The sequence below is a fragment of the Gossypium hirsutum genome, chromosome A05, assembly GCF_007990345.1.
Source record: "Gossypium hirsutum isolate 1008001.06 chromosome A05, Gossypium_hirsutum_v2.1, whole genome shotgun sequence".
Taxonomy (NCBI): Eukaryota; Viridiplantae; Streptophyta; class Magnoliopsida; order Malvales; family Malvaceae; genus Gossypium; species Gossypium hirsutum.
Genome location: NC_053428.1, coordinates 25,661,587 through 25,733,675, shown reverse-complemented (window position 1 = coordinate 25,733,675; position 72,089 = coordinate 25,661,587). Strand labels below are relative to the sequence as shown.

Sequence of the window (72,089 nt, the reverse complement as noted above, 5' to 3'; positions counted from 1 at the left end):
CCTCAATAAATACCCTGGTAGAGAGGCGTGTGTCCTCCAGACTTATCTTTCCTTCACTCATTTCCTTTTCATTCTCTAATTAATTTAACATATTTCTCTTTGCCATTTTCCATTCATGGAGACCACCAATGGGACATCCATCAATAACCACAAGTTCACCATCCCTGCTGTGAACGATGTCGAGCAACAACAAGCAAGCATGGAACTCGAACCCACCGACGATTTCAACTACTCGAAACGATCACAATGGCTACGAGCCGCGGTCCTAGGTGCCAACGATGGGCTCGTCTCCACCGCAGCCCTGATGATGGGTGTTGGTGCAGTAAAACAAGACATTAAAGCCATGATATTAACTGGTTTTGCTGGTCTAGTTGCAGGGGCTTGCAGCATGGCAATAGGTGAGTTCGTTTCGGTGTATTCACAGTTAGATATAGAGGTGGCCCAGCTTAAGAGAGACAAGCTAAGAGACGAAAATAGAGAAACAACAGATGAAGAAGAAGAACAAGAAGGAAGTAAAGGAGAAAAAGAGTCATTGCCAAACCCTTTACAAGCATCAGCAGCTTCAGCCCTTTCGTTCTCAGTGGGGGCAATGGTCCCATTGCTAGCTGCATCATTTATAAAGGAGTATAAGGTGAGATTAGGTGTAGTGGTCGGTGCAGTGAGCTTGGCTTTGGCGGTGTTCGGATGGTTGGGAGCTGTGTTAGGGAGAGCACCAAGGGTGAGGTCTGCAGTTAGGGTCTTGGTTGGAGGGTGGCTAGCCATGGCTATAACTTTTGGGTTAACCAAGTTGATTGGATCAAGTGGGCTCTGAAAGTCTCTAAACTTCCCTAGCCTTTTTGGCTAATGTGAATCATGGAACTGTAACCTGGCTGGTTTTGTCTGATATGTATAATATTTTCTGCTCTTTCCCTGGACGCAATATTTGTATAGGTCGCTTTATGAAAAAATATATATATACATAAATAGTTTTGTTTATGCAATATAATATATATCTCCGTCTAACTTTGATATATATTAATTTCTTTCGTATTGAAGAGGGCATGGTTGAAGACAATGGAAATGGGTGTTTTATAAATTTAAGCTTTCATAATTTAACCTTCATTGTCAAGCTTAATAGTTCTCAATACTTTTTTCTTTTTTCGATAATTAAGGTTATCAAAGTTGGAAACTTAAAAGATAATTAGAATATAAAGTCCAATCCTTTTATAACTCACATGAATAATGCTAATTGTTTTCGATATTATTTTTTAAAAAATTGAGTGATTAATGTTATATTTAATTGACACATTTGTGGCGGATGAAGACGATAAGATGTGAGTCAAACTTAAAAGATATAAAAATTTTTTGTTAAGTTAAAATGTTAAATTTAGATAGAATAGTAGAGTGGTAACGTAGATGAATAAAGAAAAAGGAAAAGTAAATGGTCTCACAAAGACACGAAATTCGCAAGAGACAGCAGTAGTAAAGGGGAAGACGATGCTTTATCTTGGTGGATTCTCACAGACGATACGATACCATTTTTAAAGGAGAGCTTATCTATTGTGTGTTTTTTTATATGTATATGGGGCCTTTTATGTGTTAGTGGATACTCCAGTAGTGAGCCTATAATTGAGGTTATTCTTTCAGATTGTAATCTAAAATTCAGATAAATTTTCTAATATTAACTACTACTTGCAATTACTAGTTCAACTCTTTGCTTATAATAGAGATGACAATAGATTTATAGTATTTTCTTTTTCCATCTCTATATCTAAATTCACATACCTGGTTGAATAGTTAAATTCTAAAAATATTTGAATTTATTAAAACAAATTATAAAACTAAATAATAACAAAATTTGTGAATTGATTAATATATTTAAATTCGTTATTTATATAAATGAAGTATGTTGTGATTGAGGTTCGAGACTTGTTGCACTAATTATATATCTTCCAAAAATGAATACGGTTTCTTACAAAAAGTTAAGAGTTCAATTTCACTTACTAAACTTTAATCCATTTTGATCCACTTATATCTCATCAAATCATTTACCTCGAGTGTAAAAAATATTGGCATAAATCTTCACAAACTCTACCCACATCTCCTCGTATTCATATCTAAATATATAAGAAAAGTGCAGCTACAATAAAAGGCAATAAGAGTTCACTTCAAATTAGCTCAAAATAAAGATTATCCATTTCTTCGACTTTATCAGGACCGGACAAAGTCTTTTGGATAAGAACTTAAAATGGAGGTTTTTCAATTAAAAGCGCTTATCAAATGCTAAAAGAAGATACTTATGGAACGCACAAGACAATAAGTGGAGGACCATATGGAAATATCAAGGACCACAACGTATACGATTTTTTCTGTGGCTTATTTATAGGCACCAATTGCTTACCAACCTTGAGCGCTTGTGAAGGGGAATTGGCCAGAATGCTGCTTGTCTAATGTGCCATCATAGTACAGAAGATATATTGCATGTCACTAGGGATTGCAAATTGCTAAAGAAGTTTGGCTAAGTATAGTACCCAAAAATCGTCAATCACACTTCTTCTTAGGCAATCTCTTGGAGTGGGTTGGGCAAAATTTAAAAAACCAAGAATGGGAGCTAAGAGCAGAGGTCCCTTGAGCCACCCTCTTTGACTTGATAGCATGGCGCCTATAGAAAAACAGGAATTTATTTGTTTTCCAAGGAATTCTATGGAGTGGTATGGAAACCATTAAGATATCAGTTAGTTGGATAAAGCAGTATATTGACACTAAAAAATGGAACTCATCTGGGATTGAAATTTAAATTCTGTAGGAACCTTAGGAGAAGTATTGGCTTATTAAGGTCGCAAGTAGTCTATTTTTAAAAATTTTGTAATAATGAAATTTTTTTATCACAAAAAAAATTCCTTGTTAATAAAACTCTATTTCAATTTCTTATACAAAATCTCCATAAAATCATGCCAAAAATGCCAACAAAAAATAAATGGAAAATATGCAAAAATTAGTACCATAAGTAAGTTGCACCAGCAATCTCCCCTTTGATATTTTTGACCAAACCTAAAGCAAATGCTTCAAGCACAAAGATAAAAAAACTAGAATAGAATGTTACTCATTAACACAACCATCAACCATCAACCAACAAAAGCAATTCATAAAATGCAAACAACAATATCTACAAACAATAAAAGTTTCAAAACAATCTAGCAAGACTGAAAATAAAAGCTTCAGCTTCCCCTTACTTTTATCCTCCCCTTTAGCAAAAATGAAAAAAGAGTAGAAATTAATATCTAATGGCTTGAATATCATATTGATAACAAACCACTTTAGTTCATCAAACAAATATTCATAGAAGAGTCATCCCTTTTGTTGAGGTTGTAATGAAAAAACAATTGCATTAGAATTTTTATGTAACACCTTACACTCGATTCAGATGACAGTCGAATACAGAATGTTACATTCTCTTGTTGAAGTAACTCAAACAAAAACAAACAATTTAAAGTCAAAACACATAATTTCGATATTATAACATGTTATATAGTATTTTGGATAATTTCAGATCAATACATGTAATTGAATTCAATGAGTTACGTCTTAGTTGTTACCCATTGTTAGTTCAAAAATGTTACTTGATGTTGTCAAATTTGATATTGTCTTTGCACTTTGGATTTTCATAGACAAGTTATATTCTACTAGATCTACTACAAAGATCATGAACTTTCGGTGTTCATTACATGCTCAGTGGAAATGTGATAACAGCATGTATGACTATTTGCGACAGAGCATATTTTTTATATCAAATATATTTCTACCATTCTTGATGGGTTAAAACCAAAATATGAGTCTATAGTTGCAATTATTACAAGTAGTAGACAAGATGTGATATCAACTTTTTCTATATTTTACGGAATTTAGTTACAAAATTATATTTTTTTACGCATATTAAAATCGGATCATTCTAATTACAGTTATATAACAATTAAATTTAAGATTTATCATTATAAATAACATTTAAAAAATAGAGATTATTAATATTGGTAAGTTTAAAATATCTCAAAAATAATGGAATATTAAAGTGATGAGTTTTTTTAAGGGAAAATTCTATCATCACACATTTATTTAGTTTACAATACATATTTTACTATAAATTTGTTTTGAACTTGCCTTATTCACTTCCCCTCATCGTTGTTTAATATGAAAGTTTCACTTAATAATGGTATGTTTTTATTAATTTTAATTTGAATTTTAATTTTACTTTATACTATTTTTCTAGTTAGTATTATAATTATAATTATAATTTTATGTAAATATTCAATTTGTTATTATTTAAGTAATTTGCAACTCCAAATCAATTTATTGCATCAAAAGTCCAATGTTGATCGAAAACGATAGTGATAATGATAGCTTGAAGAAAAAGATCAAGATGGAAGATGATAATGAGATTGATGAATTGAATTCGAAGTAGAATATTAAGATAGGAAATTTAACTATATTTGTAATATTGTTAGTATTTATTTTGAAATTAGATTTTATTTTAACTTTAATGTAATTAGATTATCTAATATCAGTAATTGTTTCATTTACGAAAATAAGCTATTAGAAAATTAGAAATTATATTATGATTCATGGAGTTTATTTTGATTATATTTGATTCAATTTGAATTTATCTTTTTAATTAATAAAATTATTATTTGGTTTTAAATAAAAAAAATGCAAAATGCTAAAATAATTTTAAATACTAGAATTAAAAAAATAAATTGAAGTTAATGTTTTAAAATTAATTTTATAATTTTAACACTTTAGAATCATAATTAATTTTATCTATTATCAGTGTACACATACAAATTAAATCTCAGTCTAAATCTAAATCTCAATTCTCAAAAATGCTTTTTACATTTTTAAAATTGATCTTTAAAATATTCAGGTGAATTTTCAAGATAGAATTGTTGTTTTACCTTTATTCAAACTCATAATGAATGTTGAAATAATCTATCTTTAATAACATCTTCATTATAATATAGACTATTCAATCTAATCAATAAGCAACATCTTATTATTTTATTTACATCGATTTTGTAAAAATTAAAAGTATAGATATGCAGTATGTCCAATCTTTTTAAATATTGTACATACATACTATTGTATAAAAATATATTTGCATGTGATATTGAAGGCTAGTTATTTAAACCAGACATATTAATTATATATATCCATTTTTTATCGTGGTGTTGTTTGTTTGTTTGTTTGTTTTTTTGAGTCATTTTATTTTTCTATATAATATTTTTGTTGTATCTCAATCTATCATATGTTTTGTAAAAATTATCATAATTATTGGAATTTAATTATAAATTTATTTTTAAAAAATAAAATATTTATTATTAATAATTAATAAAAATTAAGTTTATTTATTACTTTTTTAATTCTTGGTTTGAAATAGAGCTGTCAAAGGGCTAGATTATTCACCTTAAAGGTCCACCTAAAATATTGAACGGCTTAAAAGACAAAAACCTGAAAAATGAGCGCGGATCAAAGTAAGTACGTTTTCTATTCGGGCCAGGCCTGACTAATATATATTATAGTAATAAAATGTTTATCCAAACCCAAATATTATTTATCCCAAAGTACAGGCCCATATTTAATAAATAAAACTCAAGCCCATACCCAAAGTAACCCCTACCAATCATTCTCATTTGTTGTTGCTGCTTTCAGTTGCTAAATTTGAAATGTTTAACGTTCAGATCCTTTTAGCAGTGTTTTTCTAATTTTAAATCTTGATGTTTTTCAAAACTCATGGATTGATACATGCAATTTTAGTTGGATTTTTGTGAATTGTCTTTCAAATCTAGAATGGTTGAATTATTTTTCCTAATGCCAGTATCTTTCAATAATTTTTTTTATACCTTTATTGATGAATACAATTGTAGATTATCGAAAAGAATTTAATCTTAAGTAGCGTTTGGTTGGGCTCAAATTACCTTATTATAGGGTTGAACTTGAACAAAACATCAAGCTCATATTGTTGGATAGGCTAGATTTAAGCAAAGATAATCTCTAAAAGTTTTTATTTAGACTTCGCTTAAATAGACTCAATCCGTTCTACGAACATCTCTAGTGGATATACTTCAAAAGTACAACTAAATGGATCCCACCCATTCCTAACGTGCCAGGTGTCTTCTTTTACTTTTTTGTACATGATTGAATTAAGGTCTTTTTGTTAAATCATTGAAAAATTAAATCCATTGAAAATTAATGGTTTAACTTTATACACATGATAATCCAAAATTGAAACAACTTGGTAGAATTTTTATTTTTTTTACAAAAAAAGTGTGGAAAATAATAAATAGATAAAAGTTACTTATCACTTAATGGATAATATTTTTAATTAATTTAATTTTATATTATATTATTTTATAAAAATTTCACGTTTCAATTTTTATTTTATTTTTGTTTAGAATAAACTGAAATATTTAAAATTAAAGTTAAAATGTAGACTATAAAATTTTTTATAATAAAATCTATATCTATCAAACAATCTAATTATATTCAATTTTTAACTTTAAGCAATATATCAAACAAAATTTATAACTTAAATTCAGTATTTAAATTTTTAAGACTTAATTTTTCAACACTTATATTTGCCGCATGTAATTTTCCTGTACAAATTCCCAAATTATCTATTTCACTTGACACGGCTCTAGATCCTCCCGTTCCCGTCCCCGTCCCCTTCCCTTTGGCATTTCCCCAGCAAACCCAAAATGCAAGCAAAGTGAGTGAATGAGTTCATGTAATAATAATAGGTGAATCTACTTGAGAGGTTCTTCTATTATAAAGATTTACTTAAAGTAATCTTTTTATTATTCAATAGATCAATTTAATTATTTTATTATTAAAAATAATTAAATAAGTCTAAATTGTAATAGAGTTAACATTTTTCATATAAAAAATGTCTTGGAAGTTATTATTTTTTCAATTGTAATTAAATTAAAAATAAAAGATTTTATTTATCAAATAATAAAAACTTTAAAAATATCGGGGATGAATGGGTTGAAGGTGAATATTGATGGGCAAGATATGTGAATACTGGTTGTGCAACAGCTGATGGATTGGTTAGAGATCATCACGGATTTTGGAAAATTGGATTTGGCCGAAGCATCGGAATTTGCTCGACTTTAGAAGTTGAAATGTGGGGAGCTTAGGATGGCTTCTTGCTGGCATGGGAAATGGGCACTAGGGGCGAGTTATATTGGAGATGGATAGCTTGGAAGCTGTTACAATGTTGCGGCAGCCTTTGGGTGATGGTTCGAATATGGCTACTGTCCGGATGTGCGAAGATTACTAAAATGGCCGTGGTAGGTGCAGGTTGCACATGTTTACAGAGAGGGAAATCGGGTTGGTAATGCGTTAGCTAACTATGCTTTCAAATGCTTGATGGGTGTTCACCATTTTGTGCAGCCACCAGATGAGGTGATTCAGGTTTTATATGATGATTTGATCGGTATTGGAGTACTAAGACAAAGTGACTAATTTGATTTAACAGTTTCATTATAGATTTTGATAATATTAGTTTTTTTCTTTTAAACAATGCTTAATATTATCCAGTCCCTCCTCAACCCTTAAATAGGAGAATAATGCATTTCAGCGCACTCGAACACGTATCCTCCTGCACTGATAACAATATTGATGCCAATCGAATTAAAAATCAATCGACTTGTGCATTTATTTTTAAGAGGAGTAATTTTGTTGTAAAAATTAATTTGCTAATCTTGGTTTCTCCCAAAATAGGAAACCAAGCTTTGCTGCTATACGTTCAGAGAATAATATTTGTCACTCTAAAAACATTACCAACTACTTATTTTGAAATACAATGTATTCTATACAAAAAAAAAGTCTTTAAAAGTTGACATATTTGAAAATTGAAAAAGTTAGATGTATTCGCTTAAATTCTATAAATACAAATGATTATTTTTTTCTTTGTAAACCCTTAGATTTAGTAAAATAATACAATCATAATAAAAAAATATTTCATAATATTGATATACAGTATCAACAAAGATGAGGAGAGGAGCAATACCAAAGGAGGCCGCCGGAGAGGTAGAAGGACTTAGGGTGAATGCTTAGCGTATTAGGGTTTCGAGTGGAGCTGAGTCCCTCTACTAAGTGGTATCTTGGGGTATTTATAGGAAAGCTAAGGGCCCAATGAAGGGCCCAACCGAGTCCAATTTGGTAGGCATATAACAATAGTCCTACCAATCGAGAGGTAGATTATAAAGTGACTATGCCTCGAGACCATCTGCAAGTTACCCCGCGGGTGATAGTTGTTGCAAAGAAAGTATCAGGTGGTAATTTGTAGAGAACTTACCTAAAAAAAATTGTTTTGTATTTTGACGAAGGCTACAATTATTGGCCCGACAACTCGAGAATATATGGTGCCTTGCGAGGCTATTGAAATTCATGCATAACCTTTTTAATAATGTGTTTGTGGATGGTATTCCTATTCGTAGTTGATTTGTATAAATTTTGCTTTATGATTTAACGAGTTGTTATGTCTATTGGCTTGACAATCCAAAAATGTATAATGTATACTCGAGTTGTGTAGTTGTTAATTAAAGGATTTTGATTTATACAATAGAGACATGTCGTATGTATATCACGGGTGCAATTATTAGAAATGTAAAATAGAATAGGTTTAAGCCATCCGTTGGCAATATCAAATGTAAGAGGTATGACCCAGTAGTCGGTAATATATAGAACATACGAAATGCATACTATCTGTTGGTGTAAGAAATGTCAACTATCCTTTGGAGATATAAAACATAAGCGATGCAAAACCTTTCATTGATGATATAAAATGCAAGCAGTGCAGACTATTTGTTGACAATATAAAATGGAAGGAGTAGTGATATAAAATGTAAACAATGTGTATGGTCTGTTAAAACATGAACGTAAGAAGTGTGGACTATCCGCTTGGAATGCATATATAAAACGTAATAAATGTGCATTATCCATTGTGCAAGAAATGCGTAATGTTTGTTAAAATGTGAGTGGGAGGATTTTTTTTGTTATAAATAATAGTAGTGAATATAGTTTTTTACCTTAGTTTTTGTCGAGTAATATTAAATAAGTGTTTACGAAAAGATGACGGGTATTGCAACCCGACCAGGTTGTTGACGGGTGTGGTGACCTGACTAGATTGTTGACGAGTATGGTGACCCAACCAGATTTTTAATGAGTATGGCGATCCGACCAGGTTGTTAATGAGTATGGAGACCTGACTAGTAAACACAATAATGACGGGTATAGCGACCCGATAAGTAATAAAGTGACCCTGCACCCAAACATATGGGGGGAGGCTTACAAAAACTAATAAGATGGCCCTTCTCTAATACTCACGAGGGAAGGCTTATGAAAAATATGGGGGCATTGCTTTCGCTCAAGGCGGAAAGCTTACAATAGATCTTGCTCCCAGATGCATGGGGGGAGGCTTACAATAAGGACTCATTAGTCAATCGCACTATAGTTGGCCTTCACAGTCCAAAATTACGTGAAGAGTATCGTCCTACCGCGTTGAATCACTACCATTGGTCAAGACTACTCGGCCCAGATTTTCATGATGAATGTAGAATTACAGATATAACATGTAGAATTATAGATATGATAGAAATGTAGATGATAAATGTAACCATCCATGGGAGTCCCTCGTGGGTTCCTTTTGTTTAACAATATAAAATATATAAGTGTGTAAATAAATGGTATAACCCTTCGCGGGAACCCCTATTGTCATATGCCTACCAATTTGGACCTAGTTGGCCCTTACCTCTCTATAAATACCCCAAGATACCACTTAGTAAAGGGACTTCTCTCCACTCGAAACCCTAATACATTAAGCATTCATCTTAAGCCCCTTTACTTGTCTGGCACTCAACCCTAAAATGAGTAAATTGGCCTCCTTCAACACTGTCCCTTTCATTCTTATCATGTCTGTTGATACTATGTATCAACACTTCTAATTTTAAACGCCAATTCTAATTGTTAATTTGAGATTTACTTTTTTTTTTCCATATATAGTGGAACCATGTTTGAACCCTTCATATTTTCACCTTAGCAATTTACATTGTATTATCATATTATCAGCTAAAACAATGAAAACTCAATTTTAAATAATAGCAAAAAAAAAAGAAAAAAAAAGGAAAGAATTATTAATGGTAGTATTTTTATCTTCATTCTTATTCAACCTATAAATACAATCCCTACAACCATAAAAAGCAAATAAATAGATTTCAAATTTTTTTAAGTTTTGAATTCTTTTAAAAATTTAATTTTGAGTGTTATTTTGGTATTTTTCCGAGATAATATATAATATGATGTTAGTATATAAGTCATATGTATCATCATTGTATCATAAATTACTACATCAATAATAAATAAAATATTAAAAAAATTAAAAGACTTTCTAATAAATACTTAAAATTTTATTTAAACGTAATTAAAATTAATTATAAATTATTATCTTCATCTTTTAATAACAATATTAAACTTTTAATTGAAGGTTCTAAAAAACTTGCAAAAAAAATTTATATCGAACAAAAACGGTTCTTTTTTTTTTCGTTCTTTATTACTATTGATGCAATTCAATTTTATTAGCAGAATAAATTTAAAGGTAAAATTTTATTACACTGTTTAAATTTAGTTTATCTAATTATGAATTTTGAGAAATTTTTGAATTGTTTTAAACTCTTTTATTCAGCTGGTTGAACAAGAAATATTTTAAAACATATGACTAATTGTTATTCAATGAAAGTATTAAATTTTGACGGTACAATAACTTTAAAAAAATATTTTAATATTTATATTATTAATGAGAAAATGTCGACTTCAAAAGAAAAGAATAGTTCAAGATAACTACCTCTCGTTTCAATTAATATATGAAATTTCATACAAATTTCAATAAAGGTTTTACGATTTTAGTTAATTCTTCCTTTTAATTCAATTTTAACTTCAAACTCAAACCTCTTTAATCATATAAATTTTAATAAAATTTTAAGATTTAATTAACCCTAAAGTAATTTCCATTTTATATTTATACATAAGAAAATTATAAAAGGAGATTTATAATTAATTATAATTATATTTAAATAGAATTTTAAGTATTTATTAAAAAAATCAATTTTTTAATATTTTATTCATCAATGATGTGACAAATTATGCATTAATAATGCATAGAACTCATGCATCAACAACCCATTAAATATTTCTTGTTTTTTCCAATATTTATTTGGCATCTTTTGCTATTCACACAATGCTTATGTTTTAATTTATTTTTTGCAAGTATTATCACTTATTTCATATTAATTTTCTTTTATTGTTTAGACTGTCAGTGGTTTCACCATCATACTTCAATTTTCTCAAATCTTATTTATGTTTGTATATGGATATTACTTAATTTCTTTTTCTCCTTCACAGGTAAGTTCTGTATGAATCTATAATTTTTGAAAACTATCACTACAATAAGAGAAATGTAGGAGCTTGTGTCCACCTACAACGTCCATGTCATGGGTTTAAAACGTGGTGAATGTGTGCAAGGACAAACGTATAAAAATACAATTTTATTATTTGAATAATCTATATCTTTATAACCTTTAAAAATTAAATCAAAATTTTATCATTTTTAATGGATTAAAGTACAATTTTACCTTTACTAATTTAAAATTTTAAAAAATTTAAAAAATCTAAAAAAAAATTCACATCTAAACCTCAGTACATTAAAATATGTGTTCAATGACAACTAATACAAATTTTATTTCTTATTTTTAATAACTAAAATATTTATATTATCTAAAAATTTTATCATAAAAACATCGTATTTAAAACATAATTGTATATTTAAAAATAATAAATAATAAAATTTGAAAATAGTAATAATAATAACATCCCAATAAATAAAAAAATCAAGTAATTTATATTTTATACCAGCAATTTGTTGAGTAAACAAGTGTAACGAGCGATTACTTATTAGATTTGAGTTTAATTCTTACTTTCTTATAACGTAAAATTAAAACATTCTTAACACAATGTTTTAAGAATAAGTTAATATGTAAATTTAAAATAATTACTTTTTTATTACATTATTGATCGCCGTATTCATTCTTTAAATCAAAATCAAATTATGACGATATTGCTATTAAACGCAAAAGTATTATATACATTTTATTTCTCTTTATTTTTAATATTAAAAATCAACAGATCTGCCAATTTTTATACCATATTAATACCACCAAATTTTTTTGTTATAAAATTCAAAAAACTTTTTATCAGAATTAGGCAAAATCATAGTACATTGTAAAATGTCAATTCCATCTTCAATTTTAATTTAAGAACAATATTGTATAATATTTTATTGGGTAAAACACAAAAAATATTCATTAAATTATAGATTTTATTTTATTTTTATCATTCAATTAATAATTTTTTAAATTTAATTACTATTTTTTTTGAAATCAAATATTTTAATGTTAATTGTCATTAAATTTTTTAGTGCCAACTTATGTGAAAATTTTGGAATTTCCACGTAAGTTTCCCAATTTAGCATTATCATTTTTACCGGTTAGACTATTGAAAATACGTCTACCTATTTGGTAATATATATAAATATAATATTAATATTCTGCATTTTTTAGGTAAGATATTTTAATTAATAAATCGATATTTAAATAATAGTAATCTTAACTAATTCACTTTTTTGTCTGTCTTACCAAATTGGCATTTCCGTCATTTCATTGAATCTGTCGCCGTAATTCTTACCAAATTGGCATTTCCGTCATTTCATTGAATCTGTCGCCGTAATTCTCTTTCTTATCTAAGGGTGTTTACGTAACTTGCGAAACATATTTTAGTACCAAAAAACCGGCCAATCCTATCTCCGTCAATGCTCGTATTCCAAAAGGACGAAGCCTCTCCCAATAGTCAATGCTTCCTTTCTCAAGCCTGAACATTCGCTTCCCCTGTTTTTACTTTCTCCCAACTCTAACCCAAAATTCCAAATTTATCCTCCAGTTTCTCTCAAAACAACCATCCCCTCCCTCCATTCTTGTCCTCCCAGATTCCATTATCGGTCAAAGATCCCCTTTACTTTGATCAGCAACAAAGAAACAACAAGTTTCACCTCATGCGATGCTCAAATAGAAGGAAAGAAGAAAAAGAGAGGAGGAGGAGGAAGAAGAAGAAGAAGAAGCACTAGGTTTCATTGTTGATGGATTTAACTGAAGGAGTTGGAGAGAGTTCATCGCCGCCGAGAAGCTTCGGTAACTTTAACAGCTACGACATCAGAAATGACGTTTTCAATCGCTTAGTTGAAATCGGCTGCGAAGAAGCTATTTGGAACTCTGACTTTCGCGACAACTTGGATGCTCACTTCAATCGCTTGCTGCTAGGTGAGAATTAGTTATTATACAAATGATTTGTACGTATGTGTGAATCTGTTTTATACGTATTTTTATGAAGGATTTAGAAATTTTAAAGTAGGATAGGTTAAAGCTAAGGGAGCTTTTCTTTTCTTTTTGGGTATTCAGTTATGCACTTGATGTTAATGTGGAGAGAGTGGAGGATGTCTTGTTACATCAGAAGCTACTTGAAGCTGCGAAAGATCCGGAGAAGCGACCGGTTTATCATATCCGCTTCTTTAGCAAGTGCTTACGGTTTAAGAAGAACACAACCCGGTTTAGTACCTTTTTGCTATATTCATGGCATGGCTATCAAAACAGGGCAAAATGGAAATATCATCTTTTATTTCAACTACTGGTTCATATGTACAGCGGTAGAAATTTGGACTATTGGCCTTAGTGTTCTAATTCAAGCAAAGCGGTAGAAACTGAGATTAGTAGAGTAGTGAGATTTAGTTTTTCTTTTAAAGAAAAAGTAGGTGTCACAAGAAATATATCTTATTCGTTTTAATACGTTACTGATCCATGATAATTAAAAAAAAGAAAAAAGTGTGTTAGGAACCAGAGTTTTGAAGAATTGGGCATAGATACAGGGTTTGTGGAACAGTTTTAGCCTTTAGGAACATAGGAATGTTGTGCAGAGGGACATCGGTGCTTGGAAGTTGGAACAATCCCTTTTACTGTAATTTCTGGTGTGCAATTGACCCTTATGTCCGTGAGAGAGCTTTAAACAATTACTTATCATAGAGTATAATTATTCAGTAGTAAATTCGTTAAGTCAAAACAATTAGTCTTATTTGATCTAGCTTCATTAATTGCATCATGTTGAAACCTAATGCCGTTTTGAAATGAAGGTTATAGGTACACTTTTCCAATTCACTTCTGTCAAAAAGGTTTATCAATTTACAAAGGGAAACAAGTTTTTAAAAAATTGTTTGAAGAAATTTTACTTGGAGAATATAAATATATATTTTTGTTATTGTGCCCCAAGTTTGAGATACTGTGACCCTACTGTTCTTTTTCCCCTCCCATATCCATAATAGCTGGAGTGAATGAAGGGCGAACACTGGTACTTGAGAAATAATTTATAAAGTTGCATGCATTAATGTTTAATTTAGTAGAGAAATGAAAGACTAGATGTAATTGTTGAACCACAAAAGCAAGTAGCTCATTGGGTCACCAAGCCTTCCTCGTCAAATTGTATGTCTTAAAATAAAATGAGTTAAGGCATAAGCAACGGGGTTAAGATCTTGCCCAATTGACGGAGACATACAGTAGTGTTATTTGGGTTTTAGCCTTGTCATGTCCCATCGTCACCCATTCATATCGATGATATGTTCTAGCAGGGAGCAAGCTATGATGCTAAAGAGTTTGGCATCTACAACAGCAAGACAAATCAGGATTCAAAGCTAATTGCTGCTGATGAAATAACTTGGAAAACTGGCTATTTCAATCTGAAGAATGCGTAATTGATGCTGGTACTAACTCCAGTGTTCGCCCTTTAGTCTAAGGTACCATTGTTGCTGATAGGATGGAATGTGCCCCAAGAATGTCTTGGATGGGTAATGGGTGTAATTAATAAAAAGACTAGAGACAGAGTTTGGTCTTGTCTAACATTACTTGCTTCAGCCTTGGCGGTTGTTGCACTTGCATAATAATCTATTGTTCGAATATTTACAGGTTTAGAGACACAGCTGTCTGATTATCCAAAGTCATAAAATCAATCATCATTGGGTAAAATCCCGTATTGGGTCTTTCTTTTTACAGAATGTGAAATATAATAAAGCCTATAGGTGGAAGAAAGGGATCCGGAATTTGAAATACACTAAAAAAAATTACTATGTTGTTTAATTTCACTTGAATAGTGCCGATTTTATACTCCAGTACCAGAAGAAGAATTTAAAATAAATAAAATAAATCAATTTTTAGAATCAGGTTAGCAAGAGGTCACTCATGGACCATGATTGCCCTACATGCAGACAGAGTAGTGAGAAATATGACAACGTGGAAAATGCATAGGAGAAAGTCCTCACATAAAAAGTGCCTTGAAGAAGTGTTTTCAAAAAATTTGGTTTAGGATTTAAGTGTTTTAGTATTGCTATCTAAAAGTGCTTTTGAGAAATTAAATTTCATTTTAGACATAATGGTGTAAAGTAAAAAATATAAGAAAATAATATTATTAATATTTTAATTTATGAAATATAAATTTTAAATTTTTTTATGCAATTAATATGAATTGTTTGTAAAACTTAATTTGAATATATAATCTATATTTTAAATATTAGAAGATAATTATTACAAATTCAAATATATAATTTCATATATTTGAAATAAATTTCAATAGGAAAATAATAGTATACCCAATGTAAATATTGCATAATAAATTGGATTTTAAAAGAGGGCTAAATGTCATATGACTCCGTAAGTGTTTTTTAAATGCAAAAGCTAAAAATTTTAGCTTTTGTGTTTGGGTTCAAAAACACATTTGACTTCAAAAGCGCATTGTTCTTTATTGCTTATGGTGCTGAAAGTGCTTTTAGCTCCAAAAGGACTTTTGTAGCTCAATGAATAACCCCCACCAATAGGCATTGTTTTTGTGAAGTAGGGAGTTAATGGTGTTCACACTGTTCATGGCTTACCTGGAAATTATATGTCACTGCTCATATGTCTTACACAACTCCATACGATATGCATAGTCATGCATCTCAGTGTATGCTAAGTGTTTGTTGCTTATATATTGTAAAATGCCTTGAATCAGCCTTTCATTTTGTTAAAAAAATATAATATGATTCTTATGGTTACACACTGCTACTTGTGATATCTCACTTTCAAGTATATATTTTGACACTACTGCAAATGGAATTATATAATTTCTTCTCCTTTTGCAGACTACTTTTTTTTTTTTTCACAGAAAGTCTGTTACTAACAATATAAAAGGAAGGGGGTTATATAAGTTGTTTTGTGGATTTTGGAAAGTAAAAGTAGATGAATAAACTAAACTGCAATAGTATAGTCAAATTACTGTTTCAAGCTAATAATAACAACCCTTAAAGAATTGTATCCTCTTAAAACATTTTATACTTTTGTTCCCATTATATTATTACTTCTAGATTATTCTTGATATTTTCTTCATGTGATGCATGATTGTGTTGCTCTCTTTTTTGCATGTTTTCTCCCTCTTATGCCATGTAGAACCTTTGCACCGGAGAAGATAATAATGATGATCAGCAAGATATAAATTCGTTGTCTGCACAAGGGCCTTTTGGTGATGGAGATGGTGAAAAGGTTGTACCATCATATAAAAGGTATTTATGCATAAGATTATTAGTTCTTTGTCCCTTTCCCTTTTCTCTGTTTGATCCTAAACGATTTTTATTTCATTAATAACATTTTAATGTCTTTTGAATTGGATCTTTTATTAATAATTTTATTAATTAATGCTTTGTCGCTTTCTGTAAATAGAAGCAGGGATCATCCAGTTGACTTTGAAGCTTGCTCTAAGCTTGAGGACCTAAATTTGGATGTCAGAAAGAATTCCAAGTGTGTAGATGATAGATATCTCACTGAGAACTTTTCAAAAAGGTACTCTGTTGAAGATTTGTTACACCAGTCCTTTGAAATTTCTGCAAATCTTTTCCTATTTATTAACTTGATTATGTATGAGGAGATTTTCCTACTTTCAGGAATGAGAACCTCTGTATTTCTTTTTGGTGAGTGGGATGTGGGGGTTTGTGCTTGTTGATGTGTGCTCATTTGGATCTTCTTCGTAGAGATCTACTTCAAACTGAAATAAAGAAGCTAAATCAGAACATTATCAACATTATATGCTAAATAGCCAATTCTCGGTGCTTGTATCATTCAGTTTAGTACCTGCAACATTTTTGAAACAATTTGTTTTCATTTCCTTTCCCATGATCTGTATGATTTTTGGTAATTTATTTCTTGTCTTTTTAGGTAATTTATTTTTTCATTGTACAATGAAAGGTTAGATAGTTGTCATTGGTATTACAAAACTTGGTTGCAGGTGGTTACTGTACTGAAGCTTTTGTCTTAAGGGTTTTATCATTCTTGGGTATTTTAGTTGTTGCTTTCTAACAATCTAGATGGTTAGAAGATCTCCGAACATTACTTTGGAAAAGGTTCATTCAGGAGCATTTTGTTCATTCTGTATGTGCTTATTCTCTTAATCTCTCTCTTTCCCTCCCTGCACTGACAATTGAAGCAGAATTTTGTATAACAATCTATGTCTGCGTATGTCCACATGTTTAGCATACTTATATGCCCAACGCATGTATATTAGACTTAGGCTTATAAATGCTGCTTTCTTATATCAGTCTTGTATTTGTCATATTTATGTGTGGGTGGTGAGTTGGCCTTTGGTAAATGTTATGCAGGCAAGAGATTGTACACCTTCCAATTCATGAAGTGATATTTTCTACCACTGACAGGCCAAAGCTGCTTAGCCAGGTATGTTTGACAACAATGTAATCTGTTGTTTTTCAAATTTTCAAATAACACCTTTAGATTTTTCTCTCAGCACTGAACACCCTGTGGTTTCTATATCATAGGGTTAGAGTGTACACTATTTTCAACAAAATCATAAAAGTGTCCTCATATTAATAATTAGATGATAACCACCTATGGTAACATGAGAAAATTGTGGGGTACTACATGTTAAAGGAAAAAGCTGCAAAGTGTTATTCAAAAATCTGTTAACCAGAAGGGTACAAATCTAGTAGAATACTGACCAGCTGTTGTTTCTTTCTAGCTTTCTGCATTGCTTTCAGATATAGAGCTTAATATTCGTGAAGCACATGTATTCTCAACAACAGATGGCTACTCTTTGGATGTTTTTGTGGTGGATGGATGGCCAGTTGAGGTATACATTACTTCATTATCTGTTTTCTTGTTAGTGTCCTCATATCTTTATATTTTCTGGTGAGTGTTAAGATGTATAACTAACAAAGAATCTTGCTTTACATGAGATACTGTATTTTCTGCTGTTGACATTGGCAGAGTTTTAGGCAGTTCCTTTTTTTCTTTTGTGTTGAATTCTGTAATATGACTTGAACATTTGACCATAAATCCAAAATTCACAACTTTGATGCTTCTTTTATATTAAAATTTATCAAGTAATATGTTATTCAAAATATAGTTTATCCCCAAAGCGTAGCCTTGTAATGTATTAAAGAGCATTGTGATTGTATTTCTTTTATGGCAGGGATCTCTGCTGAGTCCAATTGTTGCTGACTTTGCAATGTTGTGGCCAGGATACAGATGGTTTATATAAAGCTATGGAAGAAGCGGTTAGTAGAAGCAAGGTGAACCTTGTCCATGTGAATTCTATTTATGGCCTTTCACTTTCCTTCTAGTTTAGTTGCAATCTAAAATTCATTTCAAGTCCTAATGAAGAATGGGCATTATTGGTACTGGGTTTTGTTTTTACAGTGTGTTTGGACATCACAAAGCTAGTCATTATGACTGCTCTTGGCGTTAAATTTTTGAAAGATTTTCTCCTTCTATTTGGAAGTTCAAATGGTTCTTGAGAGAACAATTGAAGAGCTTTTCTCATTTCGTTGAACCTCTTGATCTAGCCACCACTAGATTTGTGCATTTTACAGATAATCTGTATGTAAATTTATACCTTCATAATTGATGAGCAGATTGTAACCCTGGTTTTTAACCCCTATAATAATCTGAATTTGATGCATTTATTTTCTTCATCTTTCTACTATTACCCCCCTGTTGGATTCTGATGGATCTCACATAATGTATGCTTACACTTTCGTATTTGCATGACTTTGTCTTTTAAGTATTACTAATGGATGCCAAAAAGATAATTTACCTTACGATTCTTTGGAAATGAAGGGATCATTGTCTGGATCTTTGCGTTCTCATTCTGCTATAGATGATGCATCAGCTACACAATCAAAATCTCGAGATTGGGAGATAGATAGAATACTTTTGAAGATAGGAGAAAGAATTGCTTCTGGATCTTGTGGAGATCTGTAAGTTTTGCCCATATGAACTTGCTTCTTCTGGATCTACTCTATTCTGTAATTTTGTTCTGTTGCTCAACCTTCTTCTGATTTTCATCTGAAGGTATCATGGTATCTACCTTGGACAAGATGTTGCTGTCAAATTTCTTAGGTCTGAGCATTTGAATGATGCTATGGAAGATGAGTTTACTCAAGAGGTGGCGATTCTACGGTGAGAAGCTTTAACTGTTACTTTAGAGTTCTGTGATGTTTCACATTGTCTTTGCCGCAATCTTTAAATTTCTGTTGTCTACTCTGTGTAGTTTGTTCAATAGCCCCTTGCCCTTTTTCACTCACCTCCTTCACCTACTCACCTACCCAAAAGAAAAAGATAAATGAAAGGAAAGAACAATTAAATTTGTGAACTCTAATGTTTCCACGTTAAGGTGTCTCATTGTAGGTTCATTCTCCCATAGAATTCTGTCTATTATGTCTGACACCACCTCACCTTAATAAGCTATAGGCATGAAATCATGTTGAAACTCTGTTGTCAAGTCTTAGAAATAGCTCTCTCTTTGTCTAGAATCTACCTTGGAGTAATTATGCACTTGCTCATTAGGCTATAAATTTTGTTAGTTTCCTCTAAAGAAAAATATTCTTAGTAGAACAATACATTTTACCTCTTGAGATCTACTTCAGCAAAATGCATTTTTATATATATACATTTTACCTCTTGTATTGCAAGCAAATAAAGTTAAATAATTTTTTTTTCTTGCTTTTTCTTAGCAGTAATCTTTTTGCCTAATTTCTGAAGTAGGATATGGTTGGTGCAGGTATTTGTATTTATGTAGGACCACAATCATATGGTTATTGATTTTATTTTTTGGATTCTTGAGTGTAGAGAGGTCCAGCATAAAAATGTTGTTCGTTTTATTGGTGCATGTACAAGTTCCCCACATTTGTGCATAGTAACAGGTATGAAACTTCTGAAGGCTAAAAAAAGAAGTCTTTTTTGAATTGAAGAGGCTTCTATTCTAGTTATCCTCCCTTAGTAATCTGTCATCTTGAGTCATCTGTTGAGAAAAGTTTTTCATTATAATTGTTTATTTTGATTAGTTAATCATGTCAGGGGACCTTCTATTCTTTATTTTTCATTTTGGGTTGTCTAAATATCTGTCAGAGTATGGCCTTAATTTGGGACCCCAGCTAAAAGAATTTATGTAGTTGATAGCGGCCAGGGCCTTCCAATCACACTCTCCAGAGCACACACCATTCACTCACTGTTTCAACTTTAGTATCTGTTAAAATTTCTCATTTCACAGTTCACATTATTATTTGCAGAATATATGCCTGGGGGAAGCCTGTATGACTATTTGCATAAGAATCATAATGTCTTGACGCTCACTCAACTGCTGAAGTTTGCAATTGATGTCTGCAAAGGGATGGATTATTTGCATCAAAACCACATAATTCACCGGGACTTGAAGACAGCAAATTTGTTAATGGATACGGACAACGTATGATTTTCTTAATACCATTGATCTGAGAGTGCTGAAAAGGGATTAGTTTATCTGATTTTCTAACAATTAAGTTGTTCTTGGTGATCGGCAACATGACTGAAGATTAAGTTGAAAACCAGAACCTTGACATGCGTCAGAGTTGGGTTTTCCCTTGTAAAAGTTCTTAAAAAGGGTAAAACTTGCATGAAGGATAGTAACTAATTTAATAAAATTGCATACTGTTAGTGAACAGAATGCTGCTGAAAATCCTTAGGTTTATCTGGCTAAACCGCAGATTATGGTTGTGTGTTGAATTACTTTTAATCCTTACTAGATATTGATGGACTTGAAATCTTTTTGCTTGGTGGTGTCCTTAATTAGGAAATTAGTTCAAGTTCCTCGTGATATGTCTAAAAATACTTTTTCATTGTGTTAATACTGTCTCCGGTACTGAGGCTTGTTTTATCCTGGTTCTAGGTATCTATAATCTTCTCTCACTGAGTGCATGCATGCCGTTGTACTTTCTTTTTAAAAGTTTTTATTGGAGTGGTTAAGCTGAAATATGGCTTTGTCTTTAGTAATAATTACTTCAATTTTAACGGTATCTTCTGTTGGTAGTGACTTAAGTTCTATGGCTCAAATTTAATTTCGTCATAATCAGCATGTGGATCATCAAAATACTGGCGGAGAATATTAATGGTTTATGCCAGTCAGAATTTTTGAAACATCAAAAAATAAGTGATCTATATCATTAATATTGTCAATTGAGAATTATCTAATTGGCAACCAAGCACATGCAGGGTGTTTGAGGAGTGGCAAGCATCCTATGTTTTTCCAGAAGATATTGCGAGTGTTTAGATTCATCATAAGTAGCAAGTCATATATTTGCTTCAGTGGTTTCATGTTGTTGGAGTTTGGCATGCTTTATTACACTGTTTATGACGTGAACTTTGATAATTTAGTTTGTCTCAAGCGAACCTCCTGCTTTTAGAGTTGTAAGTTTTTGCGAACAAGAGGAGTCACATTTTGAAGGTATACTACTGGACCTAATATGGACATGGCCATGAACCAAGCGAGCAATGCCAATTTTATTCATTTTATTTTATGGTGGTTAAAGTCTAAAGTATTTTAATGGTGATAGAGAGTTTGATAGGTTAACTGAAGTTAATCACAATGACTTCAAAGTTTGTTGGAATTTGGCTGTTTAACTTTGATTCTTGGATTAAGGGATGTTGTATGTGAATCTGGCTCGGAAGCAGGAAAGCAAGGGTGCATCAGCAAGAAGGTAGTTAAACACGAGGGAAGGACTTCGGTAACAAAGAAGATAAGAGAGAAAATAAGACTAGTTTTATGTATATGGATTGATGTGTAGACATGATCTGGACCCTCGAGGAAGTCCCCTAGCCAGTGATGGAGTTTCTTTTAAACATTTTTTTTTCTGAATTAACAGAAGTAGTTATAGTGCTTCTGGCATCTTTGATCCATCTTTCATTCTATATCTATCAATGTACTCCTAGCAATAAAGCTTCTACCAGTTAATAGGGTAGACAGCTAAGATAGCTGACATTAATGTTTATTGGCACCTGTAGAGTTGTTTATATCACAATTTGAAGTGAAATTTTTGTAACATTTAGTGTTTTACTATTTCTGATCTTGAGGTCTTTATGTTTTCTTTAAAGGTTATTAAGGTAGCAGATTTTGGAGTGGCTCGGTTCCTGAACAAAGGAGGAGTAATGACAGCTGAGACTGGGACATATAGATGGATGGCACCTGAGGTGTGAATCTCTTATGTTTATTTCTTTTTCCCTTGTCCAATTGACTGAGGGAGTGTAGTTGCCTTCGTTAATTATTTCAAGATTTGGTTTATATTTTTTAAGCCTCATGGGGAACTTCCTCAGTCATTTGTGAAATTACCTCAAACTTCTGTTCATTTATAAATGCTCTAATACTTGGATACGTTGTTCCTTCCATAATTTTTGCAATGAAAAAGTAGTTGCAGGGTTAATGGTGCAGTCCTTATTCTCCATGTCATGTGCCATAATGTCTTACTAGCTGTATTTTCCCATCTTTCTTTATTACTCCTACAAGGTTATAAACCACCAGCCATATGATCAGAAAGCAGATATATTCAGTTTTGCTATTGTACTCTGGGAGCTAGTGACTGCCAAGGTATTTCCTGAAATTGAAGAAAGTTAAAGAGCTATTTCTATGCTAAAACGTTGGAAGTCAAACTTTCGAAAATTATTTTCCTTGTTGATGCAGGTTCCTTATGATACCATGACTCCATTGCAAGTTGCCTTGGGAGTGAGACAGGTCTACTTTTCTATTTATGGAATTAAAGAGTAATCTCTACTATATCATAGTTTATGGATTTTGTTCGTTTAATTTCAAGCATGATATAAAGATGGCTTTCCTGTAATTTTGCATTAAAATTTCAAGTTCTATTTTGCTGCTTCCAATATAGTCTCAAATGTATTACTTCTTCTGTAGCTCAATTGTGTAACTTGAAAAATGAAAACCATCAATCTATTGATGCTGTGTGGTTCAAAGTCTAACCGTTTCATATGTTTGGGCTTTCTTAGAAACGGAACTAGTGTGAAAGCCATAAAGTTTAATTTGAGAACATTAAATTTGTTAGTGTTATAAAAGAGAACTCCAAAATTTTGAAGTTTTAACTTTAAAGCATTCATGCTGGGAATGGTAAACATCGATTCCTCATACATGACCTGAAGTTTAAGTGTCTTCTATGGAACTGAAAAGTCATAGGCATTCTGATAAAAGACAGACAGATGCCAACATTGCATAACAATGTAATTGGCATGAATTAGGATGTTGTTTCCGCTAAAAGTTTGTTAATTTCCATGGGAACTCTACCAAGCCACTGTATAATAGAAGTTTCATTTATGTCTTGCTATTTCATTTCAGGGGTTGCGTCCAGATCTTCCCGAGAATGCACATCCAAAGCTTGTAGACTTGATGCAGAGATATTGGGTAGCCACTCCTGACAAGCGGCCATCCTTCTCTGAGATAACAGCTCAGCTTGAGACACTTTTTGAAGAGGTTGAGGTAGAATTTGCACAGTTAAATCGTCCTTTTTTGATGTTAAGGTTAGAAATCTGTCTCCTGATTTAAGTGTGTCACGCAGGAAACGGCAGAAGCATTGAATGGAAACTCTAGATTTTTGTATCCATGTAAAGATTTGAAGATTTCTTTTCGTTAGATATTTATAGAGATCTTATATAATTGAGGAAAATAGAATTTCAGTAAAGACTATGCTATATACTTAAACGAAAGGGACAAAGAAAATGTAGAATTTTTTTTCTTTCTAATGGAACTTTCTTACTTGAACACGGTGTAAAAAGAATGCGTGAAGCAATATGATATTTGATACGAACTTTCCGAGGCAGGAGCTGTTGGTATTTGGTATTCTACTCTTTGAATAGTAGATAGGAAAATATCTGATAATTTTGTAAAGGATAACATGAACGCGGAAGTAGTGTAATAAATATAGTCATTTAATGCACACATTGTGTTTGGGATTTGTTTTAAGCAGTTTGTGTCATGCTCATGTTTAATAGAATTGATAAAAGAATACGTGCATAAGTTTACGTACGGTTGGAAGCCAAAATTAAAATTAAACATAGACGAGACAATCCCCGAGCACTGCTGATTATTAGGGGAATCGAATTGTGCAAGAATTGTCAAATAATGGAGTATTTGGGACTCACATGATTTGAGTCATCTTTATATCAGCATTAAGTTATTGCTCCAGATTGACCCTCTTCTTTCAAATTCACTTGCATTCCAGTCCCTACCTAATTCCTTCTGCATATTGGTTCTAAAATTGGTTGCACACCCATTTACTTTTTATTTTACTCTTGTTGAGGGACAAAACAGTAGGAAGAAGAGTTGACAGCTCCGAGAGTAACAAGAGCCGCGGAAGGTAGAGTCAAATATTCTTATATGATTAGATTCGATGATGGAGAAAGAGTAGGAGGAGAAGCATTATGCTCCTCCTTGAAGCTAAGGATGGGCAGTTACAGGCTACAATCATTGTCTCTCAACCTTGGGCTTTCACTGCAAAATAAGTCTTATCATAGTCGGCCACTTAAAGAGTACAGTAGGTTTCTAGATAAAGGAATTTGAGATGGAAATAGACTAGACAAGGTCTCATGTGTTCCATGCGGCAATACTTGTCATTGACAAAGTAGATCAAAAGAGTTCCACAATTTATGTATGTGTATGTTCACAAAGCTTAGAGCTGAGAAAGCGTTAATTTTAGAAAGGTCGTGGTTGGCAAAGATGTGTTACAATGAAATGGAAGACAACGAAGCTTAAATAAGTGAGATATTCATAATATTTTTTAAAGGTTAAAATTTAATGGATGCTAACCTTTTTCACATATTGCTTTAAAGCTTAAATTTATTTTTTTAACTCATAATTTTTAAATGCCAAAAATGGTACTCCATGAAAATAGTTAATTTGGGAAAGAACACCAAAGTTTCATTTTTAGTGGTCATTTAGATTCTTCTTCCATTTAAGGTTATTTATATAACTCGAAAAGATAAAAGAAAATTAACATTACAATTTTTATTGTCATAGAAAATTCAGTAAAGGCTTCACTAGTAAACATTTGGTCACCTCTAAGCCTTGCAGATAGGGGGATATACAATATGTAGAGCTCTTTTAATCTATCTTGTCAAGAACATGTGTTAGATTACTTTTCGCATGAATCACATATGAAACCTTATTAAGTCTATGTCAATTACAGTGTTGCTTATCTAGAAAGTTATCATGCTCCTTAACTGGCTAACCATGATATAGATGCAAGCCACGTGTTAATGCCCAAGGCTAAGGAGAGATTACCTTTGCCGATAAGTACTAGTCCTTGGCCTTAGAAAGGTCCGTCTTCTTCCTCTCTGGCTATCCACTTTTTTGTCTTTATGCCTTGTGCATCTTCTTCCCTCTATTCTTGTAGTTTTCAGTACTTCACCGTCATGTGAACTGTTATCTTCCATCTCTTCCCTCTTTTAATCTCAAGTCTCAACAAAATAAAATGTAAATAATGCAAAAGTGTATAAAAGATTCAAATAGTTTATAAATTATATTCGAATTAAAATTATTACTTTTAATTAATAAATGTTTACCTATTTCTATCTACACAGTGAATAATATCACAGAAAGTTCTTAAGCAAACAATTTTACAGAATTACATTATAAAAAAAAAAGTTAAATGAATTGAACTTTAGAAAAAAAAGGGAAGAGAGGGACTAGAATGAATGGTAGCACCAAGCAATATTAGTAATGGCGAAAAGGACTTCAACCATGTGGGGTTGGAGTCGTTGAATTCAAATTGTCCTTGTATTTATGTCATACACGCTTGCAAAAGCAAAATGCATGTAAAAAATCAAAAGGAAACAAAACAAAGATAAAAGAAAGTGAACAATTTGGTGGCATGTTATGTCCTCCATACAGTATATGGGATATATATATATATAAATATATTAAACACTAATTCATAATATATATAAATGGATATCTGATGCACTATCATCACACTCTTTCAATGTTATAAACGAAATTAAAATATATCACACTCTTATATGTGTATATATATACTTTATAATCGCATGTTATCCTTTTAATTTTATTAATAAAATTTAAAACCACACCAATAATGTATCAAATACTTTTTTTAATACATATTTTATATGTAATTCACCTTTAATTTATAGTTTAATCTTTTATTCTCGATATAAAATTCTTAGTTTAATACATTGAATATAATATTAAACCTGGAACTTGTTAAATTATATTTTGAATGAGAAAAAAAGAAAAAGAAAACAACTTGTTGAATATTTAATCCTAAAGCTCTGGAAATGCTGTCAATGTCCAACACTCAACTATATTTGTATAAATATGTAATATGTGCATTAAACTGTTATTACCATTGGCAATACCATGAAAGCTTGATTAGCCGACGCAAAGTTTTTTATCAGTTTAGGAAATTGTTGAAGAAAAGCTAACTAATCCACAATAAGCTACATAGTTTATAATTGGAGAACATGATTGTTGGAGACTACTACAAAGATTTATCAACTTTCCCCTATTCATGATAGAGTAAGTAAAGATTTGGACCCTAATTTGAACCTAACCATTACCTTCCACACATTTACACCATTTTTTTATATATAAAAAATATAAAAAATTGAAGACAAGATAAGGAAAAGGAAACGAAGAATCCAGGTTTAATCCTACTGCTTTGCAAAAATAAAAATTATATTGAATTGTTGAATTGTTGAATTAAATGGTAAAATTTGAATCGTTGGATTAATTTTGAATTGATCTATTTTGAATGGAATGGAGTTTTTCTTTTGGAAAGTGAATGTAAGGTGGGGTGAGGCATTTTTCTTTTGGGTTTGGGGAGGTGGTGACAACGGGTATGGAGCGATTATGATAATGCTTGCCATCTTGCCCTGCTTCATTATATGAAATTATCATTTTATTATTGTATATATAATTATTTAAAGGATAAAAATGTAATAATGTCTTCTAGGAAAAATCCATATGTTTTATATTTAATTTTTTTTGAAGAATTATGTTTAAATATTTATTTATTTTTTAAAAAGATTGAAAATATTAATAATAAGTAGCAAAAATTAAATTGAAGTAAAACCGGATGGGATGGGATGGGATGGGATGCATCCAATGTCCATGAAGGCGATAGTGATTTTCAAGTTTATACATTCATAATGAAACAGTACAAGTAAAACTCTAGAGCGATAGTGAATTTAACAACTTTCCTTATCTCGCTCTATTATCATCTCTATGAGTAACTTATTCGGTATGTTTATTGCAAGATGACAACCGAAATTAGATTTATATATTACATAATGAATCTCAAATTCTTTTTTTTTCTTAACATATATCTCCAACATAATTTGCATTATATGATGAAGAAAACAAAATATTAGCTATTTGCCCCCCACCTTATTTGATTTGGTCTCCTAATATAAAAAGAAAAAGAGAAAGAGAAGGAAGGGAAGAAATGGAGGTAGTGGGAGAGTCTGAAAAAGAAAATAGATGTTAGGCAATGACTAAACAAGCTGCTTTAATTACATGTGGGGTTGCAGAGTTGGTGAACTTAATTTGTCTTTATTTATGGCCACCAAACAAAATTTGGATTGGAAATACTTCCATTTACATTACATTATTTATACACTAATTTCCACTATCATCACCACAAATTTGTAACATTTGATGCCCTCATAGTAATTTTATTTTTGTATATTTCCAATAAGGTAATCTTTTTTACTCAATGATTGTGACTTATAATCCTATAAACTAATAATTTAGTCTCCAATTTAAGAATATACATTCATTTGGAGAAGATTGGAATACATGCACCATTTTTCTTGTTTGGGCAGTGTTGACTCTGAGTCGGTTGTTTGTTTAAAGAATATTATTGCAAGTTGGTAAATATGTAAAGAGAAAGTTTACTTTGTTTTCCCATAAATTCCATAGTTACGTCAAAGCATTCATTCTCTCCCCCTCTCTCTCTCTCATGCTAATTTTATTATAAATTTTTATTATATTTGTTCTTTTAAGCATAATATTTAAAATTATGTATAACTCTTCTTCAATTCATAAATAAGAGGATAAGTCACATACTTAAAAAGTAATAATATATACATTTACCTACAGCTTGTTTAAAATGAAAGCATTTCAAAATTTTAAGACTTTGTTTAACTGAATAATTAAAAGCCAACTTGATTGACTTATATGCACTTGTGAACATGTTACAAAATTAGACAGTTGATGTATGTCTTCTTTTAACAACTGTTTAATATAAAGAAAGATTATTATTATTATTATTTAAATGATATAAATAATCGACCCAATGTATAAAATGAATCATCGATCTTATAATCTTTAAATTTTTAAAAATATTAAATAAAGAAAGATAAATTTTAACACAAACTAACCAAGATGTGCAACAGACCCAATACATAATATTTATTCACAAAATATATAATATTTTAAATCGGAGTTAGGTGAATAATATGGCATTCCATTTTGACTTTTCAAACTATGTTATTATACCATTTCCCATCCCATCAATTCATTAACATCCCCCGCTTATTTATTTCTGTGGCTCCCACCGTATCAGATCATGTTTGTTATCTTTAGACGTGATTTTTTTACCCACCTCATCTAAAATAATTAATTATTTTACTCATGTCAAGTACGAAAATGATCTACTCTCTGCAATGCCTGTCGATGGTGCTTCACATACCGCCAAGATTGCTCCCCAGTGACGATTTAATCTCTATTTTTCAAAATACTCATTGAAAATATGAATATTTAAGAAGGGAAAAAAAATATATGTGTCGTTCATGTGTTAAATGACACTAATAAAAATTTTAAAAAATGTGAAATAAAAAAAATTGAAAATAAACAATTAAAATAAAAAAAAATAAATGGAAAGATAATTCTTGCTGATTCTTGTTTTCTTGATTTGTCAATATCACATCAATGGATGAAATATTATTTAAAAAAAATTATCGAGTGGAAAGAAAGAGATATGGGAGAAAGATAGGAGAGACAAGAGAGGGAAAGTTAAATATGAGAAATGAAAGAAAATAGCAGCTATGTAAAATAGAAATATGAAAGGGAATTAAATATTTTTATGAAAAATTGATAATCAAATATGATAAAAAGAAAGAGAATAATATATATGAAAAATTAGTTCAAGTTTTAATTCTGTCAATATTTTAAACAGGTTTAATTTTTTTTCCCTAATTCTATTTTTTAGCCTTAATATTTTTACTCAAACCCTCTTAAATTTTGAATGAATTTTTAGGTTTAGACGAATAACCTATGAATAGATCTAAAAATAAGTCTGTTAGCCTCAATATATGTAACACAAAAGAGGATATGTTTTTAGTCAATGTAGTTTTTTTATTTAATTTATATTTTTACTTCACATGTGGCATTTAAAAAAAATCAGGTGAAAAAAAATATTAATTCACATATATAAGCTCTTCCCTTAATATTTTAATGAATCTTGAGTGATTAAGATATTTGATTTGATATAATTTAGTGATTAAAATAGAATATAATTTATATTTTAGTGATTATTTTTGTACTTTATTCTAAAATAATTACAACAAAATATATCTAATTTATGTCTTCATCTTTTAATTTCAAAATATTACAGAATAATTATTAAATTATTTAAAAATTTTATTTAAATTATTAAAATTTTAAAATCACGATTGTATGAAATCTTCGTTCTCACTATAGACATTAATTGAAAGAAGTTTGATATATTTTTCATAAATTTTAAATAGTCTAAACTCTCTAAAGTGGGCCAGGCTGGTCACCCGAGCCATCAACACTCTGCAATCTCAGGCATGCATGCATATTTATATTAATGAAAGGATGAAAAGTAAAAGTGGTAATTATTTTGTTTATATAGCCATTCAAACCTATATAAGTAATGTAAATATTCCTTACACTTAAAAGTAATACTACAATTTTCCTTACACTTAAAAGTAATACTACACCTACCTTTACAAACAAAAAGGCTAAAGCCAGTCAAGTCCTAGACCCACTCTTATTTATTTTCTGCTAATTTTGCATCTTCAACTGCAGGTTCACTACAGGAAAATAGGGCTTTAGCGGCGTTTTATCAAAAAACGTCACAAAAATTGTAAAACACATAGCAATAGCAGCGTTTTAATAAAAACGCCACTAAAACCAGAGCAATAGCGGCATTTTAGTAAAAACGTCGCTAAAAACAGAGCATTAGCGATGCTTTTGGTAAAACGCCGTTAAAAGTCATATAACCCCTAAACCCAAAAAAATCATAAACACTAATCTATAACCCCTAAAATAATAATTATTAAAATTTATGGTTATACAATATATTAAATATTTTCTTATATAATCGTAAAAGAGATAGTATTGAATTTAAAATATCGAATTAATTATTATTATAGTTTATGGTTTATGGTTTAAGATATATGGTTTAGGGTTTAAGGTTTAAGAGTTAACTAGTATTTGAAGGTTTATGATGAATTATGAGTTTAGGGATTATGTTTTAGGGTTTAATGGTTAGGGTTAAAGTTTAAGGTGTAAGGGTTTGGGGTTAAGGGTTTAGACTTTAGTGTTTATGAGACAAGGGTTAAGAGGTTTAGGGTTTAGATTAATTAGTATTTTTTAATTTATATATTAAACGATTTCTTATATAATTGTAAAAGAAATAATATTAATCTTAATATATTAAAATTATAATTATAGTTTAAATTATTTAAGAGATAATAGATAAACTTTATATATATTATTAAATATTGACTATCATTAATTAATTATTATGGCTTCCAAATTATATCAAATAAAAATAAATATGAAAATTAAGAGATTAGTGGCGTTTTTTAAAAACACCACAAAAAACACTATTATAACAAATAAAAATAAATATGAAAATTAAGAGATTAGTGGCGTTTTTTAAAAAACTGAAAAGTACTTGTGCAGGTCTGGAGTAGGTCAATCAAGAAGCTCTACTGGAATTAAACTGACAAGTAATTGTAGTATGCTTGTAGTTAAAGTTTCTTATAGTGAACATCATGTTGTTTATTCGGTAGAAGTTTCAAAGATTTTACTTTTTAGAAGAAAGTGTATTGTAGTCATTAGATTGGGTTTTCAAAGATTGATTATGAACATTTTGATCAAATGAAAAGTTCTCTTATTAATGTTTTTGAACTCAAAAACAATTTAAAACGTGTCCATTGTTAGGTTATTTAAATTTTGTATGATCATTTAAGGTAAGAATGAATATGAAATGATTAAAAAGGAAGATGAAATATATATGGTCTTTAGTGGCGTTTTTGGGGAAAGCATCGCTAAAGATCATGTCGTTAGCGGCGTTTTTGGGGAAAAGTGCCGCTAAAGGTCCTGTTCTTTAGCGGCGTTTCTTAAAAAAGCGCCGCTAAAGGTCCTGATCTTTAGCGGCATTTTTTCCTAAAAAGCGCCACTAATTTTTGCGGCGGTGTATATAGCGGCGTTTTTTGCGGCGCTTAAACACACCGCTAAAGGAAAAAAAACGCCGTTAAAAGTTTGTTTTCCTGTAGTATCTGCAATGTTCTTGTTCTTTTTGCTATGAAAATGTAAACAAACAAACAAATTCAAACCCATAAACGATGACCGACCCCTCGATTATTGGGTATAATTTATTTTTTATTTATATTTAACAACCATAACATTTTAAAATCTATATAAAATTAATTTAACTTTTACAAAAATTAGTTGGCATGGGTACATTAAGGGTAAAATATAAGAGTTCACACCTCTCCCTCTCTATGAATATATGAAGAAATCTAATTATACCAATTTAATTAAATTTGTTTTATACATTGGTATAAAATTAATAATTATTTAATTTGTTCATGGTATTTATTATTTGAGGAGAAATTTATTTACCTTAACGTAAAATTTTAAGTGATTTTATATATTTTTGTAATCTTTTATACGATTAATATTTTAATAATTCAACTGTTAAATTTATTAATAATATTTCTACTTGCTGTGCATATAATTTTTTTAATAGATTCAATATCTTTTTCACATCAATCTAATATATATATAACGGTTAAAAGTTTCTTTTACATAAATTAAATAGTTAAATAAATTTAATTTATACCAAACTTGATATACATAATTTATGTAAATGAAATATGAATTATAACGATTTAATTGTTAAAATATTAATTATAAAAAAATTATAAAATATATAAAATCGTTTAAATTTTAAGCTAGTATAACCAAAAGTAAATCCCCCCTTATATTTATATTGAATTTTAAATAAATTAAAAATATGCATATATAAAAACATTAGAAAGAAAGCAAGTCTTTTCAACCCCATTACAGTACCACACTTAAAACCGAAAAGCCCCAAACAAGTAGAATATGATTGATTATAAAAAAAACTAACATGGTGCTTTTTGTTACAATTAACTTGAATTTTTAAAAAATAGAATTAATTTGATAGAATATATAAAATATTAGGAGTTAAATTTGTTATTATATCAATCAAAATAATATTACATTAGCATTCTGTTTAGTGACTAAATACATTTTAATAATGAAATGACTAGAATTGAAAATTCACCTAACAGGGAGCGACAAAATTAACAAAAAAAATGGTGACCAAAATAGGAACTCATTAAAAACTTGAGTGACTATTTAAGTAGCTTATCCTAATATTTTTATGCCAATTTTACTAAAAAATTATCAATTTGATCATTATAAAATTATGAAAATAAAGCAATTTAAATTTTTTATTAATATAAAAACTATAAAATATAATTATAAAACTAAAAATATATAAATTTTGCTTAAAAATATTTAAAAAAAAAGTAAAAGTGCATGTGAGAGGGGTCCTGCACTCTTATTTGGTAACACCCCTTTTGAAATTAAAGTTATTTTTATTATTTTATTTATTTTTATTAAAATATTATTTTTATAGATAATGTCATTTGATTTATTAACGATACTACTTTTTACTGTTTAAAACTATCATTCTTATAAATAATTTACTTTCTATCTTATTTTTGTAATTAATTTTTTTATATAATCAAAATATTATTTTTTTATAGGTGATATTATGTGATATATTGATGACATTGCCTTTTACTATTCAAAACTATTTAATCTCATAAATAATTTACTTTCTATCTCATTTTTGTAATTTTTTTATATAATTAATGTAAAAAAACCTTATAATTTTTGTCTGTGTGTGATATAAATTAAAAAAAATTAAAGTTTTAACTCTATATATATATATGGGGTAATAGACTATAGCACATATTTCCTTTTTTTTTATTCCATAGAAATTTTTGATACACTAGATCTATTGACACCCACTTCCATAGAAAATATATTTTATTTAATTGAAATTTAAATATATTTTATTTAGTGTTTTTTCTAAGATAATCGGTAGTTATTCTAGAATAATATGGGATAAGGTTTTCTCCTATATATTTGCTTTGCATATTAGCTCTCCAACGTAGTCAAAGTCAACTGATAAGTACTTGACCATTAAGTACATGAGAGGATAATTGTTGGATGAAACCGAGTGGAATTTAAGTGAAAAATGATTGAGATAATTGAGTTGATAGAGTTTTATTTATAAAAAATGATATATAAGATTATTAATGTTATTTTTATAAGTAATTTTTTTATTTCTAATTAAATTAATATGGTAACACCAATAAGTAAAAACCTTTATTTTATTAAAAATCAAACCCATCACCCCTGCATTTGCAAAAAGGTTGGAAAAAAAAACACATAAAATCTAGGAAACATTGTATACTAAAGCAGCAAGAAATACGAGAACCACTGAATAATACAAATGTGAAAACGATGAACCCCTTGTTTTTTATTGACCCTACTACTTGTCTACATCATTATTGTTTTCTTTTTCCATCTCTTGAAACGCGGAGACTAGGCCACCTCTCACTGCTCTCTTTCTCTGTCGCTTTATTGGATCACACTCTTTTGTTCCCCTGCAACATGATGTTGTTCTTTGGTTATTCAACTCACTAAAATTAAACTAGAAAAATAATGTGACATAATGCTCCTTCAAGAGATGCAAAAAATAAATGTAGGTTACCTTGGTGCGGTCAAAGCCATTGCTTAGTAGTGGTGAGGAGGAGGTGGTGATGAGTAGACATAATGGGGTGGTGGTGGAGGAGGAGACTTGTAATAGTAAGCTGGAGGAGGGGGGGGAGGAGACTTATATTTGTAGACTGGAGTGGGTGGTGGGGGAGACTTGTACTTGTAAGGGTGCTTGGGTGGTGAGGGTGGGGGTGGGGGTGGAGACTTGTACTTGTAAGGGTGCTTGGGTGGTGAGGGTGGGGGTGGGGGTGGAGACTTGTACTTGTAGGGGTGCTTGGGCGGTGAGGGTGGGGGCGGGGGTGGAGACTTGTACTTGTACGGGTGCTTGGGTGGTGAGGGTGGGGGTGGGGGTGGAGACTTGTACTTGTAGGGATGCTTGGGTGGTGATGGTGGGGGTGGAGACTTGTACTTGTAGGGGTGCTTGGGTGGTGATGGTGGAGGTGGTGGTGGAGACTTGTACTTGTAAGGATGCTTGGGTGGTGATGGTGGGGGTGGAGGAGACTTGTACTTGTAGGGGTGCTTGGGTGGTGATGGTGGTGGTGGTGGAGACTTGTACTTGTAAGGATGCTTGGGTGGTGATGGTGGGGTGGTGGAGATTTATACTTGTAGGGGTGCTTGGGTGGTGATGGTGGAGGTGGTGGAGGAGACTTGTACTTGTAGGGGTGCTTGGGTGGTGATGGTGGGGTTGGTGGAGACTTGTACGTGTAAGGGTGCTTGGGTGGTGATGGTGGAGGTGGAGGTGGAGGTGGAGACTTGTACTTATAGGGATGCTTGGGTGGTGATGGTGGGGGTGGTGGAGACTTGTACTTTGGTGTTAGGTGGATGGGGGGTGGTGGGTGTAGGAGGTGGTGGAGATTGAGTAGTAAGCCTGGGGGGTGGGGGTGAGGGGGGGGGTGGTGACTTGGTAGGGGGGGCCGGAGGGGAGGAGGAGATGAGTAAGGGTAATTTGCTAGAGTTTGAGAAGGCAAGCTAAGAGAGACGATGAAGAGGAGGAGAGTGAGAAAGAGAGAGGTCATTGGAGACCCCATATTTGCCACAAACATTGGGGTTTGGCTCTGCTCTTTGACAACCCCTCCACTGCCTTTATATAGATTTTGGGTTTACCATGTACGTAATGTAATCATGGTAAATCCCACTTAAAACTTGTTTTTAACCTTCGTCACAGTCAAAGGCCATTAATAAATGAAACAATATTAGAAAAAATAAAAAAACAGTCCAGTTTTGAACGTGTGAGTAGTATTTCATGCATGTTACGAGAAATAACTGGAGAAGTTCCAATCGTTGAATATATGATGGCAGCACCCCAGTCCCACTGACATGCTCGCTAAGCAGACAATAAAGTAATCATACTACAATAACTCATAAGAAGTAAAATAAACAAGATTGAATGGTTTAAAAAATATATTAATTATAATAGTTAAATATTAATAAATACAACAAAAATCAAATACCAAATTCAGAATTTAAAAATTCCCGAATCCAACCCAAAAACTTAAAATCCAAAATTTAAAATGCGTAATCTAAAATCCAAAAGAAAAATAAAATAATTATATGTTATATTTGATTATGTTTAAAAAGTCAAGTCCTTAGAATATTTTTTATTTTATAGGAGTGATTATGTATCATTTTATTATTAATTAATGATGCATAATATATGTATAATGACCGAGCATCAAATAAAATACTAATACTATATTCGAAATTGAATCCTATCTTTATTAAAATATTTATATAAAAAAACTTTTAAAGAATGAGGATAAATATCAAAATTATATATGAATTTTTATCCAATGCATAATGTTATACGTGAAATTTGATTTGATTCAATTACCACAAATCATTGACAACATTATTATATTAGCACCATTTTACATTAATATATTGCATAAATAAATAATTATATTAATCTAAAATAAAAATAAATATATGTATTCATTTCTTTAAATGTGCATAGTTGAATTAAAATTTCATATATACATAGGAATCGCAATTCAAGTTTCATGTATATAGTTCCACTAAATCAAAATACGTTTATCAAATTACATGTTAAACCAAAATTTATATATAAATTTGATATTTTAAAAAAAAAGTAAAAATACAACCATATGAACAATTATAAAGATTATACAACATTCAAATCATTACAGGTAGAATTTAATCATTGCAAAAATAGATTACTAAAATAAATTTAAATATGACTCATATAATTTATACAAAATAAAATTTAATTTTAAATCCTCATAACTTTACCAACACAACTAAAATTTCATTTGCTAAAAAATGTCTTAAATTATTAAGCATTGTTTTTTAAAAATAATTATATGTTTTTTTATGAAAAATAGTTATATAAATTAATTAAATTAAAATTACTTTGAAACCATTCCGAGGCTGCCTAACATTTCCATGATTTTCTTGGCTAAGGGATATGCGAGGGACCAGGCGGCTAGACTACGCTCTTTCCTGTGTAATGTCCAGTTTTCCTACTTTGTCGTTTCCCAAGTTTTGTATTATATAATAGGAGTACTATTGAATTGATATTATCCATCGATCAAATCTTAATTAAATTGTAAAATAATTAAAATTTTATTGTTTTTATAAAGTAAAATATATAATTTTATAATAATTTTATATAAAAAATAAAAAATATATATACATTATAGGATTTAAATTTAAGACATCATAATATTTAAATTAAATTTTTTGAATCAACCTAATATAAATTATTCTTTTTAGAAAATAAGGCATTGTTGAAAAAGTTCAATTAACTGAAAATTAATAATTTTAGTAATTTAATTTTTTAAACACGTTTGAGAGCCAACGATAAAAACTACTAGATAAAATTTTCTTAAAAAAAATATGGAAAATAATAAGTAGATAAGGACTTACCTATCACTCAATAGAAAATAAATTTAATTTTTTTATTCTATTTATTTTAAGATTATATTGTCCTTTATTAAACAATCTAATTATATCCCATATTTAATTTTAAATAATTTACCACTCCGTACTTAAAATTTCAACACTTAAAATTTTTTAATTTATCAAATTATTCTTTTTAAACTATCTTAACTTCATTATTTTAACTAAAATCACATTCAATCATGATATAATTTTTTTAATAAATTTGTTAAATTTTTTTTATCCACAGAAGTATGTTATGTAATTTTATTCTAATGCAACCATACTTAAATTATTCTATAAATTTTAATGTCTGTAATGATGTTACATCTAGTAGGTATATTAAGAAAAAATAAATACCAAGTAATAATTATAATGAAATAAAACCAAGGAAACGTGTAATTAAAAGCAAGCAGGCTACATTTCATAAACCTTCACCGACAAAACTTTTCAAGTTTATTAGGGATTAGGATGTGAATGGAGGTTTGGGAGTTGGTGAAGACTACTACTTATTCAACCTACAAGGAGTTGAATGCTTTTGAAGTAGAGATTGTGGGTTCAAATTTTGAGAATTGGAACATCTTTATTTATCTTTTCAAAATTCCATTTAATTAGCAAATTGATTCACTCTTTTTTTCTTCAACATATTTATTAGTATTAATTATTTATCTTTTTCAAAATTCAATTATACTAAAAGTGGGGAGATTTTTAAGTGGAAGAAACAATTAGGAAAAAAATTAAATAAATGGTTGATTTTTTAATATTAATCTCATTATAGATTTTTATTATATCTGTTCTTTTTGATACAGTGATTAGAATTGTTCATAACCCCTCTCTAAATCTTAAATTGGAGAATAATGTGCTTCAGCGTATTCAAACCCATGTCCTCCTATACTGATAACAATATTGATGCCAATCTAACTAAGATTCAATCAACACAACAAGATAATTATGTGAAAACTGTGTCGCAAACTTCAGAACAAGGTATCTTTTTCATTTTATTTAATGATATATAATTATATAATCTATAACTACTTTGCTTATTTTCAAACTAATAATTAATATTATTGACTTGATCACATTTTAGAATTAGGGTGTATTTCATAAACTATTGACAACTTTCATTTCATTGAAAATGAAAATTTTCAACATTTAATATTTTAAATATGTTTAACAATTATTTTAATTTTTTACTTAAAATAAGTTTTTCAATAAAAAAATTTTAAAGGTAGCTAGCTACTTATCACTTAATAGAAAATATTAAGTTGATTTTATTTTATTAAAAAATTAAAATAAATTATCTTTTTTAAAGAACTTGAAATATTCATATCTATCTTTTATTTAAAAGGATCTAAAATAATATAAAATATTAGATTAATAAGATTAAAATTAAAAAATAAATAATATTTTAAAAATAATTATTTACTTTTATCAAACAATAAAATTATAATCGGTACATATATTTATTAATTTACCAAATAAAATTTTTAATATAAATTTAACACTTCAAAAATTTAATATTGAAAATTAAAAACTTAAAATTTCAATTTATCAAACAAATCATTAATCTACAACTTATTTTATAGATTTTGGATTTCAAATTTATAAATAAAACTGTTGATGAGTGTAGTGAGCTTATAAACAAAATACTACACAAAGCTCAGCTAGCCCACATTTTTTTCCATTAAAAATGAAATTTAACATAGAGGTATATTTGGATAATCGTAAACCATAAATGTTGAAAACTATAAAAATTTGGTTTTAAATCTTATTATTATTTTATATGAATATATTTTTATATAAAAATATCAATCGATAAAAATACTCTTAAAAAATAATACAATTTAATTTATGAAGTAGATATGTTTTTGTCACCACCTAATTGAATTGATGACACCAACTCAAACAAATATTTAATATATAGTATAAATAAATAATTTGTAATACCAAACTTAGAAAAAATTAATATTAGTTGATGTAGATAATCCATAACATCTAGCAAAAAAAAAAAAGCATGCTTAAAATGCAACGGGAAAACGTGGGGTTAATTTTTCTCTTCCCCGAAAGCTGTTTTTATTGACACAAAGGTCTTTTGGGTACTGAAAATTCCGCAACCTCAAATTATTCACTTCAATAAATTAGACACTGAATTTGTCATTAGGAATAGTAACCTGGTTTTTTCTTAAAATATAAATTGCTTCCATCGTCGGAGCTATAATTACAAACCCATACAAAGCATATAATACCACTTTAATCACCCCTAAATATTTATTCCAAAAGGAGTAACGGTTAGTTTTAAAAAATAATAATAATAATAATAATAATTTGTTCAATCATTTTTACAAGATGATATTAAACATTAAGAATTTAAATGATTACACCTCTTTTCTTATCTATTATTATAACCTTTTATATGTAAAACATAAAATAAAATATAGATGTACCAAAAATATCAGTTTGATTGTCTATAAAACTCAGAGTTACATGTTCATGCAAAAAACAACAATGTGCAAAAATAAAAAATGATAATAGGTTGTGTGTTAAACCATTTGGTTATTGATTCTCCCAAACTCCAATCACTATACTTTTTTTACCCTAAACTATTGATGTGCTTTTACAATGCCGAAACATTAATTACTGGTGGGTCATTTTATGTGACAAAGCTTTGGGAGACCTGTGTTTTTCTTTTCTTGCGCATCCAAAACGATGCCTGTTGTTCACATATTCTCACCCAACTCATCAATTCAACTGATACTTCCACTCTTCCTCTATATTTTTGGGATGACCGAAATTTTAATCAAATTTAGTTTTGGAAAGTAGCCAAGTATAGAATGGATCCAACTTCCAAAGTTACAATCTTACTTCTAGTACAAAAGCTTCCATGATATTTTTATTTCATATAATATCATTAATATTTAATATTATTTTCTGTATAATGTTATGTTTTATTTTTTTTTTTGGTTTTGAAGATGATTAGGTATAGGGAAAAAGATTGTTCAGATTTGAACCCATTATTTAAACTTAACAATCGCAGCTCATTTATCATTACATCAATATGGACTTTGTTACATTCACACTTTTTACTTTTCCTAAGACAAGCTTCCAAAATCAACAAAAGATTGTTACTTGAAAGGAAATCAGCTTTGCTGTTCCATTCCCAATAAGAAAAACAAAGGTGACAGGAGAGTAATTGGTGTCATAGTGAGGGGGACAATTATCTCAATAATATGCCATTAGCCAAGCATCTAAAACTAAAATCACAATGCACATAATTACCTCCAAAGAGAACAATTTACATTTACTCCTACAACTTCATTAGCTAAAACACATCTGAATAGTTTTTGGCTTTACACTAAAGTAATTATTATCCGAGAGCATCTCAAGTGAAAAAAAGCACTTATTTCTCTATTTAAAACACTAGATGGAAATGCTACCATGATCTATACCACCAAAAGGAAAACAGATATTTCAGTTTTATATAAAAGGTTATTCTACAACACAGCTTTCTGAAATGTGCAAGTAATTCAAGAATTTCTCCATCCCCAGTCTCCTAGATTTCTGTGCATCTATAGTGCCAACCGTTAGCCAGATTGAGCAATTTAGGTTGCTAGTCCTAAATATACTGTTTAATTAACATCTCCACTCCTCAAAACCCAGCCATATATAGGAAAGATGTGAGCCATCAAAATTGGCTTAAACATGACTTGCATACAGATTAGTTCTATCCAGAAAATGACATTCACCTCCTTCCACGAGCTCCTGGACCTGACCTTGGGCCTGGGTACCGAGAAAACTGAAGTCTCAAGTAGTTAGAATCAGGATCATGTTCATCAATTTTGTAACCTGCACAATTCAACAATAAAATCAAATTGGGAATTTGAGAAAGCGTTAAAACGCAAAACCAATAGACTCAACTTATGGCATATTAGGTTAAACTTCTATTTTCAATTTCATATCCCCACCCTATGGCATTGTTTTGAGGAAAATCATGCATGTTTTCAGCCTGCATAAGGCCCACATCCTCATTCATGCATGTCAAAACTAGAAATCAAGGCTTCGATGAAAAATTAGTATCTCATAAAAAAGCTATCTATCTCATTCTTCTTCTCTTTATTTATTTATTTTTAATTTGGGTGAACAGGAAATTCAAACTCTACTCTTTGAGCACGGGATAGATACACCTACTGATTAAGCCAAACACTCCAGTGCACCAATATCATTTAAAATATTAATTATTGTTTCCTATCAGTTTTTCTGAGAAATACCATGTATCACTCTCCATGAATGTCAAAATTAACAGAAGAAAATATCACCTTGCAAGGCACTCATTGCAGTTGCTGCACAAGCAGGAGTGGTGAAATCAACAAAACAGAGGATAAGAGGATCTCCACCACGCTGCATTACCAATGCATCGGATTTTAGCATTTGATGAAATGGTCAAGCTTACAAGAATTTCACATGTAAGAAAACAACAATAGAAGCCATGCTACAGGAGACAAATTAGGTGTTAGACAATGTATCGCTCACTCACATGTCGGAATTCTTTGCTAACTAGTCGTACTTCTTTATATCCCACAAAAGGGCGAAAGATGTCTAAAGCCTTGATCAAGGAATGCGTTGGAAACAAGGTAATAGAGCCATGGTATCATAAGACATATCAACATATTTATGAAGCATTACATCATGAAAAAGGATACGGGCTACTTCCCTCCTTGTGCTGTCAGAAGGAAGTCCCTCAACATATAGAGTATTGGAAGCATCTGGAGGTAGAGGTACAGTATCCCGACCTAGCCTCGACATTGCATCCAAAGGAAGTTGATTACCATAACCTACATTTCGACCATTTGATACCATATCTGGAGCAGCAGATCCAGGACGACCCATCACAGGAGGATCAGCTATTGGACGAGCAGGCATTGCACCACCAACAGGCTTTCCCAACCCACCAAATGTTCTTGCTTCTCCAGAAGGTAAAGAAGAAATTTGCTACAAAAGTAATTTAATAAATGCTTCAGAAAACAAAAAATTGAGATGTTGGTGGGGAGTAAATAAAGCATGAGCGATGGTTCAAGATGGTACTGCACTCTGCAGATAGCGATCATATGCCGACCCAATTGTTTTTGTATCCTTTACAGGCAGATGTCCACCACGATCACCGTCTCTTGCCAAATAATTATGCATCTCATGAGATGGATGTAGCCCAGAAGGTGGGCCATCTGTGAAGTTGAAAATATAGCATGCCGGTGAAACTCTTTCTTAAAGCAGATACTATATTTCACAAAAGACGAAGCAGTGAAACAAGCATATTTCTTAAATTCATTATGAAAGAAACAGAAAGACGAAGACAATGTTCCACAAAGTAAAAGACTAAATGCAAATCTGAACAAAATTAGCAGCTAGCAACAATGGATATGTTTAAAAATTAGTCCAACAAAGGTCAATTTGATTTGTCTTTAAAGAAAAAAGAACAAAAAGAGAGGAGTACCGGAACAGCTGAATGGTGCAGAACACAAGCTTGCTAAGGCTGAAAAGATATGTTAAGGAGTCGCCATAACTTAAGTTTTCAAATTTCGATGATCATTCATTCCTTACCTGACATTCAATTGCTACCTAAAAACTAAGATTTTGCAGAAGAATATTTAACTGATTACTTCAGATAAAGCATCTAAAACTTGTATAGTATTCATTTCCGTTGTAGAAAACAAAAATCAATTTGCAGGCGTTCTCAACAAATAATGATCAAAGTAAGCAAACAAAAACCTAATGCATTTTTGTCCCGAGACAGGTTTGAACAAAATTCTACCAATCTAATCGAAAACTTGCGGTAATTTCTAAACTAATCACAAAAGCAGCTATACTATAATAAGAATCGAAGAAAGATCTCTGCAAAAACAGACAAAGATAAAGGCAACACTAAGGACTTAAAACGACAAAGAAAAGGTACTACCGTATTCAGTACGAGGTCGTTTAAGCGCCCCGCTGGAAGACAGCATCGGAGGAGTTGGCTGTCGCCGATTCCAGTAACCGTCCGCCATTCACACGTTTCTTAACTTTCCTCTGCAAAAACAATAATTCAAAAGTTCGTGATTTCCTTATGAAAAGAAGAAATTTAAATGAATTTAAATCTGGAATTGAGGAAACCCTAGCTCTTGCTACTCTATTTTTCTTTCTTCACTTTGTTTATTTTCGTTGTTCTTTTTTCTGAGACAAAGCACAAAACTGATTTCCTGCTGAGTTTCTCGTACGAGTAACGAGTCATGACTCGGAAGAGTCACGAAACAACTCGCGGATCACGTGTGTACGTAATAGACGAGAAATAAGTTTTGAGTGAATTCTCGGCACAATGCCTTCCAACCTTATAAAAAAGGAATTTTAGCATTGCTTCCTTTTTTTTTTTTTTTAATTCATTCATGAGATAATACAATCAACCAAAAAAAACAAATATCTAATATATGCGTTAGAGGATAAGTTTTATCAATTATCAAATCAACAAAAGTTTCAGATTTAATATCAATAGAATATAATGTCACATTGACAATTAACTTTATCACAACTCAATCAGTGATTATAAAATAACAATTGACATTTTCTATTAACTTAGTAGCAAATGTAAATGTGGGTTGTTAAACTTTAATTTTCTTTTGGTGAATAAAAATTTTAACAAATATTTTAAGTACTCTTATATTTTAGTTTTTAGTTTCTTATATATAAAATAACTTAAACCACTTTTTAGGAAAATTATCTCACTTAAAAACTACCATTGTTGTCTTAAAAGCTACATTTGTTTATTCTGAATAAAGAATACCATTCATCTAAAAAAACAAATATATATACTTTTTTTTTCCTTTCACTCCAACAGTGAATGTGACAAAAGCTTAATTATTATAATGTTTGGAGGTTAGCAATGGCCATAACCTTTTAAAAATTATAAATTTATATTAATAATTGTAAAATTACAATTTAATTTCTCAAAATATAAAAAATTAATTTCATCATTAAAAATGATAAAAATATGAAATAATAAAATAATAAAATTATATTTTAATTTTTATAAAGATATTTAATTTAATCTTACCCTAGAAATTATTTTTAATTTTACCCATATTAAATTTGGTGTCACTTAATCTAATGAAACCAATTCAATAAAAATAATTTTTATATATAATTGATATAATATATTATTTTAGTATTTTAAAATTTGTATATAATATATTTTTTAAACTAAGTTGTTTTGAAATAAGAAAACACCTTGTTATTTTTTAAAAATTAAACGCATCTTTTGAGATATGGTTGTCTATAATATTAGTCAATAAATAAGACTAAATTGATGATGAGAAGGGTGAATGTAACGATATGACTACTAGTGCTCAGTGCTAACCAAATGGGTTTCACTTCTTCAACGTTTAAAAGTTGTAGGCATGCATGGAAAGCAGAGCCTCCAATATGTGAACACCACAAATACATAAAGCTGGAATTTATGATACATGCACACTCTAAAAACTTCTCCTCTTTCTTTAATTATTTGCTTTTTTTCTTTTAGTGGCCGTGTAAGTCTTTGAACTGTCTACGGCTCTGTCACTAATTTTTTTTTAGTCATTTTAAGTGTTTTTTTTTTAATTTGTAAATATATTTTGTCAATATTTTTATTACTTTTTACAAATTTTGATAGATAAATAACATGATCTGTCATAATTAAAACTCTAATGATCACCAGTAATTTTTCTTATAAAGTAGATAATTCAATTTGGACTCATATTATATTTATGTTTTTATTTCTGCCTTGAGAATATTTTAAAATAATTAATATATTCACAAATCAATTTCAACTTTTAAATTCTATATATTTTTTTTGTTTATTTTTCTATTTTTTAGACAACAGGATTATGGCCAACATATAATTGAGTTTTGAATAGTGTAATTTATTCCATTATAATCTTGTTTTTGTTTTACTGGCAATGGCAAAAGAAAAGACAAAATAAAAAAAGTGAGTGAGGTAGATTTTTCCAAAAGATTGTTAAGCAAAAACTGATTTGTTTGGACTGTTTTACATTGGTATAATGGTATTATTTTTAATTGAAGTTTATTTTATTTTATGTTTGAATATTTTTAATATATATAATTTCGAGTTTCTATTCTTTAATCTTCAAATTGCTTTAGAATATTTCGGCTTTGGCTTCTTATTTAAAGTCGTTTTGGAGTCAAATATTTTTTAATTAATCAATCTCATATTATAGTTCAAATATTTTGAATTAAAATAGGTTTTTTAGCAGTTTAGATTGGATTGGTTATAAGTTCACAAATTAATTGTCTAATTTATGAAAATTTAAGGTCCGAGACCTACGTTATTCTAATAAATCAAATAAAACTCTCGAGACACGATCTTTTTATCTTGAAATTTAATAATAAAATAATTCAAAAATATTTAATTTTCAATTTGTATATTAAATATACCTAAATTTTACTTCAATCTCCAATTTTCAATTTGACACAAATACATATAATCAAACATCACAAAATCATGGAAATTCATGTATTCATATTCAAACAACCTATTACCACTTTCAAATTCATATTAACAAACATAACTAGTTACTAATTAAATAACGAGATTCTAAATTTATAAATCATTTAGACCAAATTGGTAAACATACCAAAATGCACACTCAATTTCATGTCATAAATGTCCTAAGTACATGTCATTTAACTCAAACTCATATACACATATAAAAGAGGTAATAAATGAATACCAACCTGAGCTATTGAGTTAGATACTTGACTATTCAAAATCTATGTCATGTCTGAGATTTACGCACAAAAATAAACATAATTGCACGTTAAGTATTGAATACCTGGTGGTGCTAATATGATTTAAATTCAACATGTTAAATTAAACTAAAGCAAACATGTAAAATATAATATCAACTACATTAATTTACACTGGTTTTACTTATCACCAAATAAAAAATCACAGCATTCTATTCATCTTAATATGTAATAATCTCATATCACAATGTGTTCTATATTTTAATATGTCATACAATATCATTCCAATACTTATTTATTTCGGTCCTGTTAATCAATGCTAGACATTAAGACGGATATTTAAATCTGTATAATGAATGAGTCCTCAACCCTCTAGGAATTAGGACTGTTTTATTCTATCACCCCGAGTCGCCTGATAACAATGACTTTTAATATTTGTCCAGACTATTTTATTCTATCATATTGGGTTGCCCAATAATGATGGTTTAATATTTGTTCATGACCCTCAAAGAATTGTACTTGTTTTATTTTGCCACATTGAGTTGCCCAATAATAGTAGATTCTAATACCTACTCAACGAATAAATGTGATCCTATAACATGCTAATTACAGCTAAACTACATCTAGCACTGTTTAATAGGACAATAGCATCATAATCATCATTGTATCAATATCTCATTATTGTATATAAATACATTTATTTCAAACATATATATGTACACCCATATATATAAATCACAATTCAATCATTCTTAGTTTGATTTCTGACATTTTGTGATATCAATTCATCATCATTGTTTTAGGGAGAGATACTATGGTTTATATAAAAAAAAGTTAATATATACAGAGATATTTGAACTTAGTAACTTGTATCTATTTGGTACTTAAACTATTTTTTGGACTTAATTGGTACCTAAATTTGAAAACCATAAACCAACTTGGTACTTTTTTTAGATACCTAATTATCATTATTAAAATATGTTGGTGTGGCATTGACGACCAAAAGTATGGTGACACATGGTAAAAATAAAAAATAAAGTTAAAAAATTAATAATTTTTTACTAAGATGAATATGAACGAATGGACAACCTCAATTTTTTTATATTATTATTATTTTGAAATTTATAATATATAAAATGTAAAAAAAAATTAGAAATATAATAATTCATTTTTCACATGATTTATACCCAAAAAATTTCTGTTAGAGACTAATTTATAAAAAAAAAATTATGTGAAAGAGACATTTTTTAAATATAGATTAAAATATGCAAGAAAATTGATTGTTTTTGTCGAAATTAGGATATTCACCGACCACCGTTTGTAGCAGTGACCATTCCTCTCGTCATGAGTGCTCTTCGAATAAGTAAACGGCTCATTACAAGATGTGCTTCATTTTTATGGGCGGAAATCAAAACCCAACTTCTGAGACAAAAAATCAATCCGATTTAACATCATATTGAATTTGGATATCATATATCCAATATTTTTTATTTATTGTAACAAATAATTTAATTATATTTAATTAAAATTCATAAAATTATAATATGCAAATCTTAAATAAATAAACCAAATACGAAATTTATTACCATAATAAATATTTAAAAAATAACATACCCATACTACGGAAATTAAGATCAGCAGTCCACTATTATGAAATATTCACTAACTTCAATATTTGTAATTAGTTTTTATTAAACTTAATTTAATTAGTTAAAACTTAAAATAATTGAACTAATGTTCTTTAGATCAACAGTTCACTATTATGAATTTTTAATATGGTCTAATTGCAATTTTTGACCTTAAGTTAATTGCAATTTAAATCATCAATTCAATTTTTAATTAAAAATTTATAGCGATTGGACTTTATAATCTAATCCGTAAACCTTAATTAATCACTAATTCAACTAAATTACTTATCCAAATTTCAATTTATTTTTATAACTCCATAAATAAAATATTTACAGATTTAATTTATAAAAATAAGATTTTAAAACTGTTATTTTCGACACTACTAGAAATCGAATAGTTAGTTACCTACCTCCAAAGTGTCTTAACATAGGAAATTCTTCCATCTACGTTCAAATTATCCCAAATCCGGCGTACGTAGAGTACCAAAGGTCGACAGCAGTCCAATATAAAATGGATATAAAGTTAGCGTACAACTTAAAAATAAATTTTTTATCCGGACTGAGTCACTTACGTTGAAGTACTTTTGGAGCAGATGTGGCTTGAGCTACTTTAAAGCATGGTTCAAAATATACAATTCTCGTAAATCTGCAACTTATCCATTATTACATTTCGTATTATTAATGTAAAAAACGTTGATGTTACATATACATCAAAAAGAAAAGGAAAAAGAAAAAGTTGATGAAAATAAAAAGAAGTGCATTGGAAATGTCTTCTCAAATCTTTTCATCCTGTCAGGCTACTTGCGGTCTTTTTCATCTTTGACCACCTCCTGTTTTTTTTTGAATAACTCTACTCTACACTACTCTACACTGCAACAGTCGGAGACAAAAACAAACTCAAGCTCACCTTCTCGTTTTTCGCCGGTAACCTCCGTCTGCTCCGCCGGCAGTTCCCTTCAGTAACCTCTGCAGAGCCGCCATTTTGACCTTGGATTCGTCCCGACATCTAACACAAGGACCATCTTAGTGGAGGTGGATTGAAGAGGTTAGTGCTAGTGTTTTGTTTTAGGAGGAGAATCGCACAAATCCTGTCAAGTCTTGCTCGAATTGTTTTGTTTTTGTTTTTGGAAAATGTGCGGCTAAAGGTGTTTGGATGTGAAGCTTAGGAGGGCAAGAGGAGAGGAGAGTAGAAAAGAGAAAGGAAGAGGTGGTAGAAGCAGATGATGAACGGAGCTCAAGAGAGCGATCGTAGAGGGAGGTGGCATTCTGGTTATTTCCTCACATGGAATGGCAGATCTTGTTAGCTACGGCAATGCCCAACGCGAAATCCACCAGGTCTTTAAGAAATTTTTTTCCAACTTCATTTATTTATTCTCAATTATTTTCTTAACTTTGTTTTACTTTCAATTGTGTCCCCGGTTTTTTCCGATCTGAGGGTAAGAAATGTTGAGTGACTTTGTTGAAGTTTTTGAATTTTTTGGTTACTTTATGGTATGGTAAGATGAGCATTTGGTTTATTTTTTCCACATTTTAGTAGATTTCTACATTTTAGTTGCTTCTAGAAAGCTGGAAAAAAATGTGACCCTTTGTGCCTAATTTAGTATAATGTCAAGAGTTGTGTTCAAGAATATTGAATTTTATCTTATTTCCGAATTATGCTAAGTTTTAGGGGGGAAATGGTTAACAATTTCGGTTAATGAAATAGGAAGTTGCTTGCTTTTCTAGGCAGCGAATTACACTTTGGCTTGAAGACATATCATCTGATTGTAAGATCTAAAAATAAGGTGATATTACAAACATTGGACATATACATAATGCATGTGTATTAGTAGGGAGCAAAGTGAGCCACCCTTAAGTGGTGATGTGGATGATCGGCAATTGAAGATTTATGATTTAAGTGAGAGTGTGAGGTTTGGTTACTATAATTTACTTATGCTATCATTGTCCTTGTTCTCTTTCTTGATGGTTATATTGTTGATATTTGAATAATTTTCTGTACATATCCTGATATCAATATCCTTTTAACATATAGTTACTTTTACCTAATGTAGGGATTAATAGCTTTGAAGAAGGGTGCTCAGCTTCTGAAATATGGCCGCAAAGGAAGGCCAAAGTTTTGTCCATTTAGAATTTCTAATGTAAGTTCCTTTCCTATCTTTTAAAGCCTTTCTGTTATGTTCCTCTGATTTGTGAAATTTACTCTTTTATGCTTCGTTAGACAGTGTTAAGTTGAAATGTGCTCCAATATTCAAGGACATATTAAGAAAATGCATTAAAGTACCAGAGGTCTAACCTGTTGGACTTCCAGTTCCCGTCAACCAGTTGGACAAACTAGTTTAATAATTTGTTTTTTAATGTTTAAACACTGATTTAAAGTTAAAACAAATATTAATATAGTGAATAGTTAACAAAAAATTGCATTTGGCTTAATAGTATGATGGTCTTCAATATAAAACCAAAAAGTTTAAGCTTCAAATCTTAATAATTACAAATAAAGTTTCTGAAAGAAATATAAAATTGATTTTTATACTTCAATCCAGCTTTTACTGGTTCACCTGTCACCTGGTTCTTTTTAGCCGTTGTACTAGACAAGTCATTGTTTCCTGGTTCAACTTGATGTTGGAGTCTGGTTTTTATTCCATGATGTTGCCTGGAAATAACAACTATCTAGACTCAGAGATTTACAATGGTTAATTATGATTCTACAGTCTTGCCTTCTTAGACTTAAATTATTATTTTTAGAAAGATGTTAGATTTAGAAATATTCTTTAATTAAAAGTATCTTTATAGTATTAGGGTTTAAGCGTCTTTCTTTATTTAGAGTTGCTTAGCTTATAAGTCTATTATTCAAATAAGTAAACTTATGTAACTTCTATTTGAGGGGTTGATTGGTAGCAATAAAATTAAGTCGGAACTTATTTCAATATATTTGTTCGTCATAGGTCATTCGAGAGGAAGTAGAAATCAGGGAAAGAGCCCTGTTAACACATACGGTTTGCCTGTGAATTGTCCAATGACAAGATCAATCAGTCAGGACATAACATTCTAGGACTGTTTTGAATTAACAAGTGATGCTGTTTTACTTGTTTCTTGACTTTGCACTTATTTTATTTCTAAATCCTACAACACCAAAGAATTCTATGTTTGTTTAATATCAGCATCTAATAACCGTTTTCATTTGTCAAAATTGCAGGATGAAACATCTTTAATCTGGATTACGAGCAACGGTGAAAGAAGTTTGAAGTTGGCTGCAATCTCTAAAATTATTCCTGGACAAAGAACTGTGAGATCCTTATGGTTCTATTGTTACATATTCTTTTGCTATTTTGTCACAAAATTTAGTTTTCTTCCCACTATGCTTGCATTAATTTCTTCTGAATTATACTACATTTTCCTCTTTCATGCTCTATTAGGCTGTTTTCCAGCGGTATCTCCGTCCCGAGAAGGATTATTTATCCTTTTCTCTTATTTACGAAAACGGGAAAAGGTCACTTGATCTGGTTAGTTGATACTTGTATTGATCTGGTTATTTATCCCCTTGCATCTGTTTTAATTAATGTCTTGTTGGCTCCTAGATCTGCAAGGACAAAGTTGAGGCGAAGGTGTGGATTGCAGGCCTCAATGCATTAATATCTTCTGGTCAGGGTGGGCGTTCCAAAATTGATGGTTGGAGTGATGGAGGCCTCTATCTTGGTGTAATTCCATCTTCATTTGTCTCCTTTTCACTGTTTTTTTGGTGGTTTTTCTGCTTCAAGAAGTGCCATGCATAATTATTCCAGTTTGTACAATTTTGAAATGTTAAAATATTTTGCCAGAGGAGTTATTGATTATTCATGATTCAGTTCCAAAACTATCTTCTAAGCTCTTGCTACATTAGAAGCTTGTATGTATATACAATTACTTGGTTGTTTGACAAATCTAGGTAGTTTAGTTAACTTTGTTTTGTATGTAAGGCTTCATTGTTTTATTCTTTTAACTATGAACAATCTTTCATTTATAAGCATAAAATTTCACACTTTTTGCTATATAATCGACTGTTTTACTGTTGTAGCTACAGTTATAGATTGTATTTGACATAAATGCTCATCACTGATTGATTTCAGGATGGCAGAGACCTGACATCAAATAGTGCAAGTGACAGTTCTGTTAGCACTACTCGAGATATTAGTTCTGATATTTCTGTCAGATTTAACCCGAACACTTCTTCAATGAGTTTACGACCTGAGAATTCTTTTCATCCTGAAAGGACACATGTAGCATCTGACAGCACAAATATGCAAATAAAAGGGTCTGGATCAGATGTTCTTCGTGTAAGTGTTTCTAGTGCACCAAGTACTTCAAGTCATGGTTCTGCACCAGATGATTATGATGCTTTAGGAGATGTGTATATATGGGGTGAGGTTATCTGTGATAGTGTTGTGAATGCTGTGGCTGATAAGGATGCCAGTTATTGGAGCTCAAGAGCAGATGTGCTTCTTCCCAGGCCTTTAGAGTCTAATGTAGTTTTAGATGTACATCATGTAGCTTGTGGGGTCAAGCATGCTGCCCTAGTGACAAGGCAGGGTGAAATTTTTACCTGGGGTGAAGAATCTGGAGGTAGACTCGGCCATGGTGTTGGGAAGGATGTCATTCAACCTCATCTTGTTGAGTCACTGGCTGTTACTAGTGTTGGTTTTGTTGCATGTGGAGAATTTCATACTTGTGCTGTTACAATGGCTGGAGAACTTTTTACATGGGGAGATGGAACTCACAATGCTGGGCTTCTTGGTCATGGTACTGATGTCAGCCATTGGATACCGAAGAGAATTTCTGGTCCTCTTGAGGGACTTCAAGTTGCTACAGTAACTTGTGGTCCATGGCATACGGCCTTGATAACGTCAACAGGACAGCTGTTTACTTTCGGGGATGGAACATTTGGTGTCTTGGGCCATGGGGACAGAGAAAATGTTCCATATCCAAGAGAAGTAGAGTCTCTTTCGGGATTGAGAACAATTGCTGTGGCATGTGGAGTGTGGCATACTGCTGCCATTGTTGAGGTTATTGTCACTCAGTCTACTGTTAGTGTTTCATCAGGAAAATTGTTCACATGGGGGGATGGGGACAAAAGTCGTCTTGGACATGGAGACAAGGAACCCCGGTTTAATCCCACATGCGTTCAAGCACTAATTGATTACAATTTCCACAAAGTTGCTTGTGGGCATAGCTTAACAGTTGGTTTGACTACATCAGGGAATATTTTTACAATGGGGAGTGCTGTGTATGGTCAACTTGGTAATCCTTTTGCTGATGGAAAGATACCATGTCTTGTAGAAGACAAGCTTTCAGGGGAATTTGTTGAAGAAATTGCCTGTGGTGCATATCACGTAGCAGCTCTAACATCCAGGAATGAAGTCTATACATGGGGGAAAGGAGCTAATGGTAGGTTGGGCCATGGAGATGTTGAAGATCGAAAAATTCCTACTCTGGTTGAGGGTTTGAAGGATAGACATGTAAAGTATATTGCTTGTGGTTCTAATTATACTTCCGCTATATGTCTCCATAAATGGGTTTCTGGTGCTGAGGAATCTCAATGCTCGGCTTGTAGACAGGCGTTTGGGTTCACCAGAAAAAGGCATAATTGCTATAACTGTGGGCTTGTGCACTGCCATTCCTGCAGTTCAAGGAAAGCACTAAGAGCAGCTTTGTCTCCTAATCCTGGGAAACCTTACCGTGTTTGCGATTCCTGTTTTGCCAAAATGAACAAGGCTTTAGAAGCTGGTAATAGTAGGAGGAAATCTGTACCTCGCCTTTCTGGTGAGAACAGGGACAGGTTGGATAAGGCTGAAATAAGATTATCTAAATCTGCATCTCCTTCGAATATAGACTTAATTAAGCAGTTAGATATCAAAGCAGCCAAACAAGGGAAAAAGGCTGAAACATTTTCCTTGGTTCGTTCTACTCAAGCACCTTCGTTGTTACAACTGAAAGACGTTTTGTCTACTGCCGTAGATTTGCGATGGACAGTACCTAAACCAATTCGTACTCCATCGGGAGTGAGTTCCAGATCTGTTTCACCTTTCTCAAGGAAATCTAGCCCTCCACGTTCAGCTACCCCCATTCCAACATCTGGACTTTCTTTCTCCAAAAATGTCATAGATAGTTTGAAAAAGACAAATGAACTTTTGAACCAAGAAATGCTTATGTTGCGTGGACAGGTAAGAATGCTGTTGCTGGTGCTTTCAGTATGTATCTCAATTTGAGACTATTCTGATATTCGGAAAGGGGGATGAGCCTTCTGGTGACTGAGTCAATCTAATTTTGATGATTATGAGATCTATTCTAGGTTGAGACCCTGAGAAAGAGATGTGAGCTCCAAGAATCAGAGCTTCAAAAATCAACTAAGAAAGCTCAGGAAGCTATGGCACTGGCTGCAGAGGAGTCTGCAAAATCTGAAGCTGCTAAGGAAGTTATAAAGTCGCTAACAGGACAGGTTATTTTCACCTTTGTTTTGTTCTCTCTATTGTTTGTTTGAACTCTTCTCCTTTGAAATCTGTTTTCATTTACTTGCAAAGTGATGCTAACAACCGCTCATGATATGCTTAGTGGTTTAGTTAACGTTCTGAGCTATTGAAGATGATTGGATGACTCCTTTCACTATCTTATATGTTAAAAATACTTTTTATTTAGTGATTACATAATCCTTTGCATTCTTAATTGTGAGACTTGGTGTCTCTTTGAACCCTAGCTTTTTCTTTGCTTTGTCAGTTTGCTTCTTGTAATGCTCAAATGGATTTATTTCTATTTTACTTCCCAGCTCAAGGATATGGCTGAGAGGTTGCCACCTGTAGTTTATGATACTGAGAACACAAAACCAGCATTCTTGCCAAATGGCTTGGAGCGGAATGGTGTTTACTATCCAGAAGCAAATGGGTTGGGACATTTGAGATCTGATTCAATTGGTGGCTATTTCCTTGCTTCCCCCACTGCAATTGATTCTGCCACAATCAATGGCACTCAGAGCCCTGCCCAATTACTTAGGGAAACGACTGGAGCCAACGGTAGAGATGGCCATTCAGATACTCGACTGCTGAAGGGTACTGCAGGTTTGCAGTCTGGTGACAGCAGTGCGTCAGAGGCTGTTGATGAAAGAGAATCTGGGCCTTTCAGAGATGGCGAGAATGGCAACAAATCTAAAAACTCCGCATTGGTTGGGAATGGCTATCAATCGGAGGCTGAGTGGATTGAGCAGTATGAGCCTGGAGTTTACATAACTCTTGTAGCACTGCGGGATGGAACTAGGGATCTTAAACGTGTGCGCTTCAGGTAAATTTTCTATTTTCTTTTATATCTTAGCATTTATGCTTTCATCTAAATACAACAATAACAACATAAAGGGGAAGGGAAAAAGATAGATGAACTACAAAACCACTGGTTGTTCATTTGACACTAGAAATTGTGTAGGTTTTTATTGCAGGTTTTTCGTTGTCTCGTTAGCGTTTTGTGATTTATAGTAAACATTATTTGGGGAAACCTTTAAAGGAAAGACAGCAAAGAAGAAAGAGGAATGTGTGACTTTTGGATCCACGTAGTGGGTGGATGCAAGCAATAGTTTGCATAACTAATTGGTCTTGTGAATCTTAGATGTCAGCATATGTTCTTATATACAGCCGGAGAAGATTCGGGGAGCACCAAGCGGAATCTTGGTGGTCAGAAAACCGTGAAAAGGTGTACGAGAGGTACAATGTGCGCGGATCAGATAAGACATCAGTTTCTGGACAAACAGGTCGCAGGTCAGAGGGAGGTCCGTCACCCACTTCACAAGTGTAACAACAAAAGGGAGGGAAGTTCAGTATCGACCCATTTTGTTCCTGTGGTAAGGCTATGGAGCAAGAAAGGAAGCTGTAAGTGTTATTTTCTTTTCTGTCTCTCTCTTGTATTGTTTGCTCTTTACGTATTCTTGTTTTAGGACAAATATTTTCTTTTGATGATCCCTCCTTTTCTGTTCTTTTTTGTTATCCCTCTATGATTCAGTTACTTCCATTTGAGTTGTGGGTATTTTTACCTTTGTATTGTAATGTATGTATATAAAATCATCAGTTGCTAGATAGTGAATAATCTTGTCAAGAAAGTTTTAGTTCCTTGCCTTTTTTTCTTACGGCACACCCAGGACGGGCACCAGTAAACCGGAGGCATCCTATGCACGTTACAATTTGACTTCCCTATATATATGGTTCAAAGCACCTCTGTACTCTGCGCCATAGTTGTCGGTACTACATACCACTAAATTGGTACCAAATAGTTTAAGTTTCATTTCAATCAATTAAAATTTCAGTGGTTTTGGTGCTTTTCTATCCGTTTTAACAAGTACCTGTTTGTCTTGGTATGTACCGGCTTGTATAATGAGGATATATTGATATTTTAAACTAATCTTGAATATATATATATATATTTTTCTTGATCATGCTTATTTTTTTATAATTGAATTTAAAATAAAAATAGTCGTTAAATTGAAGTTATTAAGCTTAAGTAGTAATTTTAGATTTTATATCACATTTAAACATATTCATAGGTATATTTGGATGTATATATTATTAATAAACTAGAAACTATTAAACTATAGATATGTACATAAAAATATTTTTAAAAATATTGATAAATCTGAGATGATAAATGGAAATATTTAATCCCAAGTAACATGGTAAATAATTAGAAAGCCTTGAATGTGCTTCAAATAATGACATGGAGAAAAGAATTATTGAAATAATAATATATGAAAAGGTTTTTATATCGATATACTTTAAAGCGTGACAACAATCTATTGTGTTGTGTTATTGAATTTCCTTATAGCTTTCATATTGGCAAAGTACAAATAAAAACAAAAACAAAATCAAAATCATTAGCAGGAAAAAGAAAAAGAAAAAGTAATTATTTTGAACCCTAACATCAAAAATCTTCAATCCAGATTTAGAGTTTGTATCAATGGAGGAGTAGCCATTTGAACACCACTGTCACTAATGTTCGTCTTAGGTCAATTGAATTATGTTTGGACGATTATAAAAAGTGGGAGATGGTGGGAAATTGAGAAAAAGAAAAAGGAAATGGCGTAATTAGAAAGGCACATTTCATAACTTAAATTGAAAAAGAGAGACTTTTAACCGCTTTAAGAGTTGAATTAGCAGCATGATAAATTGATTCAAAGTTAGGTATTTGACTAACACTTGTACATAGGTGCAATATTTTTGGTATCTGTCAGTCGAGTAATAGCAAATAACATGGTCATAATTGCATAAGCATTTATTAATCCGAGTGCATAACCATTACCTGATACATTTATTATTATGGATGAACATTGAATTTAATTATGCAGAGATGATAGTATTCTTTTTTTTCCTTTACAAGGTTTAGGGTTTGATTGTTGAAGGAAATTTACAACCGCAATGCGGAGAGCTGGTAGGGAGATAGGGGAAAGTTTCGAGGGAGTCTCCAAAGATTAGAAGTAGGAAGAGAGGAGTTGCCCCTTATAAATTGGTTGCGGGTTCGTGTGAATAGTTGTTTTTCTAAGATGGGATTAACTATGTCTCTGCGTGCATGTTGGGATGTAGAGATTCCCTAAGCAAGCAAGCCTTATGTCCGAGTTAAGGTGGCTATGCTGGTGACTATATATAACTATTCCATCTGTAATTGTGGTCAAGTATTCAGTTTTGGTGGATTTATCTCCTCTATTGTAATTTGTAATTTGCCAATTTCTTGTTTCTTTACTTTCAAAATGTATAATTTCAGTCTACTTTTTGTTGTTAATCTTATCCAAATAATTTCACATGCCTTATTTTTTCCTAAATGACATATTTCTGGTTTTCTTTATATAATTGGGCAATTTCTTTGCACATTTAAAAAAAAATGTATAATATCTGTACATCAAACATACCACACGTTTTAAAAAACAAATTGCATCGAATTAAAAAATAATCGTTTTCGGGGTCATATTCAGAAAATAGAATGACTAAAAATATCAAAGAGAAACTTAATTAGCCAAAAATCCATGTATATAGAAACCTTCCATAAAATGCTAACTACATTTTCAGTAAGAAATATGAATAGGGGCATTAAAAATTAAGAAATTCAAGAGAAAAATGCAAATAAGTGAATGATGTCACCAATCCATCATTCGCACATTGGGTTAGGTTTTGTAATTCTGAAATGGAAGAAAACATCATGAACCAGTTGTCTGAAAATAATATCCAACAAAAATGATGCACAATTTTCTTTGCTTATCAAAAATCAAGAAACCGAACACAATCCATGGTCCACGATTGTCAGAGTATGATTAATTATATCAGTTTTTTTTAACATAAAATAAGACATTTATTAATCTGTTTTATGGTTTGATAATTTTATTCAGATAAAATTCTCTTACTAACATCGATTCTAAGATACTTAATTTAAATGCCTATAGAAGAAGTGGCTACTTGTTCGTATTGTTTATGTCCGAACCCCTTCACAATCCTCCCAATAATTATATTATAATATAAATAATATACATCCGAATAGTTAATAATTACAATTATAATTAACCATTATAAAGCACAATCAAATTGATATTAAAATATATCCAGACTTAAATCAGAATAAAAGATGAAACTTAAATCAGAATAAAATTTAAATTGAAAGTTCACACATGATTTATATAAAGTGAGACTCAAACCAAGGGCAAAAGTCACTTGTTTTAGAGGACTTAAATTTAAATTATAATTTTTTGATAGAGCTAAAATGTAATTTTATTACTATGTTAGCATAAAATTTCACTACTTTTTGAGGGATTAAACCATAAACTTCATAATTTTGAAGAGGATGAAATTGAATTTTAAAATTTAAGGGACTAAAATATAATTTTATTATTGAATTAATTAAAAAATTTAGAATTTTTAAAGAGAATAATTTCCCATTTTTCGATACCTCAATCTAAGTATTAAGCTTAACAATACGTTAACTACTAAATGACTATATATATATATGTATAAGAGTAAATGAAGGAGGTATTGCTATTGATCACAAAATTTCAATAGCCTTTGATTGATTGATGTTAAGGAAGTGAAAGGGTAAGTCAAGCAAGTGACCTACAATGAATTAGTAAAATTGTTGCTGAAATGTTGGTGTCTGTGAAATGATTACACAACTTTGTATTGGATTATAAAATTTTGTCTAACCAAACCCTCTTGAATTTTCCCATTTCTGATTATCCAAATTATACTCTATTAACTACCTTTGACCTTCCCATGGCTGCCGCCCATTTCTTTTACCTCTTCTTACCCTTTTTTTTGTTGAATTTCAGTGCCCCTTCCATCAACAATGCTTTCAAATGTTTATATAATTGTCATAATTTTCAATATGTGACGTATTATGGTTTATTAATAATCTATATAATTTGTATTTAGTAAGTGTTGGATATATAATTTTCGAGTAGTTATATTGTATTCTCATATAGAGAATACACATTCAAATTTTAAAGACAATATTATTGAGAGGAATAATTATATATCTCGAATATAAACTGTAAAATGGATATGACAAATACCAAAAAATAAAAAAAAATACTATTAATACATCCTATATAAATAATAGAAAAATTAAACAATTTTGCAGAATTTTCAAACGCTATTATATGTCTCATTTTGTATAAATAAACCATTAAATAACAATTAAAACTAATAAGTTTAAAACACTTAATTTTAAAGAAAAAATAACCTATTTCTTTTCAAGTTTATAAGTACTATTAAAATACAAACACAAATATTGTATCATTTGTGTATTTTTTACGTCTATTTTACGATTTATATTCGAAATTCGTGGTTGCCTTTCCTAATAATATCGTCTTTAAGGTTCATACTTATGTTCTTCCTTAAAAATACAATGTATCATTGATATATTCATATTGTATTTGATTTTAAAAAAAAGAAGCAAATTTTTATTTTTTGATAGATTTTTTTTAAAGATCTTATCCCTACTTTTATCAACATGGTAATAAAATATTCTTGTCCACATTCAAATTTAAAATAGAATATTTAAAATTGGGATCCATAATTATCATTTAATTAAATTTAATCAAATAAAATATAAATGAATACTTATTTGGTTTTAAATAATATTATCATTAAATAAATATTTTTATCATCAGAACATTTTAAATGGAAAAAGCAACTCATTGACTAATTCTCCATTGCGTAATTTACCCAAAAATAATTAGGAGCAACTTGTTAAAAAAAAAACTATATTCATAAGGTGTTTATAGGTCTATTTATGCATGATTTTAATATATTTTATGTTTTTTTAAATCTAGTTTCATATGAAATATAGGTTTAAAATTTCGTTAAATCTCGTCCATATTTATAAATAGTTAACTCAATTCTATTTTAGTTCCACCCATATTATCAAAAAATTAATATTTAATTTTTCAATATATATTAATTTATATTTATGTTTATATTATTCGTGTAATTGTACAAAAGGCATATATTCATCCATTTTCAATATATATATTTTTAAATTTAATATTATATAATATATATTTTAAATTATATATATTCACCTTAATAATTTTTAATGTTTACACAATAGTAGTTATATACTATTATAAGTTTAATTTTCATGTGTCATAAAACATTACTAACTTAAAAATGAGCAGGGTCAGACTTGGGTCTTGAATGGTAAAACATCAGCTCGACCCATATTTTAAACGGGTCTAATTTTTTTGCCCAAACTTGTTTTTTGAGCCTGACATTTTTATCGAAATCCTATCAACAACTTCAAATTCATAATATATAAACATGAAAAAAAACACACACACTTTCTTAGATAACTATTTAAAAAAAATAGTTGTAACTGCATTTGATTTCATATATAATACCGATTCATACCCAATAGAAACCTTTTACTTTAATTTATTAATATTGAAAAGCAAAAGAAAACTTGTAAAAGGAAGATGATCTCACCAAAAGGAACAAAAAGCCAAAGAACTTGAGAAACAAACAAAGAATTGAAGAGAGAAAAATCTTTCAAAGGCCAGTAGGTGTACAAGTAATAGGATATAATGGACAAGACCAGTTATGGGAAAAAAAAGTTGATAGGATCATGAAAATAATTTATATTTTTATAAATTTATATACTGTGAATAGCTTTGATGATCTCACCTTATTTAAAAATTAATTTTACTCAGTTTTTTTTAAAAAAAAGAAATAATGCAGTAAATGTAAAGGAAAAAACATTTATAATGCAAATGAAAATTTAGAGTCTAAAAACAACATTTGAAAGTGACCCACATCGATAAAAATTTAAATCCTACAACTAACATTTGAAAGATGAAACACATTTATTAATGCATGGTAAAAAAAATATTAAATATTTAAAAAATGAGATACATGACTATATTTTAAAATATTATTGAGAGGGAATATAAAGAATAAAAAGAAGGATGTCACCAACATGTCATGCATACGTAAGTTATAGGCATTTGTACGTATGTATCCAAAATGTAAGTTTTGGTTGAAGTGGATCCGCCTCAACTTCCCTCTGACCTTGCCTTGTTTCTTTTCAATCTTTTGGGTAGAAAGAGAGCTTGTTTGAATATAATAGAAACGGATTACACATAATTCATATTTTAATCCAATATGATTAAACTCTGCAACTTTCAATCCCAGAGGATGAAAAGCTTGTATTTCTCAATTTGCATGTAAATTTGTTTTGAACAGGCAAACAAAAAGTGCTGATACAAATATATAAAAAACAATATTCCACGAAAAAAAGAAGACAAGAAAAGTACTCATCTCATCTTCATCTGCATCTTCATTCCTTTGCTGTGTGAAACTTGGAATTTAGCAAAAATGGGGGAAACCAATATTCAAGTTGGACTCTCTCTCTCTCTCTCTATATATATATATATATAACTCTTTTGTTTGTTGATGTTGAGATTCATGGGAACGTTGCTGAACTTTGTAAGCCTATGTCATTGTGGTTCTTCGACGGAGCAGAAGGTGGGATTGGGATTGATCTAGGCAAGGCACCGAAGAAGCTTCGTGGTGGATTCTGAGGAGACGAATTTGGGCTCATCTTCAACCTATGGGAATAATGCCTTGATGGTGAAGCATGAGCTGCTTCACCCACCAAAAAGATGAACAGAAACCACCACAAAAACAGAGCCACAAGCTTTCTGCTGCTTCCCATCGAATTAGTTGTAAGAAGGGAAATCCAAAACAGAGTGTGACTGCGAGTTGTTAAGGTGAATGGTTGAGTGAGGGAGAATGAGGGGTTCCACTACTGTTCATTGTGTGGCACAAGCTACAAAAGATTATATAATATATACGCCCCTCCATAATATATATATATTAAATAAATGGAAGAGGTTTGGTATGTTGGTGACTGTTTGGGGGTGGCTTGTATGAGAAGAATATGATATGAATTACAATGTTGTAAATGCAGCAGAAACATGTTACAAGTTAATGCTATGGGGAGCTCAGCCTTCACCTGTTCATGACTAATACTGATAAGGATTGTTTTTTTTTAAATTTATTTATTTAGTTTTGAAATGAAAAAAAATTGTAATTATGTCACAATATATTACAAGAGTACTTGAAGATTCAACCTCTTACTAATGTGCTCTTAGGAAAAAAAACTAAGTGATACCAAAATATTATGCAATGGAAGATAAAAATCCTAAAGATGTTTTTATATTAAAAGTCAGATAAAAATGAGTAAATTAGTGCTTCTGTATCATATCAAATAGTAAATTAATATTTATATTAAAAATTTATTTATTTATATTATTAAAAGTTGGTCATTATATGTCAACATGATGTACACATGAAATGTTATATGTAATTGTTTAGTCTATCAATTCCATCAAATTTTAATCGTAGAAATAAATGAAAATTTTAATTGAAAGGATTGAATAACTCTTTAATTTATATGAAAATAATTCAAAAGTTTGAAGAATTTACTATTTAGAGAAAAACAATGAATTGTATGGTTTGGTTAAGTGAATAAATTGGAGCATGACCAAATTTAGGGTGTATTTGTATCCATCACACCTCTACCATGCAAAGCTAAACTTATTATGTAAAACCCTACAAGAGTTCCTGTATTTTGTGCTTTTGATAAATTTATTTATTTCATTATAATTTTATTATTTTTAGGGTTTTTTTAAATATGTAGTTTCAATTTAAGATATTTCTTCATTAATTCCATCATATAATTCATTTTTTAAATTTGACATTTCTTTCATAGTATAAATTTTTGCATATATAAAAAAGACATAAAAGGAGAAAAAAACATTTGTCCTATATGCTACATTACTACGTATTTAAAACAATAAGTCATGTATCATTTGACGGAATTAATAAAAAAAGTTGATCTTAGGATTAAAAATATACATAAAAATATTGAAAAAAAATAAAAATATCAAATTATAGAAGAAGGATTAAATTTAAAAAATTCTAGGAACTTTTTATAAAAAAAGCACATAGTATAGGGACTATTTATAAAATATGACCAAGCTAATATTGTTATAGCCCAAATTTGCCCACTCTTAGACCTCAACCCTTCAGCCCAATAACCCCAACAGCCCAAAACCCAATAAATAAATAAACCATTACAAATTAACCCAACAACCTAGCCCAATTCAAAATACTAGCCCAAAAACTAAAACATCTTTCAACAGCAAACCCTTTCCCAAGATGCAGCCACCAAAGTTCAGCCGCATACCCCCTCTGCCTTTGGCCATCACGTGCACCACCCACACCTGACACACCTGCAATAGAGACAAAAACAACAGCATGCGAGGGATGGGGGAAAGAATAAACAAAAGAAGACAGGAAAGGAATGGAGAAACATGCAAAGCAAAAGCAAAACAAGCAGAGAGCAATGAAAATCACATGTAATCGGCTATAAAAGCCGAAAGAGAATCAATGTAACAGGGGGGAATTTTGATCAATACAAAGAATTTATCTTCATTTTTGCATCAATATTAGCAGATTAAAACCAAGAAAGAAAGTGGATAGCATCGAATACAAACCAAAAATCTCAGAAATCGAAAGCTAAAAAATACCTAAAGGTGATCTTATCTTCTTTATTATTTTACTCTTATTTTTATTTTTATTTTATTTTTTCCCCTTTTTCAAATTTATTAATCTATATATATACATCATAAATAAAAAAATATATAATAAAAATATATACACAAAACAAATATTAAAAAAAAATTTACCTTTTCCGGCCACCGCGTGCGGTGGCTGGCGCCGGCGACGGTCGGCCGGTGACCGACCCCCTGGCCGGAGTCCTCCCTTCTCCCTCTTCTCTCTTTCCCTCTCTTTTTCTCTCCCTTTTTTTTTCTTTCTCCCCTCACAAATGAATTTTTTTTCTGAAATTGGGCTTATTTATAGCCCTCCGAAACGGCGTCGTTTTGGGGGCTGTACTTAAGCCCCAAAACGAAGCCATTTTGGGCTAACCCGTCTACTGACCCGACCCGCTCCAAGCATCCGCGTGTTTTTCCATCTGAGGGACTAATTGCACTTTTAGCCCCTCCGCTTTTTCATGCATTCACAATCAGATCTTTTTGTTTTAATTTGGCCCTGTAATTTCACCCGCTTTTCAATTTAGTCTTTACTGCCACGCTGCGTTTTGAGGGTAAGGCAATATTGCGTTTTGACCCCTCCAAGTTATGCGCGTGTTTTAATTAAGTCCCTTTTCTTTGTTTTTATTTTAAATTGGCCTTACCACTGTTTTTTATTTAATTTTAGTCCTTTTTTTTGTTTATTCTTATTTTCTTATTAAATGTTCTTGTTATTTTTATAATATTAGTATTATTAGTATTATTATTATTATTAGCTTATGTTTTATTATACAATTATATACTTATAATACGTATACATGCTTAATATATTTGAATATACTTATGTAATATTAGTACTAAAGTTTTTATTTTAATATGTATATATTACCTAAATGTTTTAGTATTATATGTATATGCATATTCTTCATATATTATATATATGTGTTCTTAATACTATACTTTACATATATCATATATTTTTTAATGTTGTATTATTATGGTCTAATACTATATTATGCATATATTTTTCACATGTATATTGTGTACATATTATCTAACTTCTTATATATATTATGTTTTTTATGATCTTTGTTATATGTTTCTTTTATTATTCCACATATTTTTTAACTACCGTAGTATTTATATATATATAGATATATATGTATATATATATTTTTATACAATCTTATGCATATATTTTACATTATTTTATTATCATTAATATTAGCATATGTTTTATTATTTATATATATATCCTTAATACATATAAGTATATGTTTCTGTAATATTATTCATAGATATTTTCAACATTATTATTATGCATATATATATTATGTAAATATTTAAACATTATATTATGCATTTTTTATATATTACATATATGTATTTTTTTAGTATTGTATTTTTGTATGTGTACACATTTCGAATACTGTATTACATTTGATCTTGCATATTGTCTTATGTATATACATTTTTTAACTCTATATCGAGTATGTATTTTTAACATTATACTATGTACATATTTCCATATTATCCCATGTACATATTTTTATACCATCTTATGTATATATTTTTAAATACTATATTGTATATATATATTCTTAATACCATATGTGTATATATCATTATTACATTTATTTTATTCCTACTATGTTTGTTATTAATATCAAGACATATATTTTATTATACTTGTATGCATATTTTATATATAGTATTATTTTCGTATATCATTATAATTATTATACCCATTATTTTCACTATTATCACTTATTATTTTATATTACTATGTATATATTTTTCATATACGTCATGTGCACACATTTTTCATATGTATATATGTATATATTATGTATATATTTTAACATTATTAGTTATATTTTTACTATCAAACATTATATATAGTTTACATACATACTCTTAATATCATGTATCTACATTCATTATTTCCATTTCATATTTAATTCTAGTATCATATATATCTTTATTGTTTATAATATTATTGTCACATTTATATTCGCTTCAATGTACCTCTAGATTTGTCTTTTATTTATTTTTTATTTATTAATTTGCTTTACATTGTTTCGAACATACTTATTTGTGTTTTTATTTCAATAAGCAAGGCAACGTACCGATTTAAACACTATGTCATCGATTTCATCGCTATGTTGGGTGAATATCAATCGACTCGTGTTAAAACGGTGTATCCTTCTCAAAAGAAAATGAAGCTTGAAATTTCTCGTGATTTACTCCGTCACGATTCAATGTTACTTTGAACTCGCAATTTTGAAAATTAAGAGAACACTTGTTTATAAGATACCAATTTTGGGCGTCGCGAGGGTGGTAATACCTTCCTCGCGCGTAACCGACTCCCGAACCCTAAATTTTCTCTGGATTTTAACGTAGACCTAAACTTAGCCTTTTATTTGTTTTAATAAGAGATCTAATAGGTGTCCGATCACACCTAGGAAAAAGGATCGATGGCGACTCCCCATTTTAATTTTCATTTTCAAATAAAGTCGATCCCCGTTTTTTCAAAAAATGGTTTCGACAGCTAGCGACTCCACTGGGGACATTTTTGAGAGTCGAGTTGAATTAAACGCGTGTTGTCAAAATTTTCAAAGTTCCATGTTCAAATTAATATTTAATCATGATCCTTAAGTTTTGTTTTCGAAAAATCATACATACATATCTCCTAATTTGTTTTATCTTTCGTTTTTCAGCTTTAAGTTTTATGGTTCTAGTTTTGTAGTTTTAAAATAAATGAAAGGTTTGCAAGTTTCTCCCCACGCACCGTGCACATGCATTTTTGTTGCATAACATGAGCTCTATACCCGGGCTCCGTCCCTGTTAAGTGAAAGTAAATGCTACGCCTTCGTGAGTTAACTCGTTCCTCCGCACAGGCTAGTGAATATTTTCGGGTTACATATGACTTATGCTTTCGTGAGTTAACTTGTCCCTCCGCATAGGCATAAGTAAATGTAATCCCTCGAATTGATCTCGTAAGCCTATGATGGGCAATGACCGAGGCTCTGTACTAATCTTAGTAGATGACAGTACAGACGATTCGAGTACCCATCTAGAACCAAAACCGCATATAGTGAACCATACGAGCCATCCAACTAGAACCGTGCCAAACCTCCGTCTGTTTACTAGTCACCGAAATAAGTACTCGGGAAAAACACATCTTACCTTCTGTTTCTTTACATTTACGCTTTCTATGCAAGGGAATCGAGTCCATTGGACCAAGTAGCTTAATTTATTAGATTGTCTACAGTTTTTCTCTGTTCATATGTGTTGTGCTAACCAAGTTTGTTTGTTTTTATTCTTATTTTACATCATGCATTATAAGCATCATATTAGGAAGGTGTTGACTAGAGATCGGTTGCCAAAAAACGAGTTTCTAATGGAAGAGTCAATTATACAAACAACCGAGAGGAATGCCGCGGTACGAGACTAGTCTCTAAAGACTCAGAAAGAAAGAGGGGATAGTCTAGTGGAGGGATGTATTGCCAATTTGCCTGAGCACGTAACTGTAAATGTTTGCCAGAATAACATTGAAGATTTGGTTCGGGTTTGGAATCAGTGGGACTCGGATGCTAGAGGTATTTTCGAAGGTCCTTGGACACATAGAAGTTGTGGTGGTAGATTTCTTCGAAAGATTAAAACAAGGAATCAACCCCGTCCCAACTATCCTGGCCGAAACCTTCAGATCGCTAAGTAGCTGTAGGAATAAAAGGGAAGGTCGTTTTATCGGATGCGCGCAGTTACTCAATGTTTAGATTCTAAGCCATTTCTGGAAAGTAGAACGCATACCGTTCCACATGTTTTCTAAAACATTCTCCCCGTTAGAAGCTTATCTCAAGAAAGAATGGCCAAAGGAGGTCACCGAACAACACTAGGTCACAGTCTTTCAGAATCTTCGCGCCGATGACATAACTTGGAGAGCCCCGCGGATACGCCCGTCAGTTCTGCTATACAAGGTCGGAGATCAAGATTGGGTGCCATTACTCGGGTTATGGAGAGGAGTTGGATATGCTCCGTTAATGGTCCAAAGGCAATTTTCTTCACGACAATTCGTACCCGCCACCAGAGGATTAGCACAATCAGAGTTTGCTTTTGCGGGTGAAGGATATATGAAGAGGGTCTGAGATACTGCAAAGTCTTGGAAGAGAATTCATCACATGGAATTAGCTCTATATGCTGATACCCTCACCCAAGATTACGACATATGGAGAAAGCAACGGGTGAACACCCAGCAAATCTCGTCGAAAAATTATACCGTCCAGAATCCTTTCTCGACAGAAGTGCCATCCGAGCTAAAAATAGTAAGACAGGAATTTGAGCGCGAAAAGGTCAAAATGTTGCGGGACATTAGTATTCTTCAAGAAGAAAATTACCAGTTGAAGATCGACGTCCAGATCGAAAGGTCTAAAATCGAGAAAGTACAAAAAGAAGTTGAAGTCGTAAGAAATGACTTAAGGGACCTTCATCTGGAAAATAAAAAGTTAAGAGTCACTATTAAGAATAGTGGGTTGGGTAAGTCGTCAACAGAATGGAGAGAAGAATTAAACAATGCTAAAAGCGGGATGGAATTTTGGAAAAAGAGGGCAGAGAAGAAAGAGGAAAAGGCTGCGCGGGTTATGATAGAATTGAGAAAGAAAAGCGCTGAACACGAAGCTATGTCTACCAAATGGACAACCAGTCAATCCGAACGTCAAAACTTAAGAGAAATAGTACGGGATCTAAAAGACTCATTGCGAGCTCGTCAACAACAATTGGACACTCTCTTAAAAGCCTTGGAAGAAAAGAATGATCAATATGATAGAGACACTCACGCTTATAAAACAGACCTCCAAGAAAGAGAAATGCAACTTGGCTTTTAGATCAACAAAATCCGTGAAGCAGCTGTGCACATGGTACAACTATCAGATGAAGCAGAGGATCTCAGTTGTCAATTCTCGCCGAGCCAACAATCGAGCATATCGGAGTTCTTAGAGTGAGTAAAGAAATATAGCGATATAGCTTGAAAATTTGTGTAATGGCCGAATAAAAAATGGTGAAATGTTTTGTAATGAACTCTTTTGATGAATGAAATGCCTAATAGGGACTATCTCGAGATCAACACCAATTTTTTCCATTTCTTTCATGACTGACATTCATTCAACATTTATTCATTCATTCATTGCATATACATATCCCATAATCATTCGCTAACGTTAGAATCATATAATTCGCAGTTGCAACACTTCAAATCTGGAACCACGCCATTCGTATAAAACGCGTTGACAAGCTAGAGCAATGGAGGCCGAGTTCAATGAAAGAATCGAAAGGATGGAAAGAGTTCAGAAGGAATTACAAGAACAACTGGCTAAGTCACAGCAAGAAACGAGGGATTTGATGGTAAGATCTCGAGAGGAATCACTTGAACAAAAGGATCAAATGGCTAGAATGATGGAAATGATATCAGTTTTGGTCAAAGGAAAAGGACCCATGCAGAACCCCGACAGTCTGGAACCTCAATCAAGAATTAATCATGACTAGGATCCACTCTATCCCCCAGGATTCACTCCACCATATGCCCACATAGCACAAAGAGGGTATACTTAAGGGGAATCCACAAGCTTGGAGCAACGACCTATGCCATTTGCTCATCTAGGGCAAGGAACATTTATGTCAAATCCCGGAGCAACTCTTGCCAATCCTGTAGTTCCAGATTTAGATGATCCGGCCGAAATAGCCAAGTTGAAAATAGATGATCACGAGGCTCAAGAGAAGTATAGGAGTTTGGAAGAAAGACTCAAGGTAATAGAAGGCACTAAAGCCTTCTCGGTACTTGGTGTTAAAGAACTCAGTTTGGTACCTGATCTAATTCTGCCTCCGAAGTTCAAGGTGCCTGACTTCGAAAAATACGATGGGACAAGATGTCCAAAAGCACATCTTGTCATGTTTTGCCGAAAAATGACCGGTTACGTGAACGAAGATAAGCTACTTGTACATTGTTTTCAAGATAGTCTGGTAGGATCGGCTCTTCGGTGGTACAACCAGCTTAGTAAGGAAAGGATCCGATCTTGGAAAGACTTGGCGTTGGCATTCTGTGAGCAGTACAAGCATGTATCAGATATGGTGCTTGATCGGATGACTTTACAAATGATGGAGAAAAAGCCGTCAGAAACTTTTAGACAGTATACGCAGAGATGGAGGGATGTCTCAGCCCAAGTAGAACCCCCACTTACGAAAACGGAGATAGCCGTCTTTTTTATCAACACCTTAAAAATGCCGTTTTATGACAAACTAGTGGGAAGCGCCACGAAGGACTTCGTGGATATTGTCATATCCGGTGAGCTTATAGAGAACGCCGTCAAGAGCGGTAGAATGGAAGGTCAAGAAAGTTCAAGAAGGGTAGCACCTATGAAGAAGAAAGAACCAGAAGCCCACATGGTAGAAATAGGAAGCCGTTATACCCCTAATCCGTATTCAAACCAACCCTGACCTCGAAATTATCCACCTCCTAATTTCTATTATCCTCCTCAAACCCCTTACTACCAAACACCGTCTCCTTACTCTTCTTACCCTGTTTACGCCACAAGTAACCCGAGACCAACCGCCATATTCCCAAAAAATACGATACCCGCTTAAGGTCAACCCAAAAATGAGCAGAGGCCAGCAAAACCCAATTCCGAGAGACCACAATTTACCCCTATTCTTGTGTCATATGGGAAACTGTACCTAAAACTTTTGGAGAAGCAATTGATATCCCCGCATTATATGGCACCCTTGAGGCCCCCATACCCGAAATGGTACGACCCAAATGCTAGTTTAGCATACCATGCGGGAAACCAGGGACATTCCACAGAAAATTACCTAGCCTTTAAAATGAGAGTTCAAGGACTAATTGATGCGGGTATCCTACGATTCGATAGTGCCAGTAATGCAACTGGGAACCTGTTCCCTAACCATACTGAAGGGAATGTGAGCACAGTGGGGAAAGAAGATGAATGGCAAGATAGAAGATGTGTTTCAGAAATAAGGACGCCTCTGCAGAAAATCTGGGAGGTACTGGTTAAGAATGGATTGCTCTGTCTCCCTGACGATAATCTCAGAAAAGGATGTCAGTTTTTTTGTGATTTTCATGGAATTGTAGGGCACGGCATTCAATCATGTGAGGAATTTAAAAGGTTACTGCAAGACCGGATAGATAATAAAGAGATTGAGATCATTAATGAAGGAGAGGCCAATGAGAGAGAAGCATGTGCCTCTGACAATCAATCGTCAGGTTTTCTATATAGCGCCGATCGACCATTCGTAATTTATTACGATGCAAGGAAGGAACCGGTGAAACCAAAAATGATAATTGAAGTATCGTCTCCTTTCCTTTACAAGGACAATAAAGTAGTACCATGGAAATATGACGTTAATATTGTCACACCTGAAGATGAAAAGCCCAAAACCATAACTGGAAACGTTGGAGAAGTAGGTCATTTCACTCGTAGTGGAAGATGTTATTCGAAGGAGATAAAAAAGAACAGTGACTTGAAACAGAAAGGAAAAGCACCGATACGCGTGACCGAAGATGAGTATGAAACTGTACCCAAACAAGAAGCTAAAAAGCCTGTGGACGAGGAGGAAGCGCAGAAATTCTTAAAATTTATCAAGCACAGTGAGTACAACGTGGTAGAACAATTGAGTAAGCAACCAGCGCGAATCTCGGTATTATCTCTACTGTTGAATTCAGAACCACACCGGAACGCTCTGCTGAAAGTGTTAAATCAAGCTTATGTGGCAAACAATGTATCCATTGAAAAACTGGATAGATGGATGAACAACTTGAATGCGGATAATTTCATTTCTTTTAGTAATGATGAAATACCACCCAATGGTAGAGGCTCAGTGAAAGCATTGTATATCACAACCCGTTGTAAGGGCTATATAATACCGAGCGTGCTCATTGACAATGGATCGGCACTCAATGTCATGCTTTTGGCCACACTTTCTAGGATTTCGATGGATTTGTCCTATCTAAGGCCCTGCCATTCTACAGTAAGGGCATTCGATGGAACAAGACGAGAGGTCATGGGAAAAATCGAGATCCCTCTAGAAGTAGGTCCCTACATATACGATATCGAGTTCCAAGTCATGGACATTACACCATCATATAACTGCCT

At 31.3% G+C, this 72,089-nt stretch overlaps 6 protein-coding genes across 15 annotated transcripts in view; 4 read left to right on the top strand and 2 right to left on the bottom strand.

Moving 5' to 3' along the window:
* The window catches only part of LOC107914141 (vacuolar iron transporter homolog 4), a 1,179-nt gene extending 204 nt beyond the window's left edge, over window positions 1–975 (top strand). Inside the window, exon 1 of the mRNA XM_016842930.2 lies at window positions 1–975. This exon is cut by the window's left edge and continues 204 nt beyond it. Coding sequence (XP_016698419.2) covers window positions 116–811 — 696 coding nt within the window. The 5' untranslated portion in view covers window positions 1–115 and the 3' untranslated portion in view covers window positions 812–975.
* Window positions 976–12,881: 11,906 nt separating this feature from the next.
* LOC121229526 (uncharacterized) lies at window positions 12,882–15,077 on the top strand. Its single transcript, XM_041114125.1, has 2 exons — window positions 12,882–13,397; window positions 13,536–15,077. The coding sequence occupies exons 1-2, from the start codon at window positions 13,217–13,219 to the stop codon at window positions 13,829–13,831; spliced, it is 477 nt and encodes a 158-aa protein (XP_040970059.1). The 5' UTR covers window positions 12,882–13,216; the 3' UTR covers window positions 13,832–15,077.
* Window positions 15,078–15,812: 735 nt separating this feature from the next.
* Window positions 15,813–24,289, top strand: LOC121228896 (serine/threonine-protein kinase STY46). Its single transcript, XM_041111913.1, has 16 exons — window positions 15,813–15,827; window positions 16,599–16,711; window positions 16,869–16,988; window positions 17,090–17,116; window positions 17,801–17,873; window positions 18,175–18,285; window positions 18,677–18,727; window positions 19,275–19,414; window positions 19,509–19,616; window positions 20,286–20,359; window positions 20,726–20,901; window positions 22,563–22,658; window positions 22,972–23,052; window positions 23,146–23,196; window positions 23,809–23,949; window positions 24,029–24,289. Exons 1-16 carry the CDS (start codon window positions 15,813–15,815, stop codon window positions 24,101–24,103), a joined length of 1,452 nt encoding a protein of 483 aa, XP_040967847.1. The 3' UTR covers window positions 24,104–24,289.
* A 10,265-nt stretch (window positions 24,290–34,554) lies between these two features.
* Window positions 34,555–35,643, bottom strand: LOC121228895 (extensin). The gene is made up of 2 exons (XM_041111912.1): window positions 35,212–35,643; window positions 34,555–35,161 (listed from the first exon to the last, which is right to left on the bottom strand). Exons 1-2 carry the CDS (start codon window positions 35,604–35,606, stop codon window positions 34,582–34,584), a joined length of 975 nt encoding a protein of 324 aa, XP_040967846.1. The 5' UTR covers window positions 35,607–35,643; the 3' UTR covers window positions 34,555–34,581.
* Window positions 35,644–40,902: 5,259 nt separating this feature from the next.
* On the bottom strand, window positions 40,903–43,883 carry LOC121229525 (RNA-binding protein 2). Of its 3 annotated transcripts, none has more exons than XM_041114124.1 (7): window positions 43,603–43,883; window positions 43,409–43,518; window positions 42,541–42,677; window positions 42,159–42,447; window positions 41,993–42,054; window positions 41,775–41,856; window positions 40,903–41,304 (listed from the first exon to the last, which is right to left on the bottom strand). In XM_041114124.1, the coding sequence occupies exons 2-7, from the start codon at window positions 43,494–43,496 to the stop codon at window positions 41,201–41,203; spliced, it is 762 nt and encodes a 253-aa protein (XP_040970058.1). In that variant the 5' UTR covers window positions 43,497–43,518; window positions 43,603–43,883; the 3' UTR covers window positions 40,903–41,200. The 3 variants fall into 3 exon arrangements, with proteins under 3 accessions (XP_040970058.1, XP_040970057.1, XP_040970056.1); XM_041114123.1 differs by having other exon boundaries at window positions 43,609–43,801; XM_041114122.1 differs by having other exon boundaries at window positions 43,409–43,801.
* Window positions 43,884–48,569: 4,686 nt separating this feature from the next.
* LOC107914119 (PH, RCC1 and FYVE domains-containing protein 1) lies at window positions 48,570–55,965 on the top strand. 8 transcript variants are annotated; one of them, XM_016842879.2, is made up of 10 exons: window positions 48,575–48,897; window positions 49,019–49,187; window positions 49,904–49,990; window positions 51,046–51,135; window positions 51,266–51,352; window positions 51,428–51,547; window positions 51,956–54,046; window positions 54,175–54,321; window positions 54,646–55,154; window positions 55,473–55,965. In XM_016842879.2, the coding sequence occupies exons 2-10, from the start codon at window positions 49,140–49,142 to the stop codon at window positions 55,795–55,797; spliced, it is 3,504 nt and encodes a 1,167-aa protein (XP_016698368.2). In that variant the 5' UTR covers window positions 48,575–48,897; window positions 49,019–49,139; the 3' UTR covers window positions 55,798–55,965. The 8 variants fall into 8 exon arrangements, 7 of the variants coding, with proteins under 7 accessions (XP_016698368.2, XP_040970054.1, XP_016698367.2 ...); XM_041114120.1 differs by having other exon boundaries at window positions 49,014–49,187; XM_041114121.1 differs by having other exon boundaries at window positions 48,577–48,897; window positions 55,499–55,965.
* The last annotated feature ends 16,124 nt before the right edge of the window (window positions 55,966–72,089 follow it).

Bases quoted from the DNA above. Each gene is read 5' to 3' on its own strand.
- LOC121229526 (XM_041114125.1), top strand. From the start codon at position 13,217: ATGGATTTAACTGAAGGAGTTGGAGAGAGTTCATCGCCGCCGAGAAGC. The intron at 13,398-13,535 runs GTGAGAATTAGT...TTGGGTATTCAG, and splicing joins CTTCAATCGCTTGCTGCTAG to TTATGCACTTGATGTTAATG.
- LOC121228896 (XM_041111913.1), top strand. The intron at 17,117-17,800 runs GTGAGTGGGATG...AATGTTATGCAG, and splicing joins AACCTCTGTATTTCTTTTTG to GCAAGAGATTGTACACCTTC. The intron at 22,659-22,971 runs GTGTGAATCTCT...TACTCCTACAAG, and splicing joins ATAGATGGATGGCACCTGAG to GTTATAAACCACCAGCCATA.
- LOC121228895 (XM_041111912.1), bottom strand. From the start codon at position 35,606: ATGTTTGTGGCAAATATGGGGTCTCCAATGACCTCTCTCTTTCTCACT. The intron at 35,162-35,211 runs GTCTCCTCCACC...CCTACAAGTATA, and splicing joins AAGCACCCCTACAAGTACAA to AATCTCCACCACCCCACCAT.
- LOC121229525 (XM_041114124.1), bottom strand. From the start codon at position 43,496: ATGGCGGACGGTTACTGGAATCGGCGACAGCCAACTCCTCCGATGCTG. The intron at 42,055-42,158 runs GTATCCTTTTTC...TCAAGGCTTTAG, and splicing joins CACAAGGAGGGAAGTAGCCC to ACATCTTTCGCCCTTTTGTG. The intron at 41,857-41,992 runs GTGAGTGAGCGA...TTGGTAATGCAG, and splicing joins TTAGCAAAGAATTCCGACAT to CGTGGTGGAGATCCTCTTAT.
- LOC107914119 (XM_016842879.2), top strand. From the start codon at position 49,140: ATGGCAGATCTTGTTAGCTACGGCAATGCCCAACGCGAAATCCACCAG. The intron at 49,188-49,903 runs GTCTTTAAGAAA...TACCTAATGTAG, and splicing joins CCCAACGCGAAATCCACCAG to GGATTAATAGCTTTGAAGAA. The intron at 55,155-55,472 runs GTAAATTTTCTA...TGTGAATCTTAG, and splicing joins CTTAAACGTGTGCGCTTCAG to ATGTCAGCATATGTTCTTAT.